Source organism: Anas platyrhynchos, chromosome 1 (assembly GCF_047663525.1).
Source record: "Anas platyrhynchos isolate ZD024472 breed Pekin duck chromosome 1, IASCAAS_PekinDuck_T2T, whole genome shotgun sequence".
Lineage (NCBI taxonomy): Eukaryota > Metazoa > Chordata > Aves > Anseriformes > Anatidae > Anas > Anas platyrhynchos.
Genome location: NC_092587.1, coordinates 39956831 through 40026824, shown reverse-complemented (window position 1 = coordinate 40026824; position 69994 = coordinate 39956831). Strand labels below are relative to the sequence as shown.

Sequence of the window (69994 nt, the reverse complement as noted above, 5' to 3'; positions counted from 1 at the left end):
CAGTAAGGTACCTCAAGAAAACGAGGAGCTTTAATCCCTGGAGGTTTTTAATAGCAAGGCATTTTCAACCCTATTTTCCACAAAATTGTGATCTTGCCCACTTTATGGCGAATATGGCCAAGTGCCTGGAATAACTGCGAGAATACATCAATTTACTAGCAGCAGCAGCTCTCCTTGTTGCTCGCTCAAACCAGATCTTATATTCCCATCCCCTCCACACCCACTTTCTTCCACAGTTGCTGGAAAGAGTGATTTGCCCCAGCTCACAGCCAGCATTTTAGCTTAAAGTGGCTGAGCAGCTGCTCGTGCCATCCATGCGCGCGCACTGGCCTTGGAACGGAGTCTCGCTGGCAATGTGCTCAGCAGTAAGCACAGCTAGCCCCTCTCCGTCACGGAGCTCAACTTCTCCAAAATAATTCAACTTCTCCAAAATAATTTCATCTCTTCAAACAAAATAAAAGCAGTTCTGGGGGTGGGGGGGCTGCTGTAATCTCTCTTTCTTCAATGTAAGCAGCATCTTTATGAGGACATCAAAGTACTACCAGCTGGAGAATTAATATAGAAAATTTCCTTTTATGGAAGAAGTCCTTTTCTAACACAACCAAAGAGGAGCTTTTAAAGAACGGCACTAATTTGAAAAGCTTACTGTTTCCTTTTAGGCCATGGATTCAGTCTAAATAAAGTGCATCTTCTCATTGCACAGCAGACATTTTCAAGTGCAATGACAGCAACAGGGAGATTTTGGTTATCAGCGAATTTGTCTGTATTTCCTTCACGCAACAAAATAATTTTGTTGTTCAACATTAAGCATCCGTATCAGACTGGAAGAATCTAATTCTCCTCGTCAGGGCCAGATCCAGCTGGGGATGGAAGAAAGGGGGAAGGGGAGAAATGGGGTGAGCGCTGTAATGGAGTGACCACTGCTGCACTGTGCAGCTGAAGGGGGCTGTGCAGGCCATGGTAGTGATGCCGATGTGAGCAGGGGAGATTTCAGCTACTGCAGCTCCTTTCTCTTCAGTACATGTGTGCCTGGTCCATCTGTGCCAAGCTCTGGACAGCTCTCCTGCTGTTCACACATAGCCACACAGCTCACCCTGTGCACTTCTATGCTGATGTAGCCATCCTGTTCCAAGGCGCTCATTGGATTTTAGTCTGGATTCTTGTTTTGCCAAGCACAGGTTGTTTGCTTTTGTGATTTTTCTTAAAGCTTCTCATGCCGAGACGTTTCAGCCTGCATTGTTACTTTATCTGTGTTTTTCCTTGTATTTGCCATTTAGGCTGGAATTTCCACAAACTATGGATTTGGGACCTAGTGACAATTTTGGGAGCTGTTTAGCACCTAGAACTCAGCACCCAGCTGACTGCAGCAGAAACTGGGGCTACTCCACTAAAGAAGCTTCTAGACTGTCTCAGGTCAGAGCCTCCCTGCATCCTCCATGTCTTGTGTCTCTTCAGCCTTAGGTGCTGCTGTCAGCTCCGTCCTGCTTCATAGAAGACCTGCATTCAGGCAGATAAAACATTTACTTTTGATTGTCCTTGAACAATTTCATGAGGGTTGGTAATGTCGTGGTTGTAACTGCTCAGCCTTAGCCTGATGTTTTAGATATTTTCAACTACAGCAACAACCTGTTTCAGAGGATAACTCGAGTGTTAGAGTCGGACTCATTTAATTACTGTAGAAGATCAGTGTCCAGTTTCCATTCTCCGAAGGAAGGCTTTTTGCCCTTTTTGCACCATGTCAACAAACCATGAACCTGTCAAATTCCACTGCTTCACTGCAATTACAACGTGGGCATGAAAAATGATCCAGAGAGTCAAAGGCAGAGACGTGGCTCCATAAATGCATTTGTCAAACTGACCTCAAGCTGGCAGCCAGCATCAGTGCCAAAAAATATTTAGCAGGTGTAAGCATGCCAGCCACTTGTGGTATGCCGTATGTTTCTTTAACAAGTAGATGGCTCTATGTGCTGGTTTAATATCTGTGGACAATTCCCATGTGCTTCTATTTATTTACCATGGTGCTTTGAATGATGCTATGCAGAGCTGCATCTGACAGCCAGGCACCTCGCAACCCCTTTTCCTCTTCCGTTTTTCACTTGTGCCCCCCCTTCTGTGCTTGTACTTTTCTCTTTTATCCTGGAGATTGAAGTCCACTCAGACTTCATGGAGATGAACATTTGACTTGAAGAGGACTGAGTTCACACTGAAAGGCAGACTACAAATAACGAACAAACAGGCACACCAGGCAAACCTGGTGGAGCCAGGTCAGGGAGCAGAAAGGCAGTGAAGAGTTAGGATGAGGGATACATGGCGGATAAGCGATTGCAGCAAGACATTTTCTATTGTTTAGAAAAACCATTCATGATCATGAGGGGGAAGCTTGATTAATGGCCAGGAGAAAAAAAAATAAAAATTAAATTAATACTAATTAAAAAGAAAAAACAACAAACACATGCAAAGCTTGCTTACCAGTATTCTTTACATGTCAGCATCTTTATGCAAGTTGTTTTTTCACTGTTTTTTCAGCTGGGAAGGTGAAGGACAGAGGGGTATTAAAGCAAAAGACAGATGGGGTAGGAAGAGGGGTGTGGAGCCTGCAGAAGATTGGCTTTGAGTATATTCAAACCTCTGAAGGCTTCACACACATCATGAGTTGCATGTAAAACGTCTTTTTTTTTTTTTTTTTTTTTTTCTTTTCTGGTGGGTGGGCAGGGGTATTTAACACCATTAACTTGCTTGTCTTCATTCAGACCTAAAGGATTTCTGGTAAACTCAAACCCGGTTTGCTGCTATTGTGAAGGAAAAAAAGGGCAGGAGATGCAGGAAGCCTGTGGCAGAGAGCCAGTCATGGAGCCAAAGCAAACGAAGAAGCACAAAAAGCCATAAAACAGAACACGATTAGACAACAGCAACTCCAACTCATCTTAGATGTCCACAGGATGCTTCCTAGTAGTTTAATGCTTAGGATGACTGAGGCTGAAATTCACTGGGCTCTTTAACCTGGTGTAAGATGGCATTGAAAGAAACTGGGTTTTTGTTTGTTGGCAGGTGCAGTTTCCTCTGTCATGAGAAACCAGCAAGAACAGAAAAGGAGTAGCTGGAAAATGTGAAAAGTACTTTGTTCAAAATCAATATCTAATTCCGACCAACTTTGGAATGAGAAAATTGCTTCTCTTACACTTTTATCACCCAATAAAAGCAGACCATAAGGGCTTTACAAATTTTGTTTACATTTTCATTATAAAATTGTTTGAAAGAAGCTTTCCTCCCAGCTTCCTTGTGCAATTTCCCTTGCTATGCAGTCCTGTGCCACTATATCTAAAACCGAAATCAATGATCCTCACAGAAACAAAGATTAAGACAGGGCTGAATGAACATGACTGCAACAAACTGGCAAACAGTGGAAGAGCAGAGCTCTTATTATTGCTTAAAGCAGATCTCAGAAGCTCCCTGCTGCCTGCTGCACCCTGTTCACCTCCTCCCCTCCTCCTGTAGCAATAAGAGCACCTCTCAGGCTGCAAGGACAGCACACCGTGGTGGGATTTAGCAGCAGCCCACCCAAGCTATCGTGGATAAATGTCAGCTGGATAGTGTTGGTCACAGTCAATGAAATGCACAGCAGGTAATTTAATCAGCTCATGGAGAGAAGCACAGAGCAAAGCTTTCCGTCCTGCATGTGCAATGCACAAAACCCCCTGGAGCTAGGCCTCCCCGCTCCCAGCCATGGGGCAGGGCCCCCCTCCATCTCCTGCTCCCTCTGTTGGCATTTCTCCCTGCCTGGTGGCTCAGGAAGGGCATGTGCCCAGCCATCAGAGCCCACAGCAGAACTAAATTCAGTTTCCTAACCCCTGCCCAAAGCCCCTCGCCAGCAAGATGCTGTATGACCCTGGATCATGAGTCCTCCTGCCCATGGCTTGCTTGGAGGAACACCAGATGTTCTCGTGGTATCTAGGATGCAGACGCTGGCTGGAGGTTTTCACACACTGCTGTAACACAAAGATGCCTGAATTCCACCCAAACTGCATGCAAGTACTTTTTGGATCCTGCCCTTATTATCCACATGGTTTTGATAACATCAGGAGCTTATGCCCACCTACCTTAGTCTTCTGTGAACACAAAAGTAAGATATAGAAGACATTTTTGTACAGTATAATTAATGTCATTCATGCCAGCAACTGCAGTGGCATAATTACTATAATAGAAATCCCATACTGTTTCTGATTTTAATATTGCACATCTCTAACTTTATATTCACATATTGTGATGGAGCATGAATCACCATTTTTAGACATGTTCACTATTGGCAGTTATAAACTGTTTCTATACCCTCCCTGTTTTTCTGCTCCACTTGGAAGGCTGCCTGAGAAATGCATTTTTCCTTGTCAACAGTTCTGGATGGAGCAAATGTGTTCCTCTATCCCTAACCCCCCTGCAATGCCTGCTCCAGAAATTTGGTATGTGGAATCTGTTGACTGTTTCGCAGATGTGGAGCAGGACCTCCCCACCAGCCATCAGATCTGACCAGATGAAATTCATAACATCTGCTGCTCCTAGTCAGACACAGCTTTCTGTTATTCCAGCTGTTGCTGAGCATGCATTAAGCAGCATCAATTAGTTAAACCTCCTTCTAACTTTACTGCTTTTTTTTTTCTTCTTCTCCTTCTGTGACTGGAGAAATATATTTCAAGCCTTAAAGATTTATTTGTAGCCATGGTGTCAATACACCCTCTAATGGGCTTTCAGTTTTTAGGCCAAAATACCAGAAGCCACTGACTGCCAATAAGAATAACAGATTGCATAGCACCGCTCCTCTCTAGGATTGAAAGTGTGCTAGAAATGAGTTGTGAATTCCCTCTTCTACACTTAGGAAGAATGAATTATGGAAGGGCTAAGACTGTAAACAGGCTGCTGTAAATTAAGACAGAGAAACCCAAATCTTTTGCCCTGGGATCTACTGAATGCTGTTTATTCTTGGCTACTTTTATCTGATGCATCTTTTGCTTCAGCTACATCCAATTCCTACCTTAATTTGTTGTTGCAAGACAAACACAGGGCTCATTTTAGCTGTGCTGAGGTACTTTAATTCAGAGGGCTGCATATCAGTGTAGCTTTGAAGCAGGGGTCACTGCCAGAGCAGTCCTTCCAGCGATGTGCCCCAGCTCTAATTCAACGTGACACCTCTGAGAGCATCTCCCAGAGGTGTTGCTCACTGGAACCTGTGGCCATAAAAACCGTGCTTCTGATTTACAAGAACATGAAGACTTTTAATCAGGTCGTTTTTTCTTGTTAGTGTCTCTGTCAAGAGAATGAGGCATCATATTTTAATAGCCAATATATTTCGTTAATTATGGCATTTCATTATTTTGCTTTGACCTTGTCAACAGTCAGCATTCTGATCATATATATACATTAAATGCATTAATGTCCCTCTTTCTAATGATCCAAGCTGTCACACAGAGGTTGAATAGTCAGGCAATGGCTCTGCAGAATAATGAAAAGATCAAAGCAGTGCCATGAACTTCCCCGGTTTGTGGAGTATATGAGGCATTCACTTGCTGATATTTCATTCCCGTGACAACAGCTGGAGGAGAGCACCAGCCTCCTCTCTTCACACAGACCTGCACAAATGGCAATGGAGTCAGCTCCAGAGCTTGTCACTGGTATTGTAGCAAACAAAGCAGCCAGCAATAAATGGCACAGAGGCATAAGGTCGGAGGATATGGCCTTCTGTGAATTGTCAGGGAAAACAGCCATCTGAAATGGGTTTGCTACAGTTGTAACCTTCTGCCACTCTCCCTTGCTGTGCTCCAGACCCTCCCCTCTATTGTCAAGACCCAAAGCAATGAAAATTCTTGAAAAGTCTCAATAACTGTTGTCTGTTTTTTTAAACGGTACTTCTGTGACTCTGTGAGAGTGCCCTGTTTTGTGCAACATTTGCATGAGAATATTTTCTGCTGATGATTCTTCCTCGCCTTTCTCTCTTTTTTCTTTTTTCTTTTTTCTTTTTTCTTTTTTCTTTTTTCTTTTTTCTTTTTTCTTCTTTCTTCTTTTTTTCATAACCCTGGAAAATTAGTGACACTTTGAGAAGGTGCAAAGTTGTAGTGGTTTGTTAATAATCTGTCCTTTGATCCTTTAGTCAGTGTAGTGCATCTGTGTGGGAGAGACACTATTTTCTGCCTTCTGTGAGTTACTTAGGGGAAAAAAAAAAAATCTAGCATCTGCTATGATTTTGCTTCCCAGTGTTCATGATTCTAAATATCTATTAACACACATTTTTTTCTGCATTTTTCTTTCTAAGTACAAACAGGAAAATAAACACATAGACCAGACTGTTGGGCTTATTACTTCAGTCTTATTGAACTAATTAAAAAAGGGGCAATGCAATGATAACATTAAGGTTATAATTAAGCCAGAATCTATAAATCAGTGGGTTCAGATTATCCAGTCAGTAAATTCATCAACCATGTAATGAAATCAAATGATGAAATTAATCCTAGAAGGAATTGGGTTGTACCAGTTGGTCTCCAGAGTGTCTGTGGCAGAGCTGGCTCCCTTTCCATGTAAGCCCACCAGCAGCGACTGCCCATAGGTGCCCTGAGCCAAACGCAGAGAGGGTCCGTTAACATGCCCTGATACATCGACATGAAATGCCCTGAGCAACACAGCACCCGCACAATTTTCTTTAGACCTTTGGGCAAGGATGGTCCCGAGCTTGTGAGGACAGTCTCCATCACATGTATTTGTCTGTCCTGATCTCCCCCTTTTCATAGAATAATGCACGCTTACCTCAGCAGTGAGTCATTAAATGTTTGCAGAATCTTTTGAATAATGTTAAATTTTAATCCAGAAGCTAATGATGAGTTTGATGGCACCTTGGTACTTATTTCTAGGAATGTATTCTCACAAAATGCATATGCACATGCAAAATATTAAAGAGAAGGAAGCAAAGGTATCTTGGGTCCATTACAGTCACCACACCAGGCTGGGTGCAACTCCCTGCTGTTAGCAGTGGCCTTTCCGTCTAATTGGGCTCTGCCAACTGCTTGGTGGCTGGGAGCCTCCAGAAAAGCCAGCAGCATGGAGGAGAGGAACGGAGACCACTGTGTTCATATGGCCAGGCAGCAAGTAAAAAGGACAGAGTGGAGGTTTAATATTGTTTTGTTTCTAGAACCTCTTTGGGAACTGGAGAGAGCAGCTTACAGGGGAAAAATGTGCATAGATCTGGAAACCTCGGTCCCTCCCAGCCCATGATGCATTGTGGCATGAAGAACAGGGATTCTTTCAAGACTTTGGGGAAGAAGCTCCTCTGGGGCCTAGAAGAGCCCTCACAGCTCCTCTCAGCTCAAGGTGAACAGCCTTTTGTCCGATGTGCTGCACCACCTGTCCCGTTCTTCAGTAGGATCTGACTCACATGTTATATGTGGTGACGATCCCCTTAGCCCTCTCTAATTTTAGCTTGGTTTATTTTGGTTTGAACCATGATGAAGAAGGATATTTGCCTTGGGAGTGTCCTCCTTCCGCCCCATCATTGCCACTCCTCCAGCAGCTGCCTGCTAATCTCCCTGTTTTGTTTTTCTACTCCTTTTGGGGGTATAGTGATACTATTTACCACCCTATCAGCAAGGCAGCTACTGCCGATTCAGGGGGGTGTGCTGTTTGCATTCACAATGAGGATGAGCTACTCAAAGCCAAATGCAGGCTTGGGAGAAGCAAAAATAGTTCCAGCCCAACATATGATTCAGGTTATAGCCAGAGGAAATGGCACTTTGCTGATGACAACAGCACACGAAAAATACTCTTGCATTATAACAGAAGTATATCCTGTGTTCATATTAGTAAAATCCTGGGGAATTGTATGCAAATGTTGCCTCTTGAACACAGGAAAATGCCAAGTCCTACACCTAGGGAGGAACAACCCCAAGTGTCAGTACATGCTGGGGGCCACCCAGCTGGAAAGCAGCTCTGCTGAGAAGGGCATTGGTGTTCTGGCAGACAGCAAAGTGACCAGGAGCCAGCAATGTGCTCTTGTAGGAAAAAAGGCCAGTGGTATGCTGGACTCCATTAGAAGGACTGTTGCCAGCAGGCCGAGGGAGGTGATCCTGCCCCTCTGCTCAGGACTGGAGTGTTGTGTCCAGTTCTGGGCTCCCCAGTAGCAGAGGGACACCGTGCTACTGGAGCGAGTCCACCTACGAAGGGGTGGAGCACCTCTCCTGTGAGGAGAGCCTGAGAGAGGTGATGAAGATGAAGGAGATGGAGTTTTCTCAGCAGTGCCCTCTGACAGGATGAGAGGCAGCGGACACAAATTACACGTGAAATTCCATGTGAACACAAGAAAACTCTGCTGTGCGTGTGAACAAGCATGGGCACAGGTTGCCCAGAGAGCTGGTGGAGTCACCCTCTGTGGAGATTTTCAAAAGCTTTCTGGGCAACCTGCCCTCAGTGGCTCTGTTTGGGGCAGAGTTTGGGCCAGATGATCTCCAGAGGGCCCTTCCAGCCTCAGCCATCCTGTGGCTCTGTGCTTCTGCCTGGTGGCCAGAAGCTTCTTGTGCCCCTAGAAGGAGTCTTCACCTTTTTATACGAGTGATTTGTTTCCTTCTGCTCTTCTAATCACTCCCTTCTGTTATGGTTTCTCTAATTTTGCAGTCAGCTCAGCTAGGAGAAAGGTACTTTAAAGAATGAATAAATAAAAAATAGTATAGACCAAACACACCTCACTGACAGCCAATGTTTCTCAGAACGTGTTCAGGTAAGGACCATGCCAGAACCAGTGGCATTTTGCTGCAGTAAGGTCTCTAGGAGCAGGTCCTTCAGTTATTTTTCAGCCGTAGTCTGCTTTTAGGCCTCGCTCATGAAACCAGTCAGGGCTGCCATGTCACTAGATAGTTTGAACTAAAGAAGTAACTTTCATGTAATCAAAAACAATTGACTTCAGTGACCTGAAAAACAAAATTGCTTGTTTCAGGGGCTTGGACTTCTCCTTCAGGCTGGAAGAACATAGGCACTGGGGGTTGCTCCATTTTCAGTGCCTGTTAGAGAATGGACAGTGGTAGGGTCTGAACTAGAAATGTCATTTCTCCTTACCCAGATGAAGCACACCAAGTGCCAGCAGCAACTGCCTTGTTTAGCTTGGCACATGTATGTGATGTGTTTCCCTCCACCCTCTACCACAAGCTGGTTGTTGAGAGAATAAATGTTTTTTTCAGAAGAAATTTGCAGAAGAAATTTCACATAAATAAGTGGGGAAAAAAAGGTTTTAACAACAGGCACAGGGGAAGGGAAGGGAAGGGAAGGGAAGGGAAGGGAAGGCAAGGCAAGGCAAGGCAAGGCAAGGCAAGGCAAGGCAAGGCAAGGGAAGGGAATCTCCTAGTTTGATATTTTTTAAAGCAACAAAATATGGGTTTTAACACTCGGATTTAGGGATATGTTTTATGCACAGAGTCTGTTGCCACTAGAAACACTGTTGACATTTTTATAAACTAAAAGTGGGAATTGCCTGAAAAAGAAGAATCTCTTGAATGTCAGAAGTGCATGAGGGTAGAAAAAATCTTAAATCACTAGGAGAATAAGCTAAGAGAGATTCTTGGTTGAAATGAATCTAGTACTATGAAGAGAAAGGTGTTAGCACCTAGAAAAGGCAGTCTAGGGCCTCTACTGGATCTTGTCCTGAATTTATTTCCAAATGTGTCAAAGTGACTAGCATACAGTTAATAAAGCTTTTACATTAAAAAGCAATCAATTTCTGTTTTCTCTCAAAGCTAAACAGTTTTTGCTACTGAGAAATAGCAATAAATATATACAATAAAAAATATTAAATAATATTAAAGAATATGTCTGGTATGCCTGAGGTTGGGAAAAAAATAATATATATATGCTAATTTGGATGAATATTTAAATATTATTCTTTAATATAACTTAGTATTTTATTATTTATTCTTCAGTCTTATTCTTTTTCTCTGCCCACTTACATCCTCATTACGTCTTCAAAATAATGAAAAAAAATGAAATGGATGTATGTACATAAAGTTAGCCAATGGCTTTTGTTAGCCAATAAAAACATCCAGAAATCCAAATATTTATCAGACTCCTGGGAAAAGAGATGAGACTCTCCAGGAGAAGTATCTTCCAGGCTCCTGAGCAGTGGGAGCCTCCTGCCATTGATGTCAAACCGTGTGCAGTGTTTGCTCTCCAAAACACAAGATTTGTTCCCTGTACCAGGCACAGTCAAGTGACAAGCCCAAGTGAGCTGTGCAGTGAGCAGTCAGGGCTAGGATCACAGCCCTCGTGCTACTGGAGAAGAGCTGAAATCCACCTATTTCAGTGTGCACAGAGCATTTGCCCTTTTTCTAGCAGTTATATCAGTCAGAGCACCTATATTAAAATAATTGAAGGATAACAGCAGTGCGTTCTGTACAGGGTTCTGCATTCCACTGTCTTCATCTGCTTTAAGACAGCAAACATTTCCCCCTTTCTCCTCTGTTGCTGGTGATGCACAGCCTTCACAGCAGCCGTTGCCAATGGTGACTGCTGGCGCTGGAGCAGATCAAGGCACCCATAAGGGTATTGTTGCTGCCATGCCCCTGCTCTGTGGCTCGCAGCTCAGTAGCTGCTGGCTTTGAGGTCACAGAGATAAATATTTTCTTTTCTTCCTTTGTTCTATCAAGTTTATTTTCTGGCTTGTCCAGAGGATAATTTTGTCTTGTGATGGAGTGGAACAAAATAAACCTGCGACTTCCAGTGACTGCAGAGCTTTCTGTATCCTTCTCTGCATTCTTCCAGAGTGATTTAATAAAGGGTAGGAGCTCAAAATAACATGGCAAAAACTTGTTTTCAAAACTTGGGAAAAGTATAATGGTGGTGCTCTGGGGCAGTCTAGTTCCAGGAGAAACAGGAGTCTTTTCTTAGCCCTGGCACCAGTTTCCTCTTTGATCATTGCCCTATATCCACAGCTGCTGTCAGACTAATATTTGTGAAATTGCTTTGGGTCCTTAAATGTATTACAGAAGCATAAAGCAATATTGCCTCTGTGCTATACATGCAGAAAAACATAATGAAAAGAGGAGGTGGGTGATGCATCCAACAGTCCAAATACCTTTCTCCGTTGGGCTCGGTACACCCTCAGTTCTGTGTTCTTGTTTTTTGCGTTGGGTGTCTAAAAGTTAGTGACAAAAACATGTCTCTTTACCTTTCAGCACTTACAGGACAAAATTCAAGGATTGCTTTTATTCAGCCTTCCTTTCCTTGGCACACGTAGCTACAGCATACAGCACTTCGGGTGTGAGGAAGAAGGCGTTTGGTGTTACGAGACATGTTAAGTTTCACGGCATTGCCGCAGCCCAAGAAACGATGCAGATGTGCTCTATTGACAGGAGAGATTTTGCTTACTTTGCATCAAAGACATTTACATTGGGGCTTACAAAAGGATTTAAGAGAGTTAGGTGCCCGAATCCCTGTGCAGCTTAGGTGGATTTAGGGGCCTTGCTGCCTCCGGTTCTCTTGCACAAAATGGTACGTGCATACAAGTCCTCTGCTTCAGTGCATTCTTCTGATGCACCAGCCTGGCACAAATCACCTATTGCCTTTGCACCGGTACTTTCAACTTATTTTTGTTGGCATGTGTGTGAGAGGAAGGGAGAGGCAGCGAGACTGAAGAAGTCACAGAAGGTGGGTGTTGGAGCCCAGGTGCGAATGCAGAGGGGTACAGCTCGCTTCCCAGGAACTGGCAGGCTCCTCACAGTGAGAATAACCCCTTTTGCTGCTTCCAGAGACACAGGGAGGTGTGTGACAAAGGATGAAGGGTATTTCAGACTGGCACGCTCCTGCAATTGCAGTTATTATTTTTGTAGTGTGGCTTTGTGGCTTCTTCAGCCTTTGTATTCTCCATTGTGCATGCACAGCACATGGGTTTCTGCTGCTTTGCAGGATGGAGGTCACCTGAAGAGCTGTGAAGTGGGCTCAGAGACACAAATATGGCCCAAAGCTACATTTGCCCCAGCACAAACTTATTCTTAGCTCTGCTTCTAATTCTATCTGTGTGTGTAAAGCTGAAAGACAAAAGTAACTGATTCAGATCGCAGTTTAGACTAGCTCTTCTAAATCTTTTCCATTTTACACTGCTCTGCCAATGGTCTTCTAACCTAGTATGTAAAACCTCTTTGTTGTGTGAGTCAGGGCCTTTAGAACAAATGTTGTTACCTGTGCCAATCTGCACCCTGACTGCAGATGTGTGTTTTCTCTGCCACAAATTGCGTTTGCATTACAAAGCAGACTTTTCATTTGAAAATGTGTCATCTTCCATATCCACAGACTTAGAAGGTATGTTTTCATGAATAATTCAACCCTACAAAGAGCCTGGCAGGAATACACCTTAATAATGCGCCGAAGCGTAGAGCCCTGAAGCACAGTGAACATCATTTTTAGTATTAGAAAAGAAAAGCATCAACTGATTTGACTTTGATTTGATATCAAAAGAACATTTTATTTGTTCAAATACTCAGGAAATCCCAAACTTGTAGAAGCCAAAGCACCTCTCTGCATGCAGCACTTTGAGCATCAGCCTCATCAGCTCCATGGAGCTTACAGCACACTGTCTTGACACTGGGAGGGGTTTGTGCGACTCAGACCACACTGGGTGAAGTGGCTGGGTGCTGAAATACTTGGAAATGCCTCTCTTGTGCAGAAGTTGTTGGTTGTTCACAAAGCTTCCCTTTGAAGAATACTTTGACGCTCACCCCCCCCCAAATATGTGCCATGTCCAGTGGGGTGAAATTGCACTTTACCTGATAAAAATTTCCAGGACCACATTCTAATTTTATTTTGCTTTTAAAGCTACAAGTCATCCTTGTAACACCCTTATGTCAAGCTGTAAGACAGAAATGTACCTTCATGCTCGTCCTTCCTCAGATAACCACACCAGGTATGTTGAGAATAGTTATGACTGTCACCACTAAAGGAAAAGTAAGGCCATAATCCACCACTCGGAGCTTTTTCATTGACTGCAAACACTTTGGATACTTCCTAATACACTTGCTCTCTGTCATAGTTTTGCTAGTTTGTAAATACCGGGGAACAAAGCTCAAGAGATGGAAGCTCTTTATGAGCATGAGTCTAGCACTTTTTATTTTACCTGCTTGCTACTCCCTGGAAGTAGGAATTGTAAAACATTTTAGCAATTCAGAAATATTAATTTTCTCTGTAGCCAGAACGTTCAAAGCAACCAGCAGAACAGCAGCAGTCATGCCTTCATGAGCATAATAAATCACTAGGCAAGCAGCTATGTGACCAGAAGCTTTGAGAACACATTTAAGTTTTGACATTGAACTTAATCACACATCTTATTCTGAGAGTAATGGGTGGAGGATCAGGCTTAGGTAACATGAAAATCAGTGGTTAGTCAAAATCTGTGTATGAAAGTTTACATCAGAAACCACTTGCTTCTCTAGGCACAGGATATGGCTGAGTATTTACACAGTTAAATCAGATTTGTCACCCTTCTTGTTGAACAGAGGAAATGTGCTATTAAGTATTTGTTTAGATACTCATAAACATACGTGAAACTGTGTACACAGCCAGTCTGTGGAAACCACGCCAGCCTCTCTCTGCCTCTTCCTTCATCTCAGCTGTGCTTTCTCATCTGTCATTTCTCATTTTAAGCTAAAATTATAATCTTGTGGGCAGGTGACTACCTTTAACACCTACTGCCTCTTGCACAGAGGCAGTACAGTAATCAATTGTACAATACATGTAGTCTCTAGGACTATTGTAGCACAATTATTTTTTTTTTTAAAAAAAAGAAGCACTAGTTAGATACTAAGAGTGCTCAGAAATGATTGTTTCCCTATGAAGATAACTATGTGAAGAAGCAGAAGGGTTTAGCTCTCTGTAGCTGATCCACTATTTGGGCAGGAGGGCACTCAGTCTGCTCTTCCTGCCACTCTTCTGTTGGAGAAGGTCCTCCAGGTTTTGGAGAAGCAGCTGGTCCCTGGGAACAACAAGCTCAGGCCACCAGCTTCACATTGCTGAGCACAATCGTGGTTTGTTAAGGTGAGGTTCAGCGCAGCTCAAGGAAAAGGACATCTTTGGAGAACTATGTTAGGAACCTAAGTGTGTGATCTTCAAGGCTACCGGTCACCTGCTGCTCAGAGTAAATGTAGACGGTGTTAGACAGGCCTCACCATATGTGAAAGTCAACTTTGGGCTCAGAAATATTGTTTAGGGAACTGGTGGGAGTCTCCATGCCTTAGAAATGTGCTCTTCTCTTCCTTGCTGTGGTTTATTAAACTGCTTCCTGGGACCAAGCAAAGTGAGAGCTGGCTGGAAATGGAGCACACCGGGAAGCAAGGGGAAGTCCAACTGCTCCATACATTTTTTGGCTGTAGGCAATGTGGAGCAAGGAAGCATAGCAAGTATTGTTCTCAATCCAGTAGGGAAATGTAACGCCTCCAGAAACTTTCCTACTGCAGCTTACGCAAGATGAGGCTCTGGAGAATATGCATCAAAGCAAAGGTGCTATTGCTCTGGTTCCTCGGGCTGCGATAGCAATTAGGCCGTACTGAGTTACGTTACTTATCTCTCAGTAGAGGGAAGGAGCTACAGAAGCCAGATATCAGCTACGTGCAGGGATTAAGGACATGACCCCAAATAGACCCCATTAATTTTCTCAGCAGCTCAAATGTCATCAGTCTTAAAAATCAATAGGTAACACTGAATTATGAATAGTTTTCAGCTGGAAAGTTTGAGAAATATTGATGTGGCTGCTGAGCAGTTGGTACCACAATATTAATGTGAACTGTGAATCTAATTAGAGGTACACACAGCAGAAAATTGACGAAGACAAGGTTAAAGTATTGCCTGCTGCCTTTCAGAAAAAATTGTGTTATTCACCTTAAATTTCAGGTTTTATATTCTCTAGGTAGGTTAAAGAATGGAATTACAACATAAACTAATAAACCCCAAACTAAAAAGCTCTGTGCAGAGCAGGAACTCCTTTGTAGTCCACAAGGACATAACATTTATACGATTAAATCTTAATTTATTTTTTTTTTCTCCCTGGGTGGTCTATGTCCTTCAGTCAACTGAAGTTTTAATTTTTCATCCCTCTATTCAGACTTCCTCTTGTTCCCCAGTTATCTTTTCGTTTTCTTTCAATGCTGAGAGCGTTTATGCTTTCCCAGTCTTTTACTGTCTCTATCTTAACTACAAGTACTCATAGCTCCTCTGTTAAGGAACACATATCATGCCTATCCGCCCTGTTTAAGTACAGGAAAGGAGCTTTTTGTTTAAAGCACTTTATAACAGATAAGAAAATGACAAGTGATTGTTGTACTGGCTCCTTCCCGTGGCTGGTGGGCAGTGGGAGACGCTTTCCTGGGAGGCACAATTACTGGCACGACTTAGCACGAGTCCCACCAGCTGTGGCGTGGCCCTGGTGCCTGCTGAGAACAAAGATGTGAGCGTGCACTGTACTTTCCCCAGCCCATGAATACCTTAAGTTGTTACTGTAAGTGGGATAGGAGGAAATTCAGTTATAAATGGAGGCTTGTATTCTTGCCATTGCCCACAATAAACATATTTTTCATTCAGCGTTGTAAGAAGTCGTGGATGCTCAAGAAAAGCCTGTCTGTACCTCATGGATGGCGGACAATGGGAGAAATTCAGCCCCCCATTAAGCACATTGGAGTCAGCGGAGTTTCTTCTTCTTTGGGCTATTATTTCAGGCCAGTTGTCTTCTCTTTACATCCAGATTACTGCTGCAGGGTGGGTGTGATGCTGGCTTGGTGACCACCCTGGTGCCGCTCTGCAGCACCCACTGCAGCAGGGAGGGATGCTTCTGGGACCCCGAGGGCATCTTGCCCACGGTACCTCCACCCCGCAAGTGCCCACCTGTCTCTTGGACCAGCCTGACCCAGGAGCTGCTAAACATCACATGGAAATTCAAGCAGATGGAAGGGAAGTCCTGTTTTCTGCAGCCACCCTGTGCCTTGCATCATGAAGACCCCCTGCCTCCTTCGTTACCCGCACACTTCCTTGAACACAGCCTCAGGAGCCGTTGCAGACAAACCAAGATGTTCAGTCAGATTTTATTATTTCCTGCTTCCAACACCAGTCTCAATGTTAATGGAGCTCTCTCTGTCCCTCTCTTTTATTTATTTCCCAGCCACAGTGTGTAATAGATGTCAGGAAGTGTGTTATCCCCTCTCATGGCCGTGGAATCACAAAAGGCTATCACTCTGGGTTTTCTGGTTCACGGGCAGTGCAGCTGGTATTTCATAGCTGGCAGCAGCTTGGGAGGTTGGGGAACCGTTGACAGCTACATCACAAGTCACTGCTGAGAATTGCTTTAATGAGGCAGAAATACAGTGTTTAAAGTCCCAAAACATATACAAATATCACCAGATAGAATACCTGGGAAAAATTAAACAACAATGCTGTGAGTACAGTTGTGCATCTGCTTTGTTCCCCAGTTCATGTTTGCCCGAGATGTGATAATATATTTGAAAAATCTTGCCTTTGCAAATGAGAATCCCACATGATTTTGCCTAAGCCAAGCGATGTGAGATGATCTTCACTGCTCGGGCATGCAGCTTTGGGGGTCATTACTGAGCTCGCCACGCAGATGGGCAGTCTTGCTACAGACAATAAACGGGAATTGTCTTTGTTGCAGTGTTTAACTGGCCATCCCCAGATATTACAAGTTAGGGCAAGGCATGCTCCTCCATAATAAATGCTGGTGCACAATTACCAAGCTTTCTGAAAGCTTGCCTTTTGTCCGAGGGCTGATTCTTCTCTCTCATCCTCTGCCTCATCAAAGAGAGCAGCACCCCCCCTTCTCCCTCTTCACACGTACACTTCAGCATTCAGCAGGCAGCTGTGCTGCAGGTAAATATCTCCAGACATCATTGGCAAACCTGCACAATGCTGAACACAGGCTGTGCGGAAATCCTGCTGTGTCCTGAGCCCCAGATGACCCCTTCCTTCACCAGCCACATGCACAAGGCTGCAGCTGCACTCTGGCATCACATTTTTGGTTGTTCTCTAACAATTTAGCATCTAGGGACCATTCTTTCAGGCATATATATGCTTTGCTGTACGTGTCCTTGACTGAAGCAGTGTGTATAGAGGCAAAAGGGAGCTGCTATCTCAGGGAGATGCTGCTGCTAATTGCCTGCTACTGCTGAATACTGGAGTGCAGCCCGGGCAGAATTAACCTACGAGATCACAAATTATGCCCATTTCAGCTAGGAGTGTAATTGCACTGCTATTATGCATCTGACTTCTGTAAAATACCATTATTTTACTGTTTAGAAATGTGCCCTTAGCAGTAACTATAAATACGCTTGTATTCCACAGCAGGTTAATTAGACATCAATTAAAATATTTATTGAATAAGTTATTAATTGGCTATAACCACCATGTTAAATGACAATTGGTTAAAGGGATGCGAAATTTTATCTCAGACTCTGTGTAGTTACAGCTGATGGCATGGCAATTTTATTAGGTATGTTGGGAAGAAACACTCATACACTCTTTTTAAGGTGTCTGATTTTGTCCTTCCTTTTGAAACATGGTTACTTGTTTAGGCAGGATTTTAAAATGAAGATGACTAAAATGATGCCTAAACATTTCCTAGTCTACTTTTCAAAGTGGCAGAGATGAAGTGGAAGATGTGCTATCTTGACCTCTGCAGCATTAAAGCCCTTCAACCTTGGGCTTGGGGGAGCACTTGTTATACATAGCACACTAAGGAGCAAATGACAAAGTGACCTCTAGCAAAATGAGTTCATAAATTACGTTCTCAGCCCCTCCTCTTGGTGACAAGCTGCCCTGCTTTTCTTATGGAGGTGGGCAGCATCCCCAGGGCCGCATGGCCTCTGGCTCCCAGCCTCTCCCTCCCCTCCTCTCACCTCAGCATCACTCCAACCTGCCTGTCTCTGCTCTCCTTTCTCCTGCCTTTCACCTTCTCCTTCTCCTTCTCCTTTTTTTTTTTTCTTTCTCCTGCTATGCTAGGCTCTCCTAACCAATTTTACTTCCACATTGGAGATGATAAAATAAAACTAGTGGCCGGTGTGACCCAACAGCTGCCTGAGTACTTTCTTGTGTAGCGTTGGACCTTTCCCTTCCCACCTCCGAGCACAGAATCACTCTGCTCTTGGTGCCAGTCGTTTCCTAGAGTTCATTTTGAAAGCATTACTGTGGGTTATCTCCTGCAAAAGCTGCTGCTTATCAGCTGCCATGCTCATACGGGTGAGGGCTGCCTGCAGGAATTAACACCATGCGCGCAGAAGGAGCGTGGGCTGCGCCTGCAGCCTGCCAAGCTGCAGCAGATCGCATGTGAGCAGTGATGCTCTCCAGAGACATGGGCACACACACCCTCTCTCTCTCGTAGAAGATGTCAGGACCTCTTCGCAAAACTCAAAGCAGAGCATTTTGCTTGCTTCTGGTTTGTGATTTTATGTTAGTACAATTCCCCCACCCCCAAGTAGACACACAATAAAATGACCTTTATAATGAGGAAAAAATGAGGAGAGAAAATACGATGCTCTTACTGTTTCTCTCTTCTTATGCTTAATAGATTAACTATGGCTGTAATTTAGAAAAGCCTGTCTGCGGAGGGCATGTGACAGTGAGCAGATGCAGTGAATACTGTTTTTAAATTTGATTCTTTATTCGGTTACTGAGATTGAGACTGTGAAAGAGATTTCCCCCCAGACCACCATGCTTTTGATTACTGCATTCTGGTGTTTTCACATATTTTAGACTGTAGTCATGCTACCATGCAGCTTTTAGTGAAAATCCCCTTTTTTCTTGGCCTTTTCCAGTTACTTAAGATGAAGGCTTCTTTTCCTGTAACGTTATGTCACAAGGAAGGAGATATGGACTCGATGATCTTGAGGTCTCTTCCAACCTAGAGATTCTGTGATATTTCCTTATGGTTGGCTTGTGCTTCTGTGGGTGCCTTCCTAATATTTAGGAATTGACTTTGGGTATGTACACACCACCAAAAATAAACAAATAAATAAAAATTAAATATGGTGAGGGCAGACCTTGGCCTTTTGCAGCCCTATCTGCTTTTCAGTGAGGCTTTCCTGTGATGGACAGTCTGATAGCCCGGGCTGTTCACAGCCCCTCTGGGATTGCCCAATTCTTGCTGTGTGCCAGCACACAAGAAGTCTCTGGGGTCCATGGCACTGCCTCTCACAGCATCACTGCTCTCTCCACTCAATGCTCCTGAGTTTGGTGCTTCCTCTCAGTTCTTTCTGCTCTTAGCAGGTCCTTATGGTAAATTAAGAGAAATTTTCCTTCTTTCCCTGGAATCACCAGGGCAAGGAGGAGAGGGTGGGCAGCCCACGACAGCAGGGATCTCCCTGTGCTGAACTGAGCACGCCACACTTTCTGCTGGTGGGGTGATGCCAGCTCATTTGTAACATCTGCTGACTGGGGGATTCTGCATGTATATATATACACATATATGCATATATATATATAGATACAGATATAGCTTTTGGCTTCTGGGGTGTTTTTCCCAAATAGCTGAACAGACAGAAAAACTCTAACTACAAAAGGGTATTTACACATTCAGATGGGTCCAGCGATGCTTTCCTAATCATTAGCCCAGCACTCTGCACATTCGTGTGATATTTCTGGATGGGAATCTGCTACACTGTGGGAAAAGGGAGTACCAGAGCAGGAAAAAGAATGAGAGGGGGGAACATGACAGAGGGGAAAAAATAGATGGAAATGCAAACTGCATTTCCACAGTAACTGACAGCTTTATCACACTTGCTGCTAAATGTTTAGAAAGGAGAAGAGCCCAGATGCCAGGGAGACCCAATCCCCCAGTTTGTCTTGGATGGGCTGGGATAAGGAACTGGAAATAGCAATAGGTTTTGTCCCAGACATCTGTCTTGTCCTCACGGCCTGTGTCGGGCCATGCCACGTCACCCAGCACAGCAGCATGTCCCTGCCACATCCTTCCTCCCTGGCCACCCATCCTAGCCTGCCATCTGCACTACCTTCTGCAACAGGCAGGTGATACTTGGGCTCCTCAGCCCACAGGAATTCCTTTCATCCCAGCTTAGGAAAAGCAGCATGCATGGCAAAGTGAAGAGATATTGTACTTAAATGACACTGGTGCGTTTGAAAAGAAAATTCAGAATTCCAGTCTCATTCCTCCTGTCCACGTGTTATCTACATCCTGCATGATTCATAAACAGCACAAAAGGGCCCCTGTCTCTTTTTTCCTTGGCTCTGTCATAATAGAAGGTTAATGAAAACCTTCGTGAAAACCAGTGAAAGCTAAAAATCCTGCTAGCTAATGTCATCTAAGCATTTAGCACAGAAAAAACAGCAATGCAACTTCCCAGGCAAATGCAAAAAAGCTTGATTAAAACCTCCTGCAGAAGGCTGGCATATTTGTCCAGGCCCATGATATTCAAAATATCGCCATAATACCTGCCTTATAAAAATGCATGTATTTCTTCAGCTGTGTGTATTTAGACCTTTTAGCAGTTCTAATGAGCTTTCAGAATGAAGCTACTACAGCAATCAGCTTCTGTGTAACAAGCAACATTTAAATATTAAAAACGTAAATTAGCTAAGCTGGTTAATTACAATTTTCCAAATATTGCAAAAGTGCGAGTAAGGCTATTAACTGCTTTGAAATTCAGATATCAGTTCCTCCCACTCAGGGAACATCCAGTTCAGTAGAGAAGATGAAGTTACAGAACAGTCTCCTGAGCTAGCCAAAACAATATCTGCTTACCAGAGCTAAAAGCCCTACATTTCAGCTGCCATTCAGAGATGTTAAAACGACACAGAAGCCTGAAATCGGAATTTACCAGTTTGTGGAAGTACAAATGTCTTCCAGAAAAAAGTTTGCTGCTGGCTCTCTGAGCCTTTTCCTAAGGATGCTGTGACTTCAGGTGCTGGGCAGACTGCATCGCATATCTGCAGCCCCCTGTGCTCATGAGGACTTTTCTCTCCCTGAGGAACATTTATATTGGTTTGATGTGCTAGAAATGTGCAGCAGGCAGCATTTGAACTGCTCTTGCTTCTGCCCCAGATTCTTGGTAGAAATGACCCTGGCAACAAACATAACATCAGGAAAATATCTGCAAAAGTCAACTGAAGAGGACAATCTCTTCATTTTCTCTTAGTGTGGATGATCCTAGGTACACAAGCCCGTGGTGTGACCCTAGTTCTTTGAGCAGCATAAAATCCTCTTAAAGTCACCCACTGGGAATGCCCCAAGGTTTCAGCCTGGCTGCCAGGCCCCTCTGCTTTTCCTACACAGAGAGCTACTGCACACACCTCTGCTGAAACAGGTGCAGGCACGGAGTAAATGGCCTATCAGGAAGATGATGAATAGATCCAAAATTATTAATGTGATCCTCTTTGGGTATGTCATCTGCCTGTACTGCTTTGTGCTGCAGAACAAAGAAGGAGCAGAGAAAATTCTTCCCTTGGATCTTTACTGGAGGTGTTCAAAACCGTACAGGATCTGTCTCTGCTAAAAGAGCTCTGAATGGCTTTTAGTTCCAATATTGCTAAAAATTGCATATTATTTCCTTTTTGTTGTTGTTGTGGTGGTGGTGATTTTTTTTTCTTTTTTTTTTTTTCTTTTTTTTTTTTTTTTTTGCTTTCTACATGGCTCTAATTCAAAAGCTTATAAGAGAGAATGTCTTACAAAAGAAAAGTGAGGAAAATATCTGTTTGATTACACTTCTTCACAAGCATAAAAGCTTTCTTTGTTGTAGCTCAAGGAAACAGTTTTTCAGAGCCAGTTCTGCAGCAGCTACATAAGCATTTGTATTTCTAAGGCATCTAAAGATTTTGCATGTTGCCTTTGTTTACTTTTAAGTGATCTCCAATTTTCCATCTGTCTGTTTGACCTACCCTGGTTAAAATCCCCACTAGCCCCTTCAACTCTACCTTAGGTGGAAATGAAGCTGAAAGCTCTTTCTAGAAGACATTCTCTGTTAGAAGCTATCAACACTTGGTGGTATCTTTTCTCTTGGAAATCCCTTGTGGGCCTAATTTAGAGTTCACTCCAGGCAAACTTCTTTCAAAAGTAAGTGAGAGAATGAAAAGGTTTGCTCAGTTGACTTTGGTTGACTGGTAAGAATTGAAGTAAATAATGCTTGTTGCAATCAAACCCACTGCAGACCACAACAATTTTTATTGATAACATCAAAAAAAAAAAAAAAAAAAAAAAAGCACGGAACAGCTAACAGAATAGCCGCCTTTAGTAGCCCGAGTAATCTTTCAAATGAATTAATAGAAAGTTAGTCATTGTGATGATAAACTCTTATTTATAGTAGCCCAGTGTCTGTGGGTTCCCAGTCTTGGAAGACCCCTGGTCCTTGGCATTGCACATAGCGTCAGGGACTGTCCTCCCAGTACAGGTTATAAACTGGGACTGGGATGAGTCAAGGAGATAGTATTGTCTCCTTTTCACAGTTGAGAAAATGAATCATTTTAAACAGAAAGCCCGGGCCTGACCTGGAGCCCAAGCAGTCCTCCCGAATCTTGCTGTCCATCCATCATTTCTACGGGCCTGCTAGACATTATGTTGGGAATACGTGGAAATGAACAGGTAACTCTATAAAATTTTGCTTTGCCTTAACAGTGATTTGCCCTGATAGATTTGTAGCTATTGTTGTTTCTGGGTGCCTGAGAAGGGAATATGTGGGTTGTAAAATACCTCTGTTGAGGCAGTGGAGCAGCTTTAATTTCCCATCACGTAGGGTGAGGCTGTTGTGGCCAGGAGCAGGGGATGCAGTGTCTCCCAGCTGCAGAGGAGTGATTTTGAAGATTATCTTTGTGGTCACTTGAAACTGTGAGGCAAGAAGGGCTGTAACTGAAGTGAATTTAGTTCAGATGGACTAGGGTCTAAAGGGAAATAATTGGGCTGTATGAAAGCAAGAGCTGCAGCAATGTTGTTGATTTATCTGCAGAACAGATTTTATCAAGTCTTTGCAGTCAGTTCTCTTTAAAAGGATAACTTTGAAAATGCTCTTGATGGTGGCAGTGTTTCTGTGCCAAGCTGCAGCAGCAAGGAGATATCAGCATGATCTCCTGTCTGTGCAGGAGTGGTATTTGTACGAAGCATCCCCGCTTCATCTCTAATTGAAGTCCTTAATAACAAAAATACCTTATTTGATCGTGCTGCTAAATTTTAGCATCCCAGTGACGTTCTTTGTGCCTTACATCCTGGTAACAGGCATGAAAGTTACAAACCTTAAATAAGCCCATCAGTAGGAGGGAGAAATGCAGTGACAGACCCTTGGTGTCTCTTTGAAGCCATCCGCAAGGAAACTAACCTGCCAACCTGAGCAAATTAGATTTTTTGATGTTCTCCTTCCTTTCTCTCCCCCAGTTCCTTTTACTGACTGGACTTTTATCTGTTCTTAAATGTTGTTAAATTTATTTTTCCAGGACAAACAACGGAGTGGATCCACAGCTACTTGCAATAAAATTCATCTTTGTCTTTCCTGGCCATGACCAAAATTGTGGATTCATCCAAAATACCCCTGCGTTTCTTTACAGCCTTATTAGGTCAGATCCTTACTGGATTATCTTCTACTTTCTGTTGCTGTCTGAAAATTATAAATCAATACAAAGTTCTTTGGGACAATTCCTGCATGGTTTTGAGCAGTAAGCAATTTAAGTTCTTTTCTTTGGAGAGGTTGGAGGCAGAGAAGGTGGAGAGGATTACTGCTGGTCCAAAGGCAAGACACTTGCTGTAGTTGCACGTCTGCAGCAAAAGTGCATGTCCTCTGCCCAGCGCACATATCTGCCTTGGGAAGCTCCCTTCCAAGCACATCCTCATGGTATTTTACTGCTTCAGCAGAGCAGCCACTTTTGAAGGATTTTATCCTTTTGGAGGGATGACAGTGTGTAGTCAGATTTGTTACCAGTTTTGCTTCCAGTAGCAGTTCCAAGTCTGTAACCTGCAAGGAGAGCCCTTTATTCTCCTGAGCCTGGTCCATCTTCCTGCTCCTCCCTGACTTTGGTGATCACAGATGTCCAGGTGCTGCTCAGAGGCTGGATTTTGGGATGGAAAAGAGAGGAGAGGGAAGAAATAATGCTACTATTTTTTTGTTGTTGCTGCTGTTTCTTTAGGACCCAACAGAACAGTGGAGATTTGCAGTAGCAAATGGATCACCGAGGAAATAAATAAGATGCTGTGGAAATATATGGTGAGTATAGAGAAAAAGGGAATTGGTCTTGCACATTGTAGATAAACTTGAATAATGGGGTCACATACTGCAAGCTTTGTAGTCCAATTTCATTTCCTTCACACATCATTCAGTTGTATAAAAGCAATTCATCCAGTTATCACCTCCTAAATCTCCTTCTACATTGTTGTAGGCATTGATGGCTCTTATCTCATTACCATATGCTGCTGCTGGTCAGGAGCTATTCTTTGTGAGCAGTATTACCCTGGTAACAAAATAAAAACAAATGAAAAAGGAAAAAGATGCATAATTTAATATGGCTGTTTCAAAGATAATTCTTGATTATTATTTTTTTTAGATCAATTTTCATACTGCAGTAAAGAATGAGAAGGTACCTTGCAGTGAGACTTGTTATGTCATGTGATTTCCAAACAAATGTTCACAGAAAATGGTATTTTTTAAAGTAAGCACTGGAAACAAAAGCTTGACATTCCTGTTGATTTTTCCTTTCTCCCCATGCATCTTCATATCAAAGGAATAAAAAGAAATGAGATTCCAACACCAATTCCTGTCACTACATAAAATAGCAATTTAATGCCACAGTCTTTTTTTTTTTCTTTCCACTGCAGAAGACCTGGCTTTATTATGTCATAGTGTGAGGAATATTTTTATTAGTAGTAAGTGAAATTGGAATCTGGCCTATGCTTGGCTAAAAATCAAGTATCTTCCAATATAAAATAAAATATCTTCCATTTTTAAGGTAGCGAGCTTTTAAAATACAAATTAAGGTGGTGTCCTGGTGATGTCCTTTTAAACAACCTTCAGAATGGAGAGTGCGGATTCTGAAAGTCCATTTAAATTCCTGGGAGCATCTCAGCAGCTGGGGGAGAGCAGGCAGAGGGACAGATAACAGCAATCAATACCGGCTTTAATAAAGGACAGTGGCAAAGGAGAAGAAATGAAAAAGAAAAAAAAAAAAGGAAAAACAAACAAACAAACAAACAAAAAGTGAATTGCTGTAGGTCTAGAGGATTTCAGGTCACTTCTTTTGGCTTGACCTGCTGCTTTCTCCCATAATTGAGCCAGGGAGTTAAACCTCTCTCCAGGCAAGGAGAGGAACTGGACATAGGGGGAGTGAGAGGACGGCAGAAAGCAGCCTGCTTTCTTGTGGGAAGGGTTGGATTTTTTTGTTTTGTTTATTTGCTTTAAGATGAGAATAAATACATTAAAACACTCCATACCATTTTCAAGCCTTGAATGGAGGTTTATCAGGGGTATCTATGGCTCTCTAGCATGTGCAGGGCAGCAGTTAAAACAGTATCACAGAGAATCATGACAATATCACAATAATAAGAATAAATCTGCATTACATTCACTGCTACTTAAGAGTAGGGGTCACTTTTAAATATTGGAACTGGAACTACATGTGCATTAAGCAGGGTTGGCAAAAAGAAGGGGAAAGCACATATATTATTAGCCCAACCCTGCAGGGAACATGAGGTGTAAGAGGTTAGAGATGGGCTCAGCGTGTGCACTCGTCTCCTCCACCCTCAGCTAGGGCTGCTTCCTACAGCACGTTCTCCAGCATTTTGCTCAGCCCAGTTTTATGTCAGGGACTTCAGGCCTGCTGCACCCTGCTGAGTTCATCCTTTCCTTTCCTTTCCTTTCCTTTCCTTTCCTTTCCTTTCCTTTCCTTTCCTTTCCTTTCCTTTCCTTTCCTTTCCTTTCCTTTCCTTTCCTTTCCTTTCCTTTCCTTTCCTTTCCTTTCCTTTCCTTTCCTTTCCTTTCCTTTCCTTTCCTTTCCTTTCCTTTCCTTTCCTTTCCTTTTTTTTTTTATTTATTTTTTTTTATTTTTATTTTCTTGTGTGATCTGAGATGCACAGCTGTGAATCCTGGTTGAAATGCTGCTGTTGTGGTGTGTCGCTGCAGGTTGGACTGGAGCAGGCAAGCCCAGAAACATGAGAAATGTGCAGAAGTCCTGTCCTCTGGAGCTGAGCCCTGGTGCTCTTGGGTGCTGTGGCTTCAGACATCCACAGAGAAGGCCATACATTGCATTTATGCCACTCCAGCCTCCTCCTCAACTTGGGATCTGCTAGAGATGGCCTTTATCTGGGTGCTCCAGTAAAACAGACCTTTGGCCACAGTGTGCCATGCAGAGCAGACAGTGCTGGCAGTGCACCTCGTCCCTCTGCACTAGGGTGGGACGAGACCAAGCTTTCCACTAAAGCTTGAGACCAGATGTGTTTTTTCCCTAAGACTGATAGTTTAAAATACAGAGCAAAATGATGGGGAGGTGGGGCAGGAAGGGTGGTCTGCAGGGACGTGGATGTTGTCCGCCTGCGCGAAGAAGAAAAGCCTTTTACTCCATTAGTCATCCCCTCATGAAACGCCTGGCCTCCAGAGGCCTCTGGGATGTTGTGATCTCATCCAGGCTGCAAGGTAGGTTTCTGAAAAGACAGCTAATGGGATCGGCTAAAGCTTTTACAGCAGCACCAGCTGGAGAAACCTCGCCCTGGAGCAGCCTGCCCAGCAATGCGGGGTGCTGAGCACATTGCAGCCCTTGGCAGGGAGGGGAGGGCCGAGGCACGGCGGTGGCTCACCAGGGTGTGGTGCAGCACTGCTGCCTAAATATGTGAAGGCACTGCCCCAACACCAAGCAGCCCTTCTGTTCGCTGTCAGTAAGCTAAATGAGAAAGCAACACGGGAATGTCAGCACAGTTGCTTGGTGCTGCCCTTCGCCCTGCTTGTGGCATGGCCACATAGAGTCAGCCTCCCTGTGACCCAGTTTGCATCCCAGTTGTGCATCCCAGTTTGGGGGAACCCAGTATGAGGCTCTGGGGACTGCTGGCATGCAGTGGTATGGCACAGGGTGACATCAGGCTGACTGTGGCATCTCTTGGGGGATTCAGCAGGTTCCTGCAGCTTGGTGTCAGCACGGAGATGCTGTGCAGGTCTGCAGTGAACTGGATGCACTCAGGCATGGACAGGCACAATTACAGCATCCAGAAGCAAATTACAAGTTTAAAACTGCTCTTTGCAGTTTGGAAAGCCCAAATTATAGGGCCCACAGAAGAGTGCCAGAAGGATAAGAAGTAACTAGAAGAAAGTAATTATTAATGAGCTTAAACATTCTCATTTGCTGCATTCACATTGTAACAGTGCTTTCCTGTGAAATACAAATGAGTGGTCAACATCCCTTGGGGGAAAAACAATGCAGTGGTTTTATGCCTTAACCTCCCGGCCAGTAATTGCTAGACACTTCTTGGTGATTAAGCATTAAGTAACTGGAATCAATCCTTTGCAGAACTAAATCTAGTTTGGACATAGCCCAGTGTGATTGCTTGATAGGATATAGCTTAATGGCAATGTGCTTGCAGTTAAGCAGAAGAGAAAGTGAGAGGTAAAAGATCCTTGAACAAAGAGTCTGTGCTTGTGCCTGTGACAGAAAGATGATCCTTTGCTTCAGCACAAGAGGTCTTAAAGCTTTGTCATCCTCCTGAAGGTTGACAGTGATGTACAGAAAGGAGAAAGCAGTGCAGTGGCATGCAGCAGCCTGCATCACTGCTGCTCTGGTTGCTGTTGAACAAGGACTTGCTGCAGCCAAGCTCAAACCCAGACGTCTGAGGAGATGGGGCTCAGAGCATCCTTCTGGGGGAAGGGCAGCCCTTCCTCCCAGGAAGCTGCAGCAGACTGGAAAAGAGGTGGAGGCCACGCTGAATATGAGCTGCTAGCCCAGCCCTTCTTCTGAGTGATTAAAGACAGGGGAATATTGAGTGGGAGTGAGCAGGATACATTACCTCCACCTCTGGCAGCAGCACGCTGGCCAAGTGAGTCCTCTTCTGGTGCCAGTGATTTAAAAAGGTCATTGAGGAGCTGGAAGGTGCTCAAGGAAGAACGATCAGGATGAGAAAAAATGGAAAACATGAGGAAGACCAAAGAGAGGAATCTGTTTATCTTATTGAAAACAGGACAATGCAGCCTGCGGCTTCCTACAGAGGAAGCATAAGTTTATTAGCAGGTAATTCTTCAGCTAACAGATAAATACATAGCATCATCCATCAGGAAGAGCAGAAGACAATAGCACCTTAGAATAAAAATAAGGTGCAACTGTCTAACAGTAACATTGATTGACGATTAACCTCATTAGTGGCTATGGGAGATTACATTTTTTTTTTCCTGATGAAAGAGGTGCTCTGGCTCTGTCAGGGGTTAACATGGAAGTCTGAGCTCTGTGCTCTGCAAAATGTCAAATCGAATGATCTCAGTGATCTCTTCTAGCTCTGTTTTTGAATCTTGTAACATATTTCATTCCTAATTCAATATGGGAAAGAGGTTTCATTTCAGTATCTTTAATTTCTACCAAATGCATTTTGCATTCATCTTGCAGTGGTTTTGATTTCCTGTAATGAAATTCTGGCTGGTCTCTAGCTCCGTGTGCATAAACATTGCTAGCACAGCAGATAATATATAAGATGTCTCACAACCAGCCTGCAATATGCAAAGCTTCATAGGAGCACTCCATAACATTGCAGGCAATTATGGCAATAAATGATTAGATTATGAACCTGATTCTGCATGCAGGGGGAATTTCAGGTGAAATCCCACCCTCTTCTAAAAAGAATGGCCAGGCCTTATACGAAGGGCTTGCAAAGTGCACCCATAACCATGTTTAATTGTAGTTGTACATTGCAGATGTGCATGCAGGTGTACCTAATAAAAAAAAAAAAAATAAAACAAACAAACAAACAAACAAACAAACAAAAATTAAAAAACCTTTAATTGATAGTTTGTGTGAGATTTTAATTTTTCAAAGCTTTCAACTCCTTTTCTTCCAGTAGCTACTTTGTTACAATGCTGGAAGTTCAAGGCAGCTTTCAGAAGCTGCAGGATCCAAACCTGTGGAGGGATTTCGGGGTTAGACCATTCACTGCTTCTAGTATATCATTGCCGCTGTTTCATTACAATGACATTTTAATAAATATTATTGTTGATATTACCCCAAAAGTTTACAGTGCCATGGTACATCGACACATAACAAATAGCATTTATATCACTATTAATTTATAAATTGACCATATGCACATGCTGCAGGACTAATAAAAAAGCAGCTGTCTGAGTATGTTTGAGGACATAATGTTGGCAAACGCTGCATGGAAAATTTCAGGAAAGAACATTTTTATTAGGGTTAGTTCAAGATGCTCAGATGGTTTAAGATGTCTGTCTGGATGCCTGGTACAACTCACTTTTCAACTCCTGACATGGAGCAGACAGAAGGTCTCCTACTTTCTGTTTTTAAATAGACTACTTTGTGCAACACTCGTGGGTATCCCATGTGAGGCTGATGAATTTGGTCACTAAATGAACGCATTTTTACTCCATGAAATTGGTCTGCATGGGCATGCTTGTTTGACCAGCTAACTTGGTAATTTTTTCAGACAAAGTAAAGGAAGCAGAGGGAAAAATCCAATACACACACCATGGACTGTGTTCTGGACTTTGAAGGCACCCGCAAAAGGATTAGATATTCTCAGGGTTTTATACACAGTGTTTCAGTTCTATCAACTCAATTATTAATGTCTAACGTTGTTTTTTTGGGGGGATTTACAATGTACAAACATGCAGTTAACAGAAGCCCTCTGGGTTTAAATAACAATAATTTTAGGCACCAGTAAGCAACAGACAAATTCTATTGAAAAACCTTTAGACACTTTTTTCCATGCTTGCTTTAGAAATTACCTAAAAGCCTTGGCTCAGACTTACATTTCTGTTCCTCTGAGGAGTCCAGAGCCTCCAGTGGCCAAAACACATACTCTTCAAAATCAAAATGTGAGGAAAATTATTTCTCCTTGATATAAAGACACTTGGGGGCTGAGACTGAGCCTTCTGCCAGGAAAAAAAAAAAAAAAAAAAAAAAGACAAATCGAATTGTTTTTTCACATCAACAAGACTGTGTTTCTCTGTCCTGTCATATGCAGGCATATGACATTTTGTTTTTACTTTCATTTTCTTATTTTCCTTTTTTTTTTTTTTTTTTTTAATTTGTATTCCCTTTTTCTAAAAGATGTTACTGTCTTGTGAGGAAGACAGACAGCAATGTGGAGTTTTAACTAAATGCCTCTTTCAGATGACTGACCTGCCATGAACTTCAGATACAATGACTAAAACAAACAATTTTGTTCTCTTACAACTTCACGAACAAGCCATCTTACTATAAAACTTCTTCTAGATCTAATTACTTAAACTTTTGGGGTTTTTAAGATTAAATTAAAGCTAGGCTTTGGATGAGCCAGGGTACACCTCAGAATTAACTTTTCTCTTATCTAACTTCGTCTTGGAGGCATTACCATTTATCATGAAAATATCTGGGGCAGGTAAGTATTTCAGCTGCTTTTACTCACCCATTGCTTCCTAAGACTTGTTAATATTTCATTGGGAGCCTGATGCACACATGATAAAAGTAGGACTATTTCATCAGAAGGACTCCCACACACAGAAGCTCCCTCTACACACTGTGGAAAGGGCACTTAATTCCCTTTGGAGCTCCAGGAGTACGAGAACCAAAGTACAGACCTGGTTGAGCATCTGTGCCTGCAAAGCCATGGCTAAGCTGTCACTAAGAGTGTTATGTCTGTTAAGTAGGGACAGAGTTTGGAAGCACGGCTTTGCTCTGTTTTAGCGCTCATGTTGGAGGAGGCTGAGGTCATTCACAAGGAGGCTTTATTTTTGCAGTAATGACTCAAGACAAAAAAGGATCTTTTAATTACACCCCAGTGACAGCAAAGCATGAAAGCACGATTCATGATGCACTGGAGACTGCATGATATCTTGGTGGCAGTTGTTTTGTCCAAAAAAAATTACTTAAATAAAACTATTTACATTTTTTTCTACATATGTTCCGCTGAAGATTAATATTTACAGAGGATTTTGGAAAAATTCATTTCATACCCATGCAGATATGTAACCAAGAAACTGGACATTACAGTAAGGGATACAAGATCCAGAAAACAAACATAAGATGAGCATCCCTGTTTCCTAGGACAAACAGATGCAGGTGCTGTGACTCAGCCCCCAGACCCGATTCCTGGGGACAGAGTTTTGACCAGTCCTGGGCCCGCTGAGGATGCAGGTGTGGCAAAGGAGCCTGGCAGACCAGGGACATTGCTGCCTTCATTGAGAGGGGATGATACTGTTTATTTATTTATTTATTTATTTTTATTTTTGATTATTTTTCAGTTGTGAGTAGGGTGGAGCTGCCCCAGTCCTTTGTCTGACAGAAATGAAGGCACTGTGAGTGCTCATACCTGGGATGCTGGTGTTCAGGATTACTGCCCCACTGGCAGGGTGCATCAGCAGCCCACAAGGATGGGCATTCACTTTGTCAAGGCAGTTTTGATCAAATGAAAGGCAGGTTTTCATACAAAAGAAGGAGAGTGGGCAAATGTTAGGTGTCCTCTGTTCTTGTCCCCATTTGTCTTGTGTCTACCCCCTGGGGTCCTGTGCCTTCTTCAGGGGGAGCTGGAACTGGCCCCTGCTGCAGGCGCAGTGCTGAACTGCAGGGAATCAGGAGCTGAGCTATTTTGGGCATCTCCCACACTCCAAACTGATAGCTTTGTGATGGGATTTTTGTTCTAAAGCCGGGGGAAGAGGGAGAGAAACAACCACAGCCTTTCAAGGGAGGAAGTCCAGAGGGAATTTCTGGTGCGTTCCCAAGTCATTCATTAATATCAGCTGATGAGTCAGAAAAATGTGGCTGTCTGCTGACTTGCAACGCGTCTCAGGAACAAACAGGTTCCTGTAGCAGCAGTTCACCGTTACTAATGCAGAGCCAAGCCCTTTGTCAGCTTTGGATGATTCCCACATCCAAATCAAGGGCTGCATTTTGCTTCCTGTCTGCTTGTCCGATCTCTTGGTCCCCCTGCTGACATCTGTGTGCAGGCTTACAGAAATAACGTGTCTACAAAGCTCTGCAGTGTGCTGTGTGTAAATATACATATATTCCAATCGAATCAATAAGAATAGTAGATTGTGTCATATTCAAGTATATTTAAGACAGTGTTTTCCATTTTTAATACCTTTTGCCTCTCAGTGTTGAAGTTTCAGGTCACACAGAGTCCTCGAGGCACGTGCCGAGGGTGATCCTGACCCCTCGAGCAATGTGCTCACCTCAGCGTGGCAGCAGTGCTCATGGCCTGGGGTTAGGCCGCTGCGAGACCTGCTGCCTCTGCTGTGAGACAATCTGCTCCTCGGGGTTAGCTACAAGCGAGCAGATGGCAAACAGGCTCATCCTGCTCTCAGCAGGGGGCTGGGAAGCCGCGAGGACCTGCTGAGGTCCCTTCCTACCTGAGTTACCTAAAAACCTCCGATCCCAGCCAGCACCAGGCAGGACCACAGGTCACCTCACCCGTTTGCCTGAGTCAAGTATTTGGCTCTCCGGCCCACTTCCAACCTTGGCTTTCAGCCACACCTTTGCATCTATATCAGCACCTTGTGACAAAACTGCCCCTCTCCCATCCCTCTTTTGGTTGTGCACACAAAGACAGAGCTTTTTAGGTCAGGAGAATTAACCTCACTTCAGATACAACCCAAAACCATCACAGGTGGTATGGCCAGTAGTCTACAACACCTATATTTCACAGTGGGGTTTTGAACTGCCATGTTCCCAGGCTGTCATGAGCACCGTAAGCCTGTTCCCTCTTTTACATAGGGCGATGATTGTTCATGAGGTACTGGAATTAGTAACTAGCTCTGATCAAACATATTTATCTGCTGGTGTAGCAAAAAATTGCTGGACCACGACATTGTATGACTAATCACTTACAGTAGCTACATAGGCTCCAGGTACCTGCTAACAGTTTTTCAAGACCTAATTATCTAAAAGGTTGTTTGTGGGTCTGTTTTTTAGGACCTAAAATGCCTTTTTTTCTCATCCAGTGAAAACTCAAATGCGTCTCAGTTTAACCACAATCATTGAATCTGCTTTTCAGGAAGAAGGCTGCTCAGAATACATTCTATCGTGGTGCATGCACTGTTTTCCATAAATATAAGGCAAACCCAGGGAGAGGGTAGGAGGGGCACAAATGTTTTGACACAAATAGGCAGAAAGAAAAAAAAAAAAAAGCATTTTTCTAGTAGTTAATTTTCAAAACAGAAATCCTATGGGATTTCAAAATAGAAATCACTTCTACATAATTAAATCTTTTGAGAGGTTCATCTGCATGCTTGTCCCTGCTTTGGGGCTGGTGTTTCACCACCCGTAATTGCGCACAGTTGGCCACCCCTGACGCCCCACAGAAGGATGGCGGCACGGTCAGAAGTTCCCAGCGATTCGTGGGGGATTTGGCTGCAGCTTGAAGCAGTGACGTGCTGGGGAGGGGAAGGGCATTCAGGAGGAAGAGCTAGAATAATGAGAGAAATTATCACATCCCCCAGGGGATGGGTTTTCAGAGATAAGCCCCATTTCTAACCGTGTTTCATGTTGTCGGCTGAGTCCTTCAACCTGAAAATGCATTACCTGAATGTAAAGAATATGGAAATGGTGAGCGATTAAGGAGATTTATCCCACCCCCTGCATTGACTCAGGGTGGAAAAAAAAATGCCTGCAAACATGAGCAGTACTACACCCTAATAATAACAGGATAGTTTCTGAGTTGACTGCTTTCATACATGGGTGTCTCCTCTTCCTTTCTGTTTCTGTCATTAGGACACTGGGTTTCTCAGCATCACAGAGAACAACAGCCGTTTATCTTCCAGGGTTCCTGCACGTTTAGGAGCCCAGCTATATCTTGGCTATACATTTTCCCCAGTGCACCACACCCATGCCTGCAGAAGCTGTCAAGCTGTGGGCCCTACAAAATAAAGTGAGGGCAATCAGGCAGCAGGGGTTGAGGTGGGAAGCTGCTGGATGCCCCCCACCATGGGGATGCCCCTAAGCACCCAAGGCTCTCCCAGCCCCACCAGCAGCACCCATCGAGGCAGGAGCAGCTCGAATACCTCACACCGGGGCACGGCTGCTGTCCCCACTGCCTGCTATGCTCTGGGAGCCTCGGAGTGACAGATGGCAGCATTTACGGCATTGCTGTGGGGTCCCCTGCCAGCCCCACGCTGATCCCAGGCTGGCAGCGCCAGACAATCCCCCTCATTCATAAAACCCTGAGGTTTCATTGTTACCTTTGCTGCCCCAAGACTCTTGGGTTTCGAATGGTACTGATTTATGTTCACAAATGTCCTAGAGATTTTGTGAAAAATAACAGGTGGCATGGGGTCAGGGGCAGGGAGGCAAAAGCGTTTTTCTTTTTGCTCCAGTTCCTTCCTAAGCTGTGCATGAGCTGTGTTTTTCAGTTAATGATGAAGTGCTAAGACTGCCGGGACACTCTGCTTATCCAAGGAAAGGAACAAAGCACATCTTTTAGCAAAAAAAAGCAATATTTTTTGTATCTGAAAGACCGATGGCGCCCACAAAGCACTGAGGCTTTGAGGCTGGTGCTCAGGGGAAGGTTAAGTGTGAACAGCAATAAAGCTCACTGACAGCTTTACAAGTAGGGACACCAAGAAACCTTCTCAAATGGAATCACGACGTATGTAAAGTGTCCTGCACAGGGCTTTCATCTCTGCAGGCACTGTTTGACAGAGCGACTCTGCTACTGAGGTTTGTGCCATCGTGAAATATGATTTTACCTTTGCATTTGGATGTGAAGCTTAGAAGCAGGAAAATGACTTCTTAAGCAGAAATCGCTTTTTAAGCAGAAATTAAAGATTATATTAACCACGTGTACAAAGCGTGGTGGCCCATTTCAAGCATTTTCTCAGGAACTGCTTGAAAGAAGGACATCTACAATGCATTCATCTAAGCCCTGCTTGCAGCCGAGGAAGTGGTTACAGCAGAGAGTAAATGACTGTCAGAACAAAATGTTGTTATGGCACGGCGATTACACGACCCCGTATGCAGCTACAGCACAGTTGTAACCTAACGTCCGTGTGAAAAGAGGCTGTAAATGTCAAGACCAAAAGGGGCTATTCAGAGAACATAATACGATTTCTCAGCACTAAAGCTGCAAATCCTCCCCGGATTTCTTAAACATATGAATTGCTATTGTCTGGCAGGGTAATTCAGAAAAATCCTGGGCCATCAGGCTTCTCGGCGGGTAGCCGTAGCCTTGGATGCACCTCGTAGAGAGTGAGTGGCCTGCTGCCCGGTGGTGGAGGCAGGAGCACGTCTCTGCTCCTTATAATGTGCCCAGCTCCAGATGTGGGACAGCTGGGGAGGCTGCTGCCCGCCCCAGGGGGATAAACACCCGCACCGTACCCATTCAGCATCCTGCACATGGGCCCTGCCATCTCACTTTTTTTCTTAAAATAACTAATAATTGAAAGTTAGTTCAAAATCATGATGGCCTATTTTCAGGTTACCATGGAACTAAGAAGTATGAATCGAATAAACACTGACAGATAATGTTCAAACAATAGCTGCTTGCCTTTAAAGTCTGAGGAGATGCACCAGCTTTTGGCTAAAGCCCCCTGTTCTCCAGTACAGAAGGAAAATCTGCTTTGTTTTGCTTTAGTTGGCTTCAGCACAATAATAGGCTCGATTACATTTGGGGAACTGAATCAGTTTTTTACACGTATGTAGAAAAGCCATGTTTTTTCTTTTCTGGTTTAGGTATAAAAACAATACATAAGAGAAGAGGCTTTTAAATTTATCAGGTAAGCAAAAAGAGTTTAAAATCTCTGACTATGGATAAGGCTAAAAGCCATGGTTTCTGGTGCAAAATGGAATTTCAAGAGTATATTACACACATTAAAAGAAATTAGTACAGTTTTACAATTTCTGCACTTTTATTAAATCCCACTTTCATCCAGAAACAGGAGGGTGAAAAACAAGGTTTTTTGTTTATTCGTTTGTTTTGTTTTGTTTTTGTTTGTTTGTTTCTTTGTTTTTTAGATTTCATTTGCTGTTCTTTATCAGACAAAACGAAGAACCGAAGCAGGGTATGCTAAGTTGTACAGTGGCTTAAATATATTCATTGTGTGTCCTCCTGGTTAGCAGAAACAAATGCCAAATTCTTTGCAAAGACCATATACAACTTCATACCAACCCACCTTCACAGCTAGCAGTCAAGGATGTCTAACTTTGTCCTGTGAAAGAATCAAAGAGAAGAAATCCAGAACAAAATTCAAATCAATTATTCAAATGAAGGTGTCCTGCTGCTAGATTTTATTACAATTAAAGCCACTGATTGTAACTACTTTGCCAAAATGAATCTATTCATATGCCCTGCCCCCTGGGGACACCTCTCACTGTCTCCGGCAGCTGGTAGCCACAGATCTGGGTGGGAAGAAACTTCAAGGAAAAAGTGATTGCCCTTGAGTGCTGTGCTGAAAATTGAATAAATCTGTGGGACAAACCTGAAGCATAAGCTGCTGGCTAGGCAGGGAGGCAAAACTGGGCTTCATGAGAGGAAATGTTCTTGCTGTAGGAGTGGGTGGCCATGGTCATGCTCTCTTTTCCTAGCTTACGAGCCTGGTATATAGGCTCCTGTGTCAAAATATTGTTCAGCTGCAATGTAGGCCCTGACTTTACTTCTCCAAGGCAGATAAGAGCTATGGTCCCCCCGGAAGGGGAGGTTGAAGGGTTATGTGAAATGTCCTTGCTGCTCTTTCCTGTGTGCCACAGGAATTAATCACGAGGCAGTATCTGCTCTAAGGTTCCTCATTCCCATCAGGGAGGTCACAGCCTGTTTGATACCAAACACAGACTCATAAATTACAATGGGAGTAGTTTCCTCCTGGATGAAAAGGAAAAAGTGACGCAATGTGGCACTCAGAACATTGTAGGAGTCTTTCTAACACATCCGTGTAGAGCTGTGTTGAATGGGCAGATGTTACCTCACTGAGATTTCATAAAATCCCTTCAGCAACTTGGGATCTCCTCTCTGGCTCATGTACTGTACACAGAAACCTGCCTTATCCTGCTTATTTCTTCACCAAAAGACCAAGAGATGCCAAAGTATTCTGGATTTTTTTTTCATAATATTTTTTCAAACATAATTTTCCCTTTAAAAAATGATGAGCTGAAATGGCCATCAATTACAGCTCCTGCAGAACAGTTCCTTTGGATATTGAGGAAGCAGCGATGGAGAAAGTGTTGCGTTTTGTGACCTAGTGGGAAGTGTATCTGGTTTTCTAACAATGAATGAGATTCTTAAGATAATGGCAGAGCGTTACCCCTAAATCAATACTGTACACAATCACAGAATGGCTTGGGTGGGAAGGGACCTTAAAGACCACCCAGTTCCAACCCCCTGCCAAGGGCAGGGACACCTCCCACCAGACCAGGTTGCCCAAAGCCCCATCCAGCCTGGCCTTGAGCACCTCTAGGGATGGAGAATCCACAGCTTTTTAAAAATGGGAGTTACGTTTCCCCTCTTCCAGTCAGTGGGAACTTCAACAGACTGCCATGACTTCTCACATATGATGGACAGTGCCTTAGCAATTACATTTGCCTGTTCCCTCAGGACCCATGGATTCATCTCATCATTTTTGTACCTTCCTCAAAGCTACAATTATTTTTGCCCAGGCTTCATGCTGTTCTGAGTATTTTCTGATCCAAATAAATGCTTCAGACACTTTCACAACTTTATCCCATTTCCCATTTGCTCTTTGGTATAAAATATTTTACACATTTTAAGTATTTTTATCTGTGATGTAGAAGAGTTACTACTTAGCCATTCAGCTCCAATTATCATTTAACCATCACCCAATTATAGTCTTATTATTAGATGCCTGCAGGGCAGATTTTGCTAAATGTTTGACTCTTCTCATTTGAAAAAACAACCCTCTTTGCAATATTATCTTTCTTTCTCTCTCTCTCTCTCTTTTTTTTTTTTTTTTTTTTTTTTTTTTTTTAATGAAGAAGCCAGTGGTATCAATACAAATGCTGTGACATTTACAGCAGTTCAGCTGGGAACACGCTGCCTGTTCCTTTTATACCTAATTTGCTGATGACTTCCAACTGTGTAGAGCACTATCAAGCTCTCTGATAGCAGCGTGTGCTGGTGCCCTTGTCTTTTTTTTTTTTAACCCTTATCTAATTTTGGCAGGACCACAGTTCCTGCTCTTAAACGTGATAAAAGGATCAGCACACAGCCCAAACCTACAGCCAAAAGCTTTGAGACCAAGCAGGCAGGATGTGTCAGCCCAGCACATGCTGGAGTGGGGTTGTGTGACCTGTGTCAGGGCAGTGCTCTTGCCAGTGAGCTTGCTGGCTGCCTACAGATCTAATACTATTGATATAGGCATTTCTTGTCTTTCTGCTAATTCTCTTTATTTCCTCTATCCTCATTTAGAGATGGCCTCAAACCCTAAATAAGAAGTGCTGCTTAACCACAGAGATTTATGAGGATATTTTCTTGCCTACTTGTGGTTTCCACGGTGCAAGCCTTAATACACGGAGCAATGTGGGGAGAGAACTGGGAAGGTCACAGATCTCAGGGCAGGAAAGTACCATGAGATGTAGCACAAATGCCTGCTGTGAACAGAGAGTTACATTTAGTTTGAGCGTCCACATATTGAATTAAAGAACTTGTGTTAAACTAAAACCCTTCATCTAGCAAGGCATAAAATCTTCCACTGAAGCCTTTAAGAAGTGGAAAAAATATTTCTATCAGAAGCATTTGATAATCATCCTTTCTTTTTTCTTACTGAAAAATGCTTTCACATAAAAATTGCTTTTCCTATTATTGCTACATAAAATTGATACTTATTTGTCCATTGATAATTTGAATATTATCACTGACTCCTCTATCTGAATTAATGCTTTCTTAATACTAGGTATTTTGAGACCTTACAGAGACATTCTCTACAGATTTTGACAAGCAAATGACATTTTCTCCTGGAGCTTTTGGCAATTTTGCTGTCTTCTAATTATATGGAACATTAGGTTTAATTCTGTAAGAAATGTAGTTGTTAACTAGATACGGTTTTGCAGGATCACCTCCCCAGTGCTTCATATAAATATTTGTGTCACAGTGATGTTATTTTCTTGTCCATATATCCATATATATATGTGTGTGTGGAGATTGCTGCTGTTACAGCATTGTTCTGGTCACTTCAGCAGTATTGCTTGTACTCTTTTAATTCCCAAGTGCTACACACAACCACTTCTTTCCAAAATTTCTTTGCCCACTGTGTGGGTCCAGCCAGCACTCCTTCTCAGGTCCGTGTTTTTCCTTTGTCTCGTGTTCAGATACTTCTTGTTTGGATGACTCTGACTCGAGCTGACTGAGTGCCCCAGCTCACTCTGCGTGACTGTCATATCATAGCCTCCTTCTCTGTCACAACCTCTTCATTTTCCACTCATTGACTTTGCGTTGTTTTTGTAATTGCTTTCAGGTGCTCAACAAAGAAACCCTGCCTTGGTCCTACACAGAGTGAATCACAAATCTGGCAGTTCATTTCAGGGCTGCTCTCATTGTTAATCAGGTAGGTCTTAATCCACTGCCTGTGTGAGGGTTTTGTTTGTTTGATGTTGGTGAGGCTTTTTGAGATAACACCCAGATACTGTTATAATCTGTATAGGTTAGAGTGTCCATAGCTGCCTTTCATCAGCCAACCTTGTAAACTGGGAAAGTGAGACATGTTAAATGATGCAGGTTTGTTCTTATAAGACAATCATGTCAGAAATTAAATGTATGCCACTCATATCTAGCTTACCCGTAATTTCACCTAGGATGGAAATCAACCAGCCAGTCCATAGATGTCAACCAGTGACATCCTACCTGTCCTCTTCAATCAGCACATCACCATCTTGCTTTAAAATTTCTGTAGTTCTCCTGGTCTTTAAGAAGCTACTGAAAAATCATTCACTTCTCAGCCAGTTCTTTTCAGACACTTGGGATGCACAAGATGCACTCGGCCCCTGCAACAGGAGGCAGTACCATTTTCCAAAAGCAGAGAAAAAACGTTTTACTGAATGTTTCTGCCCTTTATATATATATCATCTTAAATGCCCTTCCATCTCCAGTTATTGAAGGTCCTCTTTTAGCTTTTATTTTTAATGAATTTACATTATATTCAAAACTCATTTACAATACATTTGAAAACAATGTAATAATTGTCCTTGAACATATGGTGGTAGACTCATGGCTAGAAAATACATCTTTTCTGCACTGACCGTGAGCTGTAGTAGAGTTACCAGGCCCTGCTGGCCTTCCCAGAGTATCTGGAAAGTCCCAGCACATCACACATGCCACTGGGAGGTGGTGGGACTACGGTGGCCTTGTTTTGGGGTGGCTGGGTGCGATGCTGTGCATGGGGAGCCGCAGGGCTGTGTAAGATCCCCGCCTTATAACCCAGTAATGTGCTGAGGGAAGGCCGGGGCTCAGCACCCTCCGCCTGCCCGCTGTGTCTGCTTCTCGCTTTTGTCTGGAGGCTCAACAGCAACTTTGTGCTGTAAAAGCATGAGTCCATTTGAGAGGTTTCCAATACGCTCGGCAGCTTTTCCAACCTGCTCAGACTCGGCGTCTCCTCATATGACAGCCTTTTGAAATGCCCACAAATATGTTTTCTCACCCCCTATTCATGTATTAAAAGCTCATCTCAGCGATGAAACGCTTGCCCGGGTCTCGCTTAATGAACAACTGTCAGATGTTTAGCACCAGCAGATTTCACTCAAAGATTTGTGAGGTTTCCCTCAGACATTTCCAGCTCAGTCTGACTGGGAGTACCGGGCAGGGGAAGGAAGAGACTGTTCCTGTCAATGGGATTCCAGCTGGTTTGGATATAAAATCTTTCCAGGAGACCCGAAATGCCTTATTCACCAGTCAGACATCACATGCTGAATAAAACTAGCTCGCTGGTTGACACAGGCAGCCCCGCTGAGGTACGTGATAATGGTGCTCCTTGTCTGCTCCCCTCACCAAGAGCCAAGCGGCCCTGCCAGGCTCTGTGGTGGAAGCACGGCGCTAGGCCCAATGCCGTGGCTGGGAGAGCACCCTGGCATCACATCCTGGCAAGGACCATCTTTTTTACGTCGCTTTTGGGTAAACTTCAATGACTCATCTCGTATTCTAGCTCATCTACGGTCGGCAGTTTTTTTTTCTTTCTTCTAATGTGCTGATCTGCCAAGCTGTGAGTGGTTTGCTGAACAATGTGCAGTGCTCGGGGAACAGATGGGTGCTTTTCTTCCTCCTGGTGACGTGCAAAAGTGAAATTTTATCATTCAAACTTCAGTCTGCAACATTTCATCTGAAATGGTTGTTTTAACAGCTACTCTGCAACCCGACAGCTCCATTGCATTTCCTTCTGCATCGGATATGACTTTACGACAAACCTGGTGTCCAGCAGCTAGCAGTCTGCGTTAGAGCTGTACCTTGAACAAGGTCATCTCAAATTGCCCTCCTGTACAAACACGTGCTTAGAAAAGCTCCTGCCTTTGGATCTTTACAGCTCCAGTAAGGAAAGGGGGCTGCCAAGCTTATCAACAGAGCAGGTGATGGGTTCCCAGGTCCTTCGCTCACTGTGGAGTTCTGTGCAGCCTAGGAATTGCACTTAAACCCAGACAAAACCTCTGGGGGAAAGAAGGGGTTGCTTTTCCATCTGTTATTTAATGAACGGCTGACCAGGGGATGAGCAGCAGGAGGAGGAAGATTTCTCAGATGTTTTTCCACTTGCTAAGAGACTGCCTGAGGGTTGCTTGTCAGAATTTCTTCCACTGCAGCTTTGTTTGCTACCATGAGGAAACAAACAGCACAGCACCCAAGTGCACACTGCTTACCTACACAAAGCACTGAGAGTAACAGCTAAAATAAGAGGTACACTAGGACATCACAACTGCTCAGAGAGTCAGATCTTGGGCTACTGCAGTGATTTTGTTTCACACGCTCAGCCCAAGGTGCTCTGAAAGCCCTTACTGCCACTTCAGAAAGAAGGGACTTGCTCCTCGGTTGCCTGAAGGACTTGCTACCCTGTAGGTTAAAAAAAAAAAAAAGGACTTAACATTTTGGGTGTTCCTACATGGAGCTGGTGCAGGTCAGCTCCTCAAAGCTGTTGGCGACTGGCTCAAGGCTTGCCCAGAGCGAGACCAGCTCATGGACATGCTAGGGCTTTCACAAGCTTCAAAGGTGTGTTTGCTTTAGCAAACTACCCCAAAGGGCTAATTAAGCGACAGCAGCTGCTCTTCTCAGCTCTGTTTGCAGGCTGTACAGGGGGAAGGTCCTTGGGAGGGGCCCTGAGGAGCTCCCAAAGCCCTTGCCTCCAAGATGCTGCCCTATTTCCCCTACCTTTCCCCTATTTCACACCTCATGCCCCCAGCCCTGTCCCCTGGGCTCCACGGTTGTCACTGGGGATCTGGCCAGGGGAAATTGCTGTGAAATCAGTTGTGGGTGGAAGGATATGTGTGTTGTAAATGACTTCATGGATTCATGGGGGGGTTGATCTTTCCAATTATGAAATAAAGCTTGCTAAATTCTGGGGTTTGAAACAGCCTGTTAATATTCTAAACTCAAAAAACAATAACCATAAGGATTGAGTAAGTCACGAGGCAGGTTATGATAAGCAGCTTTGTTTGTCAGGTCCCAGCTGCTACGTTGATAAATCACAGGGGAATTTCTCACTGGCTGTCCCAGGGGTGAATGCAGCAAACACAAAGTTTTGTATCAGACTTTATGGGCTGGATCCTTCAGCACGCTGAGTTCCCTCAGACTCATGTGAACATGAACCAAGGACAAACTGAGCCACTGAATCACAGATTTTATGGGGAGAGGGCTCCTCAGGGACACCAGGCTGGTGGGGCCACCACCCCAGCTTGGGATTTCAGACACGCAGCCCTTGGCACAGAGGGGCAGGGGGGGATGGAGGTGTGTGGGAACAGGGCCCCCCTGGGTCTGGTCCTCTGCCTGCTGCAGGAGTTAGAGGCTTTTGGCTGCTCCCGCAGCATATATCTGCGTACAAGCACATTCAGGGATACATCCATTTAACCAGGGCAAGAATTGAGGTCTTATCTGCTTTCTGGCACAGAAAATATGAGTGTTTTGGGGTGAGACCACCCTGAAACACATCGCAGGGGCAGCCGTGCATTCGGCTGCTCGAAACTGTATAGAAATTAATTCACCCGTGCTTCTGCTGACACCTTCTGATTATGCTGCTATCCCAGTGAAATAAAGGGTGTGCTGCAATCAATTTCCCGCCCCCTACTCCGCTGCAGATAGGAGACAAAAGATATATTGCTAATTAAAATGTTCTTATCTGCTGGAAAGAAGTTTGTAGGATTTATTTGAATAAAACTGATGATGCAGCCCACTCAGATCACTGGGAAATGACCTCCTTATTATGAAGTCCCAGAATAACTTAGCAAAGCAATCTTGATTTCCTGAAATCTGTCAAAGGAAGAACTTTGCAGTTAGTTACAGCATATAATATGGACACTCCTGAAATGTCCTCCGCTTAATGAACAGCTGATATTGGCTAACCTCGTAGAAATAAGAGAGAATTAGTACCAGCTGCAAAATGCATTCACTGGGTAGTGAAACTGGCAGTTGGTATTATGCCTGCTATAAATATTTTTAATTAAAAATTGTTTTCTGTCTCTTCAATTGGTATAATAGCGATGATGCTTACTGAGAGTTACTGAAGATGTAATAGGATTCCCCTTCGTGTATAGCAGAGCTATTTATTCTGCTGTAATTTTGCTATAGTGGAAATTTGCATAATAATGCCTGGATTCTAGTACAAGAGAAAAATAGACCGAGGGAGCGTTTTATCTGTGCTTTGCAGAATAAAACACACCGGCACTGGTGTGAATTCCTAAAAAACCTCAGCGCTCCAAGCCTGGCTGCTCAGGTATGAGGTTAAAATAATTTCAAAACCTTTCGGGGGGAAATTCAGGGAGGATGGGGACTGAGGATGCTTCTGCTGCCCTGACCTGGGGAGCAGCAGCCCCAGCCCTGTGCCCTCAGTGCTGTGTCCCCTGCAGCACTCTCCCACGGGCTGGCCACAGTGACAGGACACCCTGGGGAGCCTGGAGCCCTTAGACCAGCTCTGGCGTGATGTTAGGTGTGACCTGAACGGGGTAGATGGTGAGACATGGGGGAAACCTCTGTTAACAGCCCCTGCTGCACCTTTGGGGATGTGTGATTGCTCCCTGCACTACGTGGGAGACCTAAAGCAGACAAGTGATCATTTTCCAATCCCCACTTGACTCTCTTCCCCTCTGAGGCTTTGGACGAGTACTCTGATTTAGGCATTCTCTTCCACCTCCTTCCTCACCCCTGCCTTCCCCCTGCCTGCCTCCTGACACATCCATCCCGACCACGCTCAGCTGCACACTCAGGCCCTGGCACAGTTTCTGTGGTGTGTTGTTTGCTTTCTGACAACACCCAGGGGCTAAAGTCAAGACAAAAGCCCCATCCTGTCCATCACTGTGTGATGCATGTTCAGACATGTCCCCTGCGCCAGAGACCTTTTGATCTAAACCTGCTGCTTTGATTTCATAATGACACTGAATTCCTTCCCCATTTGGCTCTCATCCCTTTCTTGGTGACAGCAATTTTATTGCAGCAAGGTTTTCCACAGACAAATCTGTTGACTTTATGTTTTATCTGCTGTTTCTTCCTTCTTGTCCTGGGTTCTTCCTTCTGCACCAAATTGTCTTTACTGTGGTTTTCCAGCTAACCCTTTCAGATGCTCTTATGGTGTGCAGTCCTCTCATCTTCTACCTCCTTGTTCCTCTTCAGGGTTCAGCGTGTGTTCTATTTCTGCTCTCTCTCTTTTAAAGGGAAGCCCCTGCTCTTGTAAACTCAGCTAGCTCTTAGCTGAGCTGAATTTATGATGACCACCGTCCCCTTTCCCTTATCTCTTCATGCCTAACTTTGCAAGTGCTAGCTACATCTGAAAGCTCTGCTATTGAGTCAGTGATATTCCTCTCCATTTCTTGCAAAATCTTCCTCTTGTCTTCCCAGCCTCAAAATATGAATAGATATCTGACTGTGTGAGTGCTTGTTTTTTTCTCAGCTTCAACCCCACCAGCAGTGAAGGTGAGCTGTTATTTGTTCACCGTGTCCTTATGCCAAGGTGCGGATTGGTGAAAAGATAGCTCAGAAGAATGGGAATTGGCATATGATCCCGAGATGATACACTAAGTCTCCTTCTCTCTTCTGAAAGTCATGTTTTCCTCTCCCACTTGCAGCCTGCCAGCTGTGATGACCTCTACCTCCCCAGGCATTTCCCCAGCTCTCCGCAGAGCTGGCAGCAGCACGGTGGCAGTGTGGTTTGCAGTGGGCACTGTCACTTTTATCTGTCAGCACCTCTGCAGATCGCTGCATTCAGCAGCAAAGACGAGAATTAAACAAAACCAGAAAAGTGACTTATGCCCCAGTGAGAGAAAGTGAGGAGAGGAAAGAGAACCAAGGAGCACAGCCACGCCAGTCCGAGGGTGCAGAGGTCATGGCAGCAGGATAAGTAGTGAATCCAAGGGACTTTTCTAGAGATGGCCGGGCAGGGGGGTTTCTGTTTGACTATTTTTGTTCTGCCAGTCTACCTCCGAGCATTGGGTCACTTGGAGTCATAATTTTATTCAAATAATGAAAGACCTTGATATTAACGCAAAAAGAAGAACAAATTTGCGACCTTTTTTTCAGCATTTAGTCCAGTTAATATGTTTTGGTAGTTGTTTTGAACAATGTTTTGATCAGTTGGGATGTTTTGTATGGAAAAGCTGATGATTTAAGACCCGGTCACACCCAGAGTAGCTCTCACTTACCCATGTGGCTGTTTCCTGCCCTGCTGTAAACTAAAAGAATTAAGAACACCCTTAGCCAAGATAAATTTGAAATACAATTCTCCAGTTATTTGAATCAAAAGGCAGTATTGATTATTTAATTACGCAGAAACGATCCAGATGCTGAGCATTTACTACAGATTAATGACCATCCCAGAGCAGTTAATGGCCCTTCTCGCTGCCATCAACACAAGCTGCTTATTAATCCCTGGAAAATGGCTTGCATAACAATCATAACCTGCTGTTAAAAGTTTATAAATAGATAAAAGTGTCACATGGATTTACGAGTGCTGAGGCTGAATGGGATCTGTGTGGCGTTTCTAGTGAATGAATGCCATGTGCATGAGCTCATCTGATTGCTTGAATTATCACAAAATCCCAAGTTGCTCTTTTGGATTTGAAAATGGCATGTAAGAAAGTGCCAAGTGGCTGGAGTCCTATCTACTGACAGGGAAATAATTACTTTGCTGCATAATAAAGAGGCACCTTCAGCCTAACGGCAGCGCTCTGCCCTTTTTATCATACAGCCTGAAGTGCATTTAAGGGAGGCTGTGCGGCTGTGCTGTTTCATTCGTTTGCTTTGCTTTTATCAGGGAAACAATGTGTGCACATATACATATATACATGTACAGAGCTGGCCCCGGTGCCCCCAAAGCCCAGCAACCATTCAGCAGGCGTAGGGGTCTTGCTTGACTGAGACCTCTGAACTCAAAAGAGCCTTTCAGAGCCTTTTGCACCCAGGTCTCTGCTTCACACATGGAGAACGTGGTACACGCTCCGTGCTGCCAGTGAAAGCTGCTCTCAGGAAACGTGTTGTCCCACCGCAGCACAGCCGGAGCTCCCTGCAGCAGCCCCGGTCCCCAGGCAGCTGTCCCCACCTCCTCACCCCGCCAGACACGCTGTGGCTGGTTATTGTATCTGAGCGGTGACTAATAAAAATGCTATAAATATGTTGTCATCTGGAGCCTGAGCAGGCAGCCTGGAGCAGCAGAGGGGTCTGTGGGAGCATCCCATCTGTGTCAGGAATTAGGGAAGTGGCTTCCCCATATCCGACCAGACTACAGACCCCGAGGTACGAGGCAAGCTGAGAAATTACTGTCTCCTTCAAAGAATCAGACAGGAGGGGACCTGAGGGACCTTCCTGAGTCACAGCTTCCAAGTCTGTTAGTGCAACTGCCTGTGATTCCTATTATTTTTAGCAGACCTGTCTCAACTGGGCAAAGCCACGCTTCAGTGCAGCGCTGCACCACGTCCGCCCTTTGTGTGGGAGAAGCTGGGTCCCACCAGGCACCGGTCCCTTGTCCCCTTCGGTGGCAGAGCCAAGGGAAAGTTTCCTCTCTCAGTGGGCAAGCCCTCAAAAGGCTGGGTTTTCTTCCCCGTACTGTGACATCCTTTCATCCTCCCGTTGAGCCTGGGCTGAGCAAGCAGTATTATTGTTTTATATTTCCAGCCGGCGAGCAACAGGGATGCTCTGTTCCCATTTCCTTGGAGACAGACGTACCCGCAGCGGGCATGCTGCCCGAGAGGCCTGTGAATTGGGGGAAAATAAGGTGTATTTCACCAGAGAGCCTCGAAATTGCACTCATTCCTGTTCGTAGCCAGTCAGAGCAACGTGGCAGAGACCCCACAGCCTTGGCGGTGCTGCCTCCTCCCCACACCTCAACGTTGGGCTCCCCATTGCCTCAATTTGCCTTTGTGTTCCCCCTGCCCATGGCTCGCCACCTTCCTGCCCTTCTGTGGTCTTCCCAGTTCAAGAAGCCGATGCCCACGGCCAGCACGGCCCTTGCACAACCCACACGTGCCATTTTTTGGGGTGGGCTGCACTTTGGGGTGGGTGATCCTGGGGGTAGGGGGCGGTGGGACGGGGTGAACTGGGAGGTCTCTTCCACCCTCGTGGTGCTGTGACATGGGGACATGAGAGAACTGATCCGCCTCCTCCGCTCCTCCACCACACCGCATGGGGCCGGAGCTGGCTTTGTGCAGCGCCCCAGTGCCACCTAGCGGGGACATTAAAAAAAAAAAAAAAAAAAGGATTTAGAGGCGGGCAGAGGACTACAGCTCCCGGCACACAGTGCGGCCGCGGTTCCGTCGCGGGCGGAAGGTGGCGGCGGGCAGCCCGGCATGGCGGCTCCCGAGGCGGCCGGGACGAGGCCGCGGCGCCCCGGCAAGAAGAAGGCGGCCGAAGGTGGGCGAGGAGCGGGGGGCGAAGGTGGAGGCGGCACGGGCGGCTGCTGCTGTAGTGTCCCCTCTGCCAGGCCTGGGGAGCTTTTTGCATTTATTTTTGCCTAAGCGGGTTAATTCGGGAACTCCCGTGCGGCCAGGAGCGGTGCGCAGCACGGTGCTGAGCAGCAGCCGCGTCCCTGCGCTCGGTTATTTGCGTAGTTAAACGCGGAGGGGGTGTAAGAAGCATTGGTGAAAGAGGAGAAACAAAAACATCTTTTTTTTTTTTTTTTTTCTTTCATTAATCTGTAGCAGTTGATGAATCTGAGCTCCTCACCGTGCCAGATGGATGGAAGGAGCCGGCTTTTACGAGGGAAGACAACCCCAGGGGGCTGCTGGAGGAGAGCAGTTTTGCAACGTTGTTCCCCAAGTACAGAGAGGCCTACCTGAAGGAGTGCTGGCCGCTGGTGCAGAAAGCTTTGAGTGAGCATGTATGAATGCTTTTGGAATAACATTTCGTTATTTAGGATATGTAGGTGTTACATTGATCAAAATAGCCCACCTTGCTTTTCTGATGTTGCGTGTGTATGCTTCTATACACTTGCGCTTAGGACTTATGGTGGCGTTCTTGCATTGGAATTAAAATTATACAGAGGTCCCTGTAGCCAGATATATAATTCTTCATAGATGTCAGTAAAGCCTACTGCAGCAGCAAGTGTCAACACCATCCATAAGCTGACAACTTTGTTGCACCTGAGTGGAACAAGATGAGAGAAGTGGTGTTTCAGACCTTGTGCTCCACATCATCTATCAGTCTATTTCCCTTTCCCTTTCCTTTCCGAATTTTCTTAAGCTGAGAGTCAGTCTAAGAGTTTTGAAGAAGTATCTAGTGTTATGTTTCTTAACTTCATACTATCATGAGATTCTTATTTAGAGATCAATTTACTGTTTGTTTTTTCTTCCTCCCAAATGTTGCAGTATGTGAATGCAACACTGGATCTAATTGAAGGAAGCATGACTGTCACTACTACTAAGAAGACTTTTGATCCCTATGCAATCATCAGGGCTCGAGATTTAATAAAACTTCTAGCCAGAAGTGTTCCGTTTGAACAGGTATGTATTAAATCCAGGAAGATTGTATCAAGTCACATTGTAATACTTATAAAATAGTACATTTTCAGAATGTGGAATTTTCAAGTGGCATCAAGGAATTTGAAATGTATTTTAAAAGTAAATATATCTGCCAGTGAAGACAGGAAAAATAAACAACAGTATTCTCTTGATTCCCATGAATAATACCTTTGTATTCAGATGTTACTACCTTCTGCTTGTATCTTCAGGCAGTTCGCATCCTTCAGGATGATGTTGCGTGTGACATCATTAAAATAGGATCGCTGGTGAGAAAAAGAGAAAGTTTTATAAAAAGAAGAGGACGACTTCTTGGGCCAAAAGGATCTACTCTGAAGGTATTTCTGATAGGCGTAGTAACCGTAAAAATCTTAGACCCAAATTTGTGTCAGATCTTCATCTTACACTGACTCCATTCTATCTGTTGTTGTAGGCCCTGGAGCTGTTAACCAACTGTTATATTATGGTGCAAGGCAACACTGTCTCAGCACTTGGACCTTTTAGTGGGCTGAAAGAGGTAAGGAGAGGCCAAAGTGCAGTTTGTGTAGCACACTTTTGTGCCCAGCTCTGGGGTGGACTACAGGCAGAATTTGGCAACCTCAAGAATTAGCCTCCTGACTTGTTAGCTAAATGTTAGTAAGGTACATTTACATGAGTGCCCATAGTCTTAGCTTCTGAATTTTGTTGCTGTCTGGGACCTTTCTGTCTTGGAAATAAGGAAGTATTTATAAAATATTTTTTTGTTGTTGTTTTAAAGCGAGGTTTAGCAAAGGTATCGAAGGGATGCCTTCACATATGATTAACACGTGTCTACTTCTGTGTGTTTGGCTTTTGCTCCCATTGCCTGCAATACAGAATTTTCATAGTTAAGAGGTGTAAGTGAAAATACTGCACTGTTAATGATACAGAACTTGGAGGAACATCTAATATATTTTTAGTAATTATGTAGGGAAGGAATGCTTGTTAAAAGCAAAGAAGACCCTAACATCCATGGTAGAAAGAAAGTAGTGCTTGGAGGTCATACTGAAGTATCCTGGAAACCTGACAGTATACATGTAGCTGATGATACTCATGAAGTGCTGTGCCTTCTAGTTGTCCATGTGTATGTTAGCTTTTTCAGTCTACCTGCTTTTGTTTTGTTTGGGGAGTGAGGGAGAGGATTTTCTCTGATTTGTTTTGAAGAAACTTAGTGTACCTTGAATTCTAATTGATCAGACTAAGAAATATATGCTGAGTCTTCTGTTTGTTTTCTTTTCTATTAAATACAGGTTAGAAAAGTTGTTCTGGATACGATGAAAAACATACATCCTATCTATAACATTAAGGTTAGTATGCTCCAATGCGCACCTTTGTTTACAAGGAAGTACTGTGTCCTTCTCATAGAGCTGTATGCGAGTAATTACATGTCTTCCCTTTGATTGTTTGCTTGATATCTGCTCCCTTAAACTCTCCCCATCTTGAGACATATTTATCTTTCCATTTTCTCTGGTAATAATTAAATCCCTCAACTCTCAATGCAGGAAGAAATGGAATGTTGAGGTGTAGCGTATTCAATGTAAGAAAGTTTGGTAAAGCCTGTAGTTTGAAGCTCTTGGGTGCTACTGTGATTCTATTGTTTTAATAACTTCTTTGTGATATTCTAAATCTACCAAAGACTTTGATGATCAAACGGGAATTATCAAAAGATCCTGAACTGAGGTCACAAAATTGGGAAAGATTTTTGCCGAAGTTCAAGCGGAAGAACTTGAAGAAACGCAAGGAGCCAAAGAAGAAAAATATTAAGAAGGAGTACACACCATTCCCACCTCCACAGCCAGAAAGCAAGGTCAGCTGAAACTTTATTTGATTATGTAGGAGTAAAGCATGATTTGAAATCCTGTTCTTGCTAAGAAGTTGGCAGGCCGTTTCTGTCAAGTTCTGATTATCTGGTAGTACATATCTAGCTTATAACACATAATTTTCTAACGCTTGTCAGTACTTTTCTTGTGCAGATTGATAAGGAATTGGCAAGTGGCGAATACTTCTTGAAAGAAAGCCAGAAGAAACGAAAGCGAGTGGAAGAGATAAAGGTAAAGTTGTTACAACCCACTATTAAGTTAAAGCCAGAAATCAGTCACTTTCTGATTTCTGTCCCTTTTGCCCTGCTCTGCACTGACACCTGACTTTTTTTTCTTTAACTTTAGGCAAAGCAAGCAGAAGCAGTCAAGAAAAGACAAGAAGAAAGAAATAAAGCTTTTATCCCACCAAAGGAAAAGCCAGTTGTGAAAGCAAAGAAAGGTAACCTGTTTTTTTTTTCTTTTTTTTTTTTTTTTTTTTTTTTTCGCAGTCTAAAACCTTTTACTGTTCATTCCTAGCCTAAGTAATTATGTAGAGTTACAGCCATACGAAATAAGAAAGGTTGTGCTGGAAAAAAAGTAATTCTAGCAGCTAAATCCATGGGTAGAGTTGCTAGAGACAGTACAAAGATTACTCAGCCTGTAACTCTGTATCTGTTAAAAGACAGTTCTCTCTAGAGCATTTTCCAGGTGGAAATACTGGGGTAGCTGTCTCAATTGATTCTTTCAACTGTATCAATCTTTCAGACGTGTAGTGAAGCTGCTGTAACTTTTGCAGTTGAATGCTAGCTATTTTTTAAGAAAAAGAAACCCATAAGCAATATGTATCTGAAAACCTATGCCACGAGTAAGTATTGGTATAAGATAGGAGAAATAGCGTTATCAAAAATTAAAGCTGTAACATAGGCAGAGTGAGAAATTGTCTGAGATGATTTGTTTTTTACACAGTAGAGAAAAAAGTCTTTAGTTTCCTGGATTCATTGGTTGTAGCATATATTTATTCACTGTATTAGATACACTATGTACATACAACACTTCTTTGTGATGGCAGTAAATTTTCAGTAATCTTGTGACTGACTGCACTGTGTCTCACGTACTGTGCTCTTCCAGCTGATGTGTGTTTTGAACTGAAATCCTTCAGTCTTCCAAGGATAAACGACAGCAGTAGTTTGTACACACAGACAAACTGAGATTCAAAAAGGACACCTGAAAATCACAGCTGGGTGTAGGAATTAACTATGTGAGACAGGATAATTAGACCCAAACTCATGACTGCTGCCCGAAAGAGAAAATGCCGTGACCTAGATGAACGTAGAGTAGTTTATTCATGTTGCTCACTATTAAGATTCTTAAGTACTCTGACACTGTCTTAGGAAGGTTTTCATGAGGGGGTCAGATCAAAAGGCTTTGTCATATCGCCACCAACCAACACTTACCCATCCTGTTTCCAACAGTGGTCGTTAATGGATGACCAGGGGAGGAGTATGAGGATGGTACAGTTATATGCAGAATGATAAAATGCCATGAATAATTATTCAGCCAAGAACTGAATAATCAAAAACTTCTTTTTATGCGAGGCTAACTAAACCATAGACATATGTCCAAGAGAGCATGTCCATATTAATTTCGGTGGAATACAGCTGTGGTCTGATGAGTGAGCGATAATAATTTGTATGTATGCAGTGTGTGGTATCTGTGTTCAAATGCAGATGTATAGGATTTTTATATGACTGTTTTCCTTTGAATTCCACTGAAAGAGGTTTGTGTATAATGGTAATTTCAACAAAAATTACAATAGTTTATAAAGTCATTAGTGAGTATAAAATGAGTCCTAACCAATGCCACAGGATGCAGTTTACTGTGGATACATATAAAGTCATCTCATAGACTGTTGAAAGTTAGAAAAGTAAAATTCACATCTGTTATCCTTGTGTTTTTTACCGTGTAGCTTCCACTGAGAAAAAAATTGATATTGAAGCCATCAAGGAAAAAGTAAAGAATGCAAAGAAGAAGAAATTAGGAGCACTTCCTATGGAAGAAGTCAAATTAAAAATGGCAGCAGATGAAAAGAAAAAAAAGAAAAAGAAGTAATTCACCACTTGAGATACTCACTTTTCTCCTACATTAATGAACGTTTTCACACTTGGAAGACCCGAGACTTGGAGTAAACCATTTCTCGCCATTTCTTGCATGGACAAGAAAATGCAAGATAAAAAGATCATTCTCTTTTCATAAGCACATGTTAACTAATGGACCTAATGCGGCTGTGCAAAATTGTCAGGGTTGGTGTAGAAAATTTTCTCTGCTGTACTGTTTGAGGAAGTAAGACAGTGTTTAGGTAATATCCATCTGCCAAAAGCGAACGTTTAGGAGTATGATGCAGAATGTTAAACATTGAGAGAACTCAGTAGGAGTTTAAGGTAATACTTCTGTGAAAGACTACCAGATAAGATTAGGAAAATGACAGAATTTATTACAATATTATGCTTTTGTTTCTGTAAAAGCTATTTTTTTATGTCTTGTCTTGGTGGTAATAAACTATTGTTCTTAAATCCTTTTGTTCTTAAATCATTTAGTTGTTCATCTATGGCAAAGTCTAGGTCTTGTTTTCCAGGAAGCGAGCTCACAGCTTCATATGAAGATTAGACAATCCTAAATATAGTTGAATGCCATTAATAAATTGCGACTTATTAGCATTATCCTGAAGACTGTTTTAGACAGACTGTGATACAAAGCAAGTGACTTTCCACATAAAATATGCTGCAGAGAAAGCATAGAGTGTTAGCTTTCTTTAAATATATTATTTATTTCTTACAAGAAAGTGAGAAATTTAGTTCCTTTTTTTTGTTTTGTTTTGTTTTGGTTTTGTTTTTTTGTTTAGCTCCTTCCCTTTTTTGAAGGAAGTGTAGAGGTTTTTTGTTACTCAGAAATGCAAAGTGTGATGAAACGAAGTTCACCAGAATAGCAGAGGTTCCTTAGTTGATACATCTGAGACTAAAGAAGCGAATGTAGCAGTCGGTGGTAGTGCCAGACCACTTCCGTGCCTGTGAAATCGGTCAGTATGTTTGGTAGACATGATTATGCTAGAACATTGCAACTCACTGCCTTTAGGTTAGTGACCTTTTATTTGAAATTAGGAAGTGAGAACATAGGGATTTCCTTTGCTGCATGAATAAATAAGAATTTAGAATATATGCTAAAAAGTCAGTATGCGTGTGCACTGAGAAATATCTAGCATGTTTGCTCTTTAGGGTAGCAGACATTAGCCTTACTGAATGGCACCTCAAATGCTCTCTCATTCCCCTTCCTCAATGGAAAAGAGGGAGAAAATGCAACAGAAAAGACTCAGAGATTGAGATAAGGACAGCGACATCACTCACCAATTATTGTCATGGGCAAAACAGACTCAGTGTTGGGAAACTAATAAATTTTATTTATCAGTAGCAGTGAAAAGCAAACCGAAAACACCTTCCCTACCCATCCACCATCTGCTACCTCCTCCCCATAAGCAGAACAAGGGAATGGAGACTGTGGTCAGTCCCTAACACTGTCTCTGCTGCTTCTTCATGGTCGCTCTCTGCCCCTGCTCCCCATGGGGTCCCTCCCATGGGATACCGTCCTTCCCAAACTGATCCCACATGGGCTGCCCACAGGCAGCAGCTCTCCAAGAACTGCTCCCACATAACTCTGTACCACGGGGTCCATCCCCCAGGAGCAAACTGCTCCAGCACGGGTCTACCACAGGTGGGTGGCAGCTCCCCCCAGACTCCCTGCTCCTGCATGGGCTCCTCTCCACGGGCTGCAGCTCCGGCCCGGGGCCTGCTCCTGTGGGGGCTCTCCATGGGCCGCAGCCTCCTCCAGGCCACATCCACCTGCTCCACCGGGGGCTTCTCCACCCATGGAGGGGCTGCAGCGTGGAGATCTGCTCCATGTGGGACCCATGGGCTGCAGGGGGACAGCCTGCTCCACCAGGGGCCTCTCCCTGCACAGGCTGCAGGGGAACTGCTGCTGCCTGCCTGGAGCACCTCCTGCAGTTAACAGTGTAAAGGGGAGACCCGAGTTCAGTCTCAGTCAGGTAGTTCAGACCTCTCATGCAGCAAAAGGACCAACTTCAGCAAGGCATGGGCTACCCCAGGAGGCATTGTAATGCTTCAGTTTAAATGGCTGTTCTCACACCGTGATCCCACAAATAAGTGCTTCAAGAGATCAATCTTCAGAGCCAGAAGCCTGTAAGGAAGAGTTGGGTGATAGCCAGGGAAGAAGCCTGAATATACTAGGGGAGGGAGAGTCCTCGGTTACAATCTGGACTGAATAAGGGCCCTTTTCACTGCAGACAGCCTATGCAGATAGCAGCTGCCTGTTTGCTGTTTAAAAGGTTAAAATTAGCAACTTTAGGGCTGATTCCATGATACTAATGGCTGTCTGGCCTTGCAGGTTGGCATTTCATTTCAGAAACCTGAAATAACATTTTTAGGACCTGAGGGAATGACTTGAAGCTGTGACAGGCCTGGTTCAGGCTGGGTGTTAGGAAAAGGACCTGCACCCGGAGGATGGTTGGGCACTGGGGCAGGTTCCTCAGGGCGGTGGTCATGGCACCGAGTCTGCCAGAATTCAAGAAGCATTTGGACAACTCTCTCAGACACATGGTCTGATTTTATTTGTTTATTTTTTTTTGGTGTGGTCCTTCAGGAACCCAGGAGTTGGACTCAGTGATCCTTGTGGGTCCCTTCCAACTCAGATACTCCATTCTTCTATGATTATATGAACCTGATTTGGCTTAAAATACCTGACAAGAAGAGTGTTTGTTTTCCAACTGAGTCAGCTAACTGCATGGCTACCTGAATAACAGTGCAGGAAAATGTATTACAGCTTGGTGGCAGCCTGACCTTAAAATACGTATCTATACTTCCATGAAAGTGTGCTTCTTGAATCTTGGACCCACAGCTCAGGCATCTATGTGGATTTTGCATCAAGTCTCAGTAAAACTACAGTAAAACTTAACAGATTTGTGTGAGTCTTGCCTTACTGTTGTCACGGGATGAAAGTGTTGCACATTGTGTTTAATCTTGTTATGGTTGACAGGCTTCAAGGATTGTTGGTTAGACATTTATTTACTTAACCTGCAAAATCAAGAAAGAGCCTTCATTCTTGTAGGCAAATTAAAGGATTCATCTACATTTTAATTGTAACTGCCTGCATGGGCTTACTGTTAGTGTGTTTCACACCTGTTTTCAGAGAGAATATGGCTGTAGAGTTCTAATAATTGTATAAAAAATAAAGAATAGAAAATAAAATGGGTTTGGAAGGTTGAAGTGGTTTTAGTATTTTCAGAAACAGCTTGAATTTTGCAAATTATCACCATAAACTGATTTTAGAGCTTACAGACTAACAAAAACGTTCTTGATGGATGAATGTATGTCGGTATTTTGCATTTATCTTATGGAAGACATGGGTATATACCATAAGAAAAGTATGATTGACTCTAAGGGGTTAGATCATCAGGAGTTAAAACACCTGCATTTTTGTATGCCATTAAAAACGAGATGCAGTACTTGCTTAGCTTTGGGTTCTTGAATTTAAAGGTGTTTTTTTTTGTTTGTTTGTTTTTTTGTTTGTTTTAAGTTACCACTTTTGTTTGTTTGTTTGTTTTCCTGAGACCTGGTGATTTACAGGTTTTGTTCTGTTTTGTTTTGTTTTTTAATGAAGACTTTTCTATGGAATTCCCTTAGAGCTGCTAAGGTATGTAGTTCAGTGACAGCGCTGTGAATGTTTTTATCTTTAAGGTCTCTGTGTTCATTCTGTTTACTCTCCTGGAGCCCAAACATAGATTGAACTTAGCAGGGGAGAATTCCTGCTGAGCTCATTTTGCTCCCTGGACACAGCAGTGTATGTTCTTTCTTCTCCTGCATTTCTCTTTGCAGTAGTAGGATCTCACTGCATGTGGCTTCAGTGGGGCAGACCTTGTGGTGTGGGAGCCCTTCTGTGCAAGAGGGCATGCATGGGGTATGTCCTGCTGCCAATATGCCTGTTGTTGTCCTTGATTTTTTATTTTATTTTTTTCAGATGGGACTTTGCAGTACATGAAACTTGAAGTTTGGGTATTGCTCAAAAGAAAGTGGTAAAAAGATATGTGGGAAGGAAAGTAACTGCCCTTTTTAACAGGTAGACCCATAGCCTTGATTTTGCTGTTTTTGTTGTTGTTTTATTTTATCTATTTATTCCGAACACCCTGATCTGCCTAGATTGGAAATCAGAGTTGCTTGGCTCCCTCACAGGTAGGCCAGCAGGAGTACTGGGTCACTGGTCACTGGACTATGGAGAAAAAACTGCTCCCTGCCTGTCTGTGGTGGTGACATCTCAGCTGCAGATGCTCTGACGCAAACTAAATGTGAAGACAAATCAAGGGCAAGGAATAGAATTAGGAATTCTGTTCCCAGCCGTATTTGCATTTTGAAAAATGATTTATTCAGGAAATGCTCTGATGCTGAGATGATTCAAGTGCTAACTACTAACTGCCTGCAAGAATAACGAGAGAAACTTTGGGTCCCTGTCGCAGTACTTCCAGCAGTGGCACTGGGAGCAGGTGTACAGCCACATTGACAGAAACTGCAAGGGCAGGACCACAGAAAGGAAACAGCAAGGGGGGCTTCCTGGAAACGTGTGCCTGTGCCCTGCAGAGCGGCATGGTACACAAGTGTCTAAACCTGCCTCAGAAGAGATACAGATTGCTAAGGCTCGGGTCTGTGTTCCTGCAGCTCTGCTCTGCTGCAACCTCAACTGAAACCTCAGCTTCAGTGGTTGGCAGTAGTGGTGCCCGGCTGAACGCTGCTTTCTGCCTGCTCCATAGGCATGGCTTCCAGGAGACTCTTCCCTTGGCAGCCACTATGGGCATGGCATGATTTTATTTGGAGCTTTGTGCTGTCTTTCCCAGCATTATGTTTCTCAGCACTGCGCAGGCTGGAGCTGAATGTGTTTTGTTCTGTGCAGAAAGAGTTAAGCTTTAGATCATGTTGCAGATAGGTGATTGCCATGCATGGGGAGCAGGAAAAAATGGTTTATTGATTGAAGCAGCAGTCAAAAACCCCATGCTCAGGAAAAAAAAAAAAAAAAAAAAAAAAAAAAAAAAAAAAGATTGAGGTGGGACATAGTCACATTTACACACACGTGAAGCTCTGTGTCCTGGCACAGGGTCCAGGATGCCCCCCATCCCTCCCACACTGCTCTGCTTTGTAAAAATAAGTGCGTAGTTTAAAACCCACTTTATTGCTTCTGAATGACGTGAAGGCTCCTTGTCAGCTCTCCTGGCTCCTCCATGAATTGAAGACAGTATTTCTGTATTTCTAAATCAGCCGTGGATGAAAACAATGTCTCTAGGCATATTTTATTTTTTATATATATATATATATATATATATATATATATATTATTTGTGTGTGTGTGTGTGCTTCCAGTAGTTTTCAAACAGGAAAGGAAAAAATCAACCCAAATGCTCTCGCAGTCTCCTGTGCGTTACTCGCTGGCAGGTGCTATAGACCAGTACTTGGGCAGGATCCAGGCGGCTGGGATTGTCAGAATAAAGAAGAGCAGCCTTAAAACAACCACAGAAATGCAGTACTCATCACAGGCAGGTCTGTCCCAGGCTGGATACCACTTGGAATCACCTGGAAAGAAAACAGATCACTGGGTTTTAGGTGTAACTGCACTGAGGGCAACAAATTGAAGCAGAAACATCTGTGGTACTTACTAATGACTTTGTCACGCTCTGGGTTTCCTGCAGAGAGAAAAGAAGTGAATGGAAGCAGGCTTAGACATTGTGAATAATTTGATCTAAACAAAAGAGAATTAACTATGAGCCTGACAATGGGCAGAGAAGAAATACAGCAATGGGAGCTGCATTTCTTACCAGAAACAAGAACCTGTTGACTTCAGGAGAGCCTTGCAGTGGCTCTTGGGGATTTGCTGCAGAGAGCTTGGTCGCATTTTACTGACTGCCCCCTGATAGTGGCTGGCATAGAGAGGACTCTCCGGTACAATGATATCACAAGAGGGCATGTGTGGGGTACGTCCTGCTGCCAATATGCCTGATGTTGTCCTTACTGTTTATTTTATTTATTTATTTATTTATTTTTCCCAGTACTTATATTTGAGAAACGCTGTCTGTAGCTGATGTCAAACTATCCCATCCATCAGGAATCCCCTCTCCTTCTTGTGATGCTGGTGTTTTAACACCTTTAAGATCCCTAAGCATCACTGCTATCGTGGCTTCTGATTGCACTTTTTTTTTTCATACTGTGTTTGGGACAACAATATGCCTTCTGCCAGAGTCTTCTGTGTGCTCTTTCTGCGTGTGCTTGTGGAGGAGGGTGGGTTTTCTACTTACGACACAGGTTCTTGGCACACTGATCGCCCTTGCATTTGCTGCATGCTGCTCCCGTCTCGTAGGGGTGCCAGCCATAATTCCCCCTGTGAAGGAAAGTAACACTGCTCTGAACCTGCCATTAGCAGCATGCCCATTCCTCCTGCTCATTTGCTTTTCAGCTTGGGTTTTGCTTCACCTGCGTTGATGGGGAAGTTTTTCGGGCTGCCCTCCCTGACCACCCCACTCCCCCCTAGCCCTAGATGTACCCAAATTCCCTGCAGATGTGGCCAGGCTGCCAGCACCCATGGCAGGGCCTTCGTGCTCTGGCAGTGACCTTCATGCTCTGACCCAGCAGGGCTGTGCAGCTCAGGACCTAGGCAGGATCCTGCCCTCACATGCTGGGAGCTGAGGCTCGGCAGGCATTTGCAGAGCCTCCATGTCCCTGTGTGCCCAGGGCAGGATGTGCAGGATGCAGGCAGTGCTGGATGTGACACGGCCCCATTTCTTAGCAGGCCTTAGCAGGCCCATTTCTTAGCCTGTTTGCAGTGTGCTCACCCAGCTCAAAAGACATCTCTTATGGAAATTAGATGCTGGCATTAATTAGCTGGGAAAAGGTAGAAAGCATCTATCCCGGTTGCAGCCAATATGCATATGAAGGACCTCTGGATAAACTTTTGCCTCGAGCAGCCCCAGCTTTGTGAATCCAAGTCCGATAAAGCTCAGGCTGCAGCTGCAAGCGCTGCACACTTTTACCCAAACCATTGACCTGAAAGTTTAATTCTGCAGGCAAATGTGTAAATATTTTTAGACTCCGGGTTTGTACCTTGGCAACTGTCTGGGGCCACCTTGGCACTGAGGAGCAAGGGAACAGTTTTCCAGTGATCGCTTAAGTAGGCTCATTTCAGTATCTTACATTTTACTCTTTCTACCAGTGCCACTGCTTTTTGGCTACATCACATAGCCCCTGTTTAGTGAAAAACGGCTGCTTGGATAGAGGTGTGCATCTGTCTCTGTTTTGGGGACCCATAAACACGTGAAAAATGGGCTGATCTGATCAAGCTGCACATTGTGGGAAGGAAGAAGGGGCAGGACCCAACCCCTGTGAAATATTTGTCATGGAAAAGCTTACGCCGGCCCGTAGTTGCAGATGAAGAGTGCTGCATTTTTTCCTGAGAAGTACTGCACCGTGGGACAGAAGTGGACAGCACAGCCAACCTTGTAGCTTCGAGCCCAAACAATCTGAAAAGACAAACATGAACGCCAGTGAATGAACATCTGCTTTAACATCTAAAGCATGAGGGAAAAGCCCTGCCCTCCTCTGTGTCACACAACAAGTGGGCTGAGGACTGCTCCTTGGGCACACTTTGCAGAGGAGAGCAGTAGTTTATCTCCCTGGAAAGTATTGAACAGCCTCACATCAAAATCCAGCCCCTAGAGGCCTGTTTGTGAGCAGCCCTGCTCTCTGATAACCAAGGTTAACAATTGCAGGGTTGCAAGGCAGTGGCCCTCCCGTTCCTCTCTTTGTCCTTTCTCCTTGGGAATACTGGTTAGGAAAAAAAAGGTTGGGAAAAGTGATGCTTGCAGGAGCTGCAGCCATCTCCGTACGTGTTGGCAGCACTCAGCTGTAGCAGAAGTGCCCCACGTGTCCCAGCCTGATGTGGGGGCATTTCATCAGCCTTTGGCACATCTCGTAGTGCCACACAGAGGCTGTCTGACAGAGGGGGGACCTCATCCCACCCCACACTGCAGCCCACTGCCACTGCCGCTTCCTGATTTTAGGCTACTGCTTGGCTAAACCTGGTCATTTGATGGCTGTCCAGTTTTCTTCCTGGAAACAAAACACAACTGGGGGATGTTAAAAAAAAAAAAAAAGGACTCTTTTCCTTTACAAAGTGGGGATGTAAGAACATTTCATGCATACAGGTACAAAAAATCACTACCGCTCTTGGTTTGTTGAATCTTGGACAGAAATCTGTTGGGACACAGAAATTCCTGTGTCCCAGTGGCAGGGCTGGTTCTTGGTTCAGGTGGAGAAGTTCCATGCCTACCTGTGTGTAATGGCCACACACTCTTCTACAACTATTGGTGGTATAATTGTAGTCTTTGACCTCATTGTACCAGGAGGTGATGGCTTCTTTCACAGAAAATATCGAGAACGAGCCAGTCCAGATGTTTTCTCCAACAGAGGCAAACCTGGGGTGAGTCTGCCCTGGCTCTCTGAGGTACATGTTATGTTTAAACTGGCATCTCTTCGCCCAAGCTTTCGCAGTCTTCGCCAAATCTGGATCCCAAGTCTGCAAGATAAAGACAAGAGAAAATGGCTTGGGTACTTAAGCAATGCGGTAATGCGGAGCAGCTTCTGGAGCAGCTGGGACTCAGAAGTGTCTATGCCATGGGCTAGTCTGGATTTTGCTTCTGCTGAGACAATTCTGCATGGTAAATTGGCTTGTAGGTTTGTGTCTCCTGGGAGTTTTGTCACTTGTTAAATGTAGGGAAGATTTTGGGGTGGTGGGCAATCACAGTTGATGCTTCAAATGTTAGCGCTGAATTTGTATTTGTGGAGTCACTCATGCACTTGCTATTCAATCCTACAGAGAGCTGTTATTTAAACCATTGGATTATATAAATATCTTTGGTTTGCATTGGAGGTATTGCCAGATTCCTCTGGGTTTTCTTGTGCACACAACCTGATTAAGCAAACACAGTGCTGTACCACCTCTGTGTGCCTGTAGCCTTTTTTTTTGTGATGAAAATTCCTTATTTGTCCTTCTGTGTATGGATTAAAATCTCTCAGTTACTTCTGCAAATTACAGAACCACTAGAGAAGCTGTTTTGAATGTATCATTAATGGTGACAGAGGAAAAGGACTTGGAGGTTCTTAGACTTTTTGTCTGTTTTACATAATATAGCTTTTTGGTACTGATGATATATATGTACTGAAATAATATGTGTAAAGTTTATGCTCTTAGTAAGGAATTAAAATTTGTAAGATCACATCAAAACAGATCTGCAGAGATTTGCCATTATTTTCTAACCCATGTCTTCCATTTCTCCCTGTGGCAAGCATTTGGGGTGGGAGTTTTCCTACAAAACTAACACACAAGTAATTTGCCTAGAAACACAGTATCTGGAATATGAAAGGTAAGGTTGGGGGCAGACACCGGCCAGCTGCCTGGTCCATGAGGAGACTGGTTTGTGAGACTTACAGAAAGATTTTATGCTGCTGGATAACTAGGCAATAAAACAGCAGGTCAAATTCAGTATACAAAAATACAAGTAAAGGCACATGAGGAGGAAAAATAATGTTGACTTAGTATTCATGACAGATTTGGAGCTGACTCTTACTGCTTGTAAATCTATGCTTAGCAGTAGGATAAAAGGCAACTAAAGTATTAGATATTCCTTGAGAGGGACTGAAGAATGAACCCAAATATATAAGTTCACCACTGAAGAAGTCCTGTTAAATACTGTGTGTAGTGCCTCATCTTAAAAACGGACACTAGAACTGGAAAGGGCACAGAGAATATGGGGGATTGTCAAATACTATGGATGCTCTGTAGCTTTCTGCGGGGACAGCTGAATGTCTTGTGAAGTATACAAATAAGCAATGATTACTTGCTCTTTGCAGCACAAGGATCAGAGACTATCAAAGGAAGCTAGCAATTAGCAAGACCAAATCAAATGCAAGGAGATTTTTACATATCATGTAGTTAAGACTGCAATTTTGCTACAAGATATTAAGGGTGATAGAAGCTTGCATAGGCTGAAAAAAAGTCACGTAAGAAAAACCCATCACAAGCCTTTAAATAAAATGTAGCACCTCTCATTCAAGAGTTTCTGTATATTTGTCCTTCCAGGACTGCACGATCTTTGGTCTGAGCAGCTAAATTTATTCCTGTTTTCTAGCATTCTAAAGCAAACTTTTTTTATTATTATTATTTTTTTTTTAACAAAATGCCAAAAAATTAACATTTTGAGTAGTCTGACTTTTACATCGTTATCTGAACTTCCTTTCACAGAAATTATATCAGGCTGCAGTTGTGCATTTAACTTCTTTTTCAGCTAAGCGCCACTGCTGGAGGGTTCAAAGTAATGACGTAAACTGACTGGGTTTGCCTCCCCCAGCTCTCTCTCTACCTATTCCTTACATACTCCATTGAGCAAGCTGAGACCTATCCACGGCCTGCTCTGATATCCATTATGTTTATGGGAAGATCTGTTTTCCAGCCGAGCTACTGGTATCCCTACTCTCCAAACAGCACAGCAAAGGAAGATGAGGTGTCTATAGGGGTGTCTAAAGGGGCAACCCCCTTTCTTCAATATGGATTCTAGACTGGAAGGCACAAGGTGAGGTGCTAGATTTTCAATAAGCCACGTTGCCTTTCAGGAGCTTTCTAATGCCAAGCAGCTTCCCTGTATGAAAGCTGGACTAACATAAAAGGAAGATTACTGTCCCTCTTTGAAAAAGATAAATGCAACGCTGAGAACTGAACATTACGTATATTTTTTGTAACACAGTCCTTTGCTATGGCTGAAGTTTAGAGCTGCAACCTGTCCCCAGACAATGAATCCTCTTCCAATTAATAAGACAGAACAGTACCGTGAAAATTAATTGCTTTTTTATTTCCTACTAAGAACTATCAAATATACATGGTCTGTTCTGAAAGTAGTAGGACTCATTTTTATTTTTAAATAATTATTCATGAGAATAGAAGAAACGATTAGAATTTTTCAAGGTAGCACCCTTCCACATCTACACACTGCTGCCAATGATTTTTCCAGTTTTCATACTCCTCCAGGAACGCCTGGACTGGAATGCTGTTTAGCTCCCTCTTCATGGCCTCTTGAAGCGCTTTTACTGATGCGTGATGCTTCCCCTTGAGCATCGATTTTATTATCGGGAATAGGAAAAAGTCTGGCAGGGCCAAGTCGGGGCTGTAGGGGGGCTGAGGCAGTGTTGCCACCTTGTGCTGGGCAAGATACTCCACTACGCGGAACGCTATGTGGCTCGGCGCGTTGTCATGGTGCAGCCACCAATTGTTGACGATGGCTGGGCGGACACGAGCAATGCGTTTTCGCAGTCTTCTGAAGACTTCCACATAAATTTTTCACTCACGACACATTTTCATTGGTCTTGCTGGTTGAAGGGCGTCTGGAGCGGTCGTCGTTTTCCACTCTTTCCCTACCTTCTCAGAACAGCTTGTGCCACTCAGAAACACCCGATCTACCCATGGCAGCAACACCATAGGCCTCCTTAATCATGTTGTGAGTCTCTTTGCCCGTTTTACCAAGTTTTACACAAAATTTGATTGCGTATCGCTGCTCCAGTAAACGCTCCATGATTCTCTGTGATGAGGCGTTTCGAAAGGTGTTCACAGGACAAGCGACCTCCTCTCTTCAACGGCCGACAGCCGACTGCCGATTTTTCCCAGTGTTCCCAATATCCACCTCCACCGATCAGGCGCGGGCAGACCGCCTCTCGTCCGCCCGTTCGCCCAGGAAAAAGCCAGTCCTACTACTTTCAGAACAGACCATGTTCCAAAATGTACCAAAATCATTGACAGAAACAGAAAGGAAAGCACAGAGCAACTGGAGAGTAAGGTGGGCTAACTCAGCAGCACCATCTATGTTAATTTTCAAACCAATCACAAACGCCTCCTTACCATGCGAAACATATTGCTGGCTGGTGGATTCGTTTTGGATCGAAAGTTGTTGTGAGCGCTCACACAGTCTTCAATGAACTTTGCATCTTCAATGTCAGGCAAAGGGTATTGTGCATACGCACGACAGCAGGCAAAGAGATCCAGTAAGAGCACTGCAGAAATAAAAGACGTGATTTTCATAATTCTTCAATGTATTTTTTCTTAAGATTTAAAAGAAATATCCCTTAGGTGGAGATAATGCTGCTAAGCAGTTTCTCTGTAGTCCTCTGGGTGTGGAAGCTCTTCAAAGTCAGAGCACCAGGAAGTGGAATTGCTTCACAAGGTACAGAACCATCTGACATCACCGCTGGCTGTCTGAGGGTAAGCTGAGGAACACGCATCTGCCACGCATATTGCCCAGAGGTACTGCCACACTTAAATGTCTGCCTCTTCTTTGAATGCCTTCCATCCTGGTTGAATGCCAAGCCATTCTGTGGCTGCAGGTCTTATCTGAAGAGGTGCTGTGCAGCAACTTTGCTAAAACCTCCGTCAACCATAAAGATTGTAGCTATGACACAATACAGATCTGCTGTTCAGGTGCTTTTCCTACTGTGCAGCTTAGTTGTGCCAAGTCAACTGCAATTATTTTGTAGAATCTTTCTTCCATTTCAGAGTTACTCTAGGAATAAATGGAATTAGCGAAACTGCATATATTAAATTTTGTGTCCCCACCAGGACAAAAAAACAAACAAACAAACAATAAAAATTGTTCCTAAGCAGCAGCTTGCTGTGGAACCTTCTAAGCTTCTAATTTGGTGTTTAGCAAAAGTATGACATTGAAATCCCAAGCATAAATGAGGGTGTTGATTCTCACCTTCACTAGCCAGCTGTTTATCTAATAGGCTGAAATTCTTGGAAGTTTTCTGTGCTCATGTGAGGAGAGAAGCTGTAGGATTACCACTCCTGAGGTAAAATTCCAAGCCTGATCCCTTTCTGGGGCAGTAGGATGGGCAGTGCTGGGATTTGTATTCTCACTAGCTGTTCTACAAGCTGGTTGGAGCTGAATGTGTTTTGTTTTGTGCAGAGAGAGTCAAACCTTAGATCATGTTGCAGATACATGATTGCCATGCATGGGGAGCAGGAAATAATTACAGAATCACAGAATTTTCTAGGTTGGAAGAGACCTCAAGATCATCGAGTCCAACCTCTAACCTAACGCTAACAGTCCCCACTAAACCATATCCCTAAGGTCTACATCTAAACGTCTTTTAAAGACTTCCAGGGATGGTGACTCCACCACCTCCCTGGGCAGCCCGTTCCAGTGCCTAACAACCCTTTCAGTAAAGAAGTTCTTCCTAAGATCTAACCTAAAACTCCCCTGGCGCAACTTAAGCCCATTCCCCCTCGTCCTGTCACCAGGCACGTGGGAGAACAGGCCAACCCCCACCTCACTACAGCCTCCTTTAAGGTATCTGTAGAGAGCGATAAGGTCGCCCCTGAGCCTCCTCTTCTCCAGGCTGAACAAGCCCAGCTCCCTCAGCCGCTCCTCGTAGGACTTGTTCTCCAGGCCCCTCACCAGCTTCGTCGCCCTTCTTTGGACCCGCTCAAGCACCTCGATGTCCTTCTTGTAGCGAGGGGCCCAAAACTGAACACAGTACTCGAGGTGCGGCCTCACCAGAGCCGAGTACAGGGGGACGATCACCTCCCTAGCCCTGCTGGCCACACTGTTTCTGATACAAGCCAGGATGCCGTTGGCCTTCTTGGCCACCTGAGCACACTGCTGGCTCATATTCAGCCGACTGTCCACCATCACTCCCAGGTCCTTCTCTGCCTGGCAGCTCTCTGACCACTCATCTCCCAGCCTGTAGCTCTGCTTGGGGTTATTGCGCCCCAGGTGCAGGACCCGGCACTTGGCCTTGTTGAACTTCATGCAGTTGACCTCAGCCCATCGGTGCAGCCTATCCAGATCCTCCTGCAGAGCCTTCCTACCCTCGAGCAGATCGACACACGCACCTAACTTGGTGTCATCTGCAAACTTACTGAGGGTGCACTCAATGCCCTCGTCCAGATCATTGATGAAGATATTAAAGAGGACTGGCCCCAGCACTGAGCCCTGGGGGACGCCACTAGTGACTGGCCTCCAACTGGACTTGACTCCATTTACCACGACTCTTTGGGCCCGGCTATCCAGCCAGTTTCTAACCCAACAAAGCATGTGCCAGTCCAAGCCAAGAGCAGCCAGTTTCTTGAGGAGAATGCTGTGGGAGACGGTGTCAAAAGCCTTGCTGAAGTCAAGGTAGACCACATCCACAGCCTTTCCCTCGTCCACCCAGAACGTCAGTTGGTCATAGAAGGAGATCAGGTTCGTCAAGCAGGACCTGCCTTTCATAAACCCATGCTGACTGGGCCTGATCGTCTGCTTGCCCTGCAAGTGCTGCATGATGACTCCCAAGAGGATCTGCTCCATGAGCTTCCCTGGTACTGAGGTCAAACTGACAGGCCTGTAGTTTCCCGGGTCTGCCCTCCGGTCCTTCTTGTAGATGGGCGTCACATTTGCTAGCTGCCAGTCAGCTGGGACCTCCCCCAATAGCCAGGACTGCTGATAAATGATGGATAGGGGCCTGGCCAGCTCCTCTGCCAGTTCTCTCAGTACCCTTGGGTGGATCCCATCCGGCCCCATTGATTTGTGCACATCCAAGTGCCGTAGCAGGTCACCAACCATTTCTTCATGGATGGTGAGGGCCACATCCTGCTCCCCATCCCCTTCCACCAGCTCAGGGTACTGGGTATCCAGAGAACAACCAGTATTGCCGCTAAAGACTGAGGCAAAGAAGGCATTGAGCACCTCTGCCTTTTCCTCATCTCTTGTAACTAAGTTTCCTCCTGCATCCAGTAAAGGATGGAGATTCTCCTTAGTCCTCCTTTTTGTGTTGATGTATTTATAAAAATGTTTTTTGTTATCTTTAACGGCAGTAGCCAGATTGAGCTCCAGATGAGCTTTGGCCTTCCTAATTTTGTCCCTGCACAGCCTCGCTACATCCTTGTAGTCCTCCCTAGTGGCCTGCCCACTTTTCCAAAGATTATAAACCCTCTTTTTTCTCCTAAGCTCAAGCCATAGTTCTCTGTTGAGCCAGGCCGGTCTTCTTCCCCGCTGGCTCATCTTTGGGCACATGGGGACAGACCACTCCTGCGCCATTAGAATTTCCCTCTTGAAGAGCGCCCAGCCTTCCTGGACCCCTCTGCCCTTCAGAACTGCCTTCCAAGGAACTCCACCAACCAGTGTCCTGAGCAGCCCAAAGTCAGCCCTCCGAAAGTCCAATACAGCGGTTTTACTGGTCCCCTTCCTGGCTTTGCCAAGAATAGTGAACTCCACCATTTCGTGGTCACTCTGCCCAAGACAGCTCCCAACAATCACATCCTCCGGCAGTCCTTCTCTGTTTGTGAAGAGAAGGTCTAGCAGGGCACCACCCCCAGTATGTTCACTAACCAGCTGTGTCAGGAAGCTATCTTCCACGCTCTCCAGAAACCTCCTAGACTGCTTCCTCTGGGCTGTGTTGTGCTTCCAGGATATGTCAGGGAAGTTGAAGTCCCCCACGAGTACAAGCGCTGATGATTTTGCAACTTCTGTCAGCTGCCTGCAGAACTCCATCCGTCTCCTCATCCTGGTTCGGCGGTCTATAGCAGACCCCGACCAGGACGCTAGCCTTTTTGTCCCAGCCGATCCTAACCCAAAGGGACTCGACCTTGTCATTCCTAGCCTCGAGTTCTACAACCTCGAAAGACTCTCTAATATAGAGAGCCACACCACCACCCCTTCTGTGCTGCCTGTCCCTTCTGAAGAGCTTATAGCCAGGCATTGCAGCACTCCAGTCATGAGACTGGTCCCACCACGTCTCCGTGATGGCAACCAAGTCGTAGCCTGCCTGCTGCACGATGGCTTCCAGCTCCTCCTGTTTGTTACCCATGCTGCGTGCATTGGTGTAGATGCACTTCAGCTGGGCCATTGCCTTATCCCCTGGCCTTGCCATTGTTCCCCCTGGCACAGCCCCAACAGTCCTTGCCTCAGCCCCATCCCCCTTCTTACCTAGTTTAAAGCCCTCAAATGGTTTGTTAATTATTTATTAATGGTTTATTGATTGAAGCAGCAGTCAAAAACCCCATGCTCAGGGAAAAAATAAAATAAAAAAATAAATAAAAAAATAAAAGATTGAGGTTGTAAATAATCACATTTACACACACGTGAAGCTCTGTGTCCTGGCACAGGGTCCTAAGCAAAGAGAAATACCAGCGGCCCCAGAGCACTGTGAGATGGGGCAACACACTGCCTGCCACTGGATGAAGTGAGCATGGTAGGTCCAAAAATTCTTAGAGAAAAAGGTTTAAATCGAAAAAAAAATCTCTCCAGTCTACTCAACACCATGCTGCTGCATCTTGCTGGAGGAGGGTTCACAGAGTGTGATAGGCATGAGAGATGTTTGCTCTGCCCCCTCCTTGGCCACCCTGCAGCCCTCCTCGGGCAGGTGGCGTGGGCAGCTGCCCCATGTCCCCCATCCCTCCCACACTGCTCTGCTTTGTAAAAATAAGTGTGTAGTTTAAAACCAGTTATTGCTTCTGAACGATGTGAAGGCTCCTTGTCAGCTCTCCTGGCTCCTCCATGAATTGAAGACAGTATTTCTGTATTTCTAAATCAGCCGTGGATGAAAACAATGTCTCTACGCATATTTTATTTTTATTATTTTGTGTGTGTGTGTGCTTCTAGTAGTTTACAAACAGGAAAGGAAAAAATCAACCCAAATGCTCTCACAGTCTCCTGTGCGTTACTCGCTGGCAGGTGCTATAGACCAGTACTTGGGCAGGATCCAGGCGGCTGGGATTGTCAGAATAAAGAAGAGCAGCCTTAAAACAACCACAGAAATGCAGTACTC

General features: G+C 44.2%; 3 protein-coding genes and 2 long non-coding RNA genes across 7 annotated transcripts in view; 3 read left to right on the top strand and 2 right to left on the bottom strand.

The window, feature by feature from the left end:
* Positions 1-3221, top strand: part of LOC106018335 (uncharacterized) — a 7423-nt gene extending 4202 nt beyond the window's left edge. Inside the window, exons 2-3 of the long non-coding RNA XR_005263213.2 lie at positions 1278-1413; positions 3049-3221. This is a non-coding gene — a long non-coding RNA (uncharacterized lncRNA). The remainder of the gene's footprint in view (positions 1-1277; positions 1414-3048) is intronic.
* A 20278-nt stretch (positions 3222-23499) lies between these two features.
* Positions 23500-42939, top strand: LOC113843299 (uncharacterized). The gene is made up of 3 exons (XR_005263211.2): positions 23500-24197; positions 39564-39653; positions 41439-42939. It is a non-coding gene; the product is annotated as an uncharacterized lncRNA (long non-coding RNA).
* Positions 42940-47973: 5034 nt separating this feature from the next.
* KRR1 (KRR1 small subunit processome component homolog) lies at positions 47974-53620 on the top strand. 2 transcript variants are annotated; one of them, XM_027455018.3, is made up of 10 exons: positions 47974-48130; positions 48418-48596; positions 49084-49218; positions 49446-49571; positions 49667-49750; positions 50502-50558; positions 50888-51058; positions 51225-51302; positions 51417-51510; positions 53017-53620. In XM_027455018.3, the coding sequence occupies exons 1-10, from the start codon at positions 48067-48069 to the stop codon at positions 53157-53159; spliced, it is 1131 nt and encodes a 376-aa protein (XP_027310819.1). In that variant the 5' UTR covers positions 47974-48066; the 3' UTR covers positions 53160-53620. The 2 variants fall into 2 exon arrangements, with proteins under 2 accessions (XP_027310819.1, XP_027310824.1); XM_027455023.3 differs by having other exon boundaries at positions 47977-48130; positions 48421-48596.
* Positions 53621-58455: 4835 nt separating this feature from the next.
* LOC113843352 (glioma pathogenesis-related protein 1-like) lies at positions 58456-65409 on the bottom strand. Its single transcript, XM_072035040.1, has 6 exons — positions 65091-65409; positions 61476-61721; positions 60557-60666; positions 59449-59531; positions 58813-58839; positions 58456-58729 (listed from the first exon to the last, which is right to left on the bottom strand). The coding sequence occupies exons 1-6, from the start codon at positions 65268-65270 to the stop codon at positions 58578-58580; spliced, it is 798 nt and encodes a 265-aa protein (XP_071891141.1). The 5' UTR covers positions 65271-65409; the 3' UTR covers positions 58456-58577.
* A 4367-nt stretch (positions 65410-69776) lies between these two features.
* The window catches only part of LOC106020629 (glioma pathogenesis-related protein 1), a 6886-nt gene continuing 6668 nt past the window's right edge, over positions 69777-69994 (bottom strand). Inside the window, exon 6 of one of the 2 annotated variants that reach the window (XM_027455046.3) lies at positions 69777-69994. This exon is cut by the window's right edge and continues 44 nt beyond it. In XM_027455046.3, the coding sequence (XP_027310847.3) occupies positions 69887-69994 (108 nt within the window). In that variant the 3' untranslated portion in view covers positions 69777-69886. The other variant, XM_072035039.1, reaches the window with a different exon arrangement.

What these genes read in the sequence shown, in the direction of transcription:
- KRR1 (XM_027455018.3), top strand. Translation starts at nt 48,067, where the DNA reads ATGGCGGCTCCCGAGGCGGCCGGGACGAGGCCGCGGCGCCCCGGCAAG. An exon ending in CAAAAGGATCTACTCTGAAG is followed by an intron (nt 49,572 to 49,666) that starts GTATTTCTGATA and finishes CTGTTGTTGTAG; the next exon opens with GCCCTGGAGCTGTTAACCAA. An exon ending in CTCCACAGCCAGAAAGCAAG is followed by an intron (nt 51,059 to 51,224) that starts GTCAGCTGAAAC and finishes TTTCTTGTGCAG; the next exon opens with ATTGATAAGGAATTGGCAAG.
- LOC113843352 (XM_072035040.1), bottom strand. Translation starts at nt 65,270, where the DNA reads ATGAAAATCACGTCTTTTATTTCTGCAGTGCTCTTACTGGATCTCTTT. An exon ending in CCAGCAATATGTTTCGCATG is followed by an intron (nt 61,722 to 65,090) that starts GTAAGGAGGCGT and finishes TTTATCTTGCAG; the next exon opens with ACTTGGGATCCAGATTTGGC. An exon ending in TGTGTGGCCATTACACACAG is followed by an intron (nt 60,667 to 61,475) that starts GTAGGCATGGAA and finishes TTGTCTTTTCAG; the next exon opens with ATTGTTTGGGCTCGAAGCTA.